Raw genomic sequence first — 71,666 nt, 5'->3', positions numbered from 1 at the left:
TGCACGTATGGTGAACCGTTATGTGATGAAGTCGGAGCATGATTTATTTATTGATTGTCATCCTTTGTGTGGAGGTCGGGATCGCGCGATGGTTAACTCCTACCAACCTTTCCCCTAGGAGCATGCGTGTAGTACCTTGTTTCAATGACTAATAGACTTTTGCAATAAGTATGTGAGTTCTTTATGACTAATGTTGAGTCCATGGATTATACGCACTCTCACCCTTCCACCATTGCTAGCCTCTCTAGTATCGCGCAACTTTCGTCGGTGCATTACACCCACCATATAGCCTCCCTCAAAACAGCCACCATACCTACCTATTATGGCATTTTCATAGCCATTCCGAGATATATTGCCATGCAACTACCACCGTTCCGTCTCATGACATGTGCCACCACTTCCATATTGCCATTGCATGATGGTTCCATGGCTTGTCCGTTTTTTGATGCCATTGCTATGCTAGATCATTGTCACGGTACACTACCGAAGGCATTTCATATAGAGTCATCATTGCTCTAAGTATTTAGTTGTAAGTGTGATGATCATTATTAATAGAGCATTGTCCCATGTGAGGAAATAAAAGAGGCCAGCGAAGCCCATTTACAAAAAAGAGGCCACAGATGTCCACCAAAATAAAATAAAAAATATAGTAAAAAAAGGCCAAAGAGCCCACAAAAAAAATGACAGAAAAGAGAGAAGGGACAATTGCTACTATCCTCTTTCCACACTTGTGCTTCAAATAGCACTATGATCTTCATGACAGAGAGTCTCCTATGTTGTCACTTCCATATACTAGTGGGAAATTTTCATTATATAACTTGGCTTGTATATTCCAATGATGGGCTTCCTCAAAATTGCCCTAGGTCTTCGTGAGCAAGCAAGTTGGGTGCACACGCACTAGTTTCTTTTGTGAGCTTTCATACACTTATAAGCTCTAGTGCATCTGTTGCGGCAATCCCTACTCACTCACATTGATATCTATTGATGGGCATCTCCATAGTCCGTTGATACGCCTAGTTGATGTGAGACTATCTCCTCCTTTTTTGTCTTCTCCACGACCACCATATTCTATTCCACCTATAGTGCTATGTCCATGGCTCACGCTCATGTATTGCGTGAAAGTTGAAAAAGTTTGAGAACACTAAAGTATGAAACAATTGCTTGGCTAAAACCGGGGTTGTGCATGATTTAAATACATTGTGGGGGGAAGATGGAGCATAGCCAGACTATATGATTTTGTAGGGATAACTTTCTTTGGCCATGATATTTTGAGAAGACATGATTGCTTTGTTAGTATGCTTGAAATATTATTGTCTTTATGTCAAATGATAGACTATTGCTTCGAATCACTCGTGTTTTAGTATTCATGCCATGATTAGATTATATGATCAAGATTATGCTAGGTAGCATTCCACATCAAAAATTACCTTTTTTATCATTTACCTACTCGAGGACGAGCAGGAATTAAGCTTGGGGATGCTGATACGTCTCCGTCGTATCTATAATTTTTTATTGTTTCATGCCAATATTCTACAAATTTCATATACTTTTGGCAACTTTTTATACTATTTTTGGGACAAACATATTTAGCCAGTGCCCAGTGCCAGTTCTTGTTTGTTGCATGTTTTTTGTTTTGCAGAATATCCATACCAAACGAGGTCCAAACGTAATAAAAACTTACAGGGATTTTTTTTGGAATATTTATGATTTTTGGGAAGAAGAATCAACATGAGGCGATGCACGGAGTGCCCACAAGCCCTGTCGCCGCGGCCAGGGGGTGGGCCCGCGGCAGGCAGGCTTGTGGCCACTCCTTATGGCGGTTGGAGCCCTTCTTTCGCTGCAAGAAAGATAATATCCGGAAGAAAATCGTGTTACAATTTCAGCCCAATCGGAGTTATGGATCTCCGGGAATTTAGGAAATGGTGAAACGCAGAATCTTGGAGCACAGAAACAGAAGGACACGGAGAGAGAGATCCAATCTCGGAGGGGCTCTCGCCCCTCCGCCGCCATGGAGACCATGGACCAGAGGGGAAACCCTTCTCCCATCTAGGGAGGAGGTCCAGGAAGAAGAAGAAGGAGGGGGGCTCTCTCGCCCTCTCTCCCAGCGGCGCCGGAACGCCGCCCGGGACATCATCATGTGACGGCGATCTACACCAACACCTCCGTCATCTTCACCAACATGTCCGTCATCTTCCTCCATCTTTATTCAGCGGTTCACTCTCCCGCAACCCGTTGTACCCTCTACTTGAACATGGTGCTTTATGCTACATATTATTATCCAATCATGTGTTGCTATCCTATGATGTCTGAGTAGATTATCGTTGTCCTATCGGTAATTGATGAATTGCTATGATTGGTTTAATTTGCTTGTGGTTATGTTGTTGTCCTTTGGTGCCCATCATATGATCGCGCGCGTGGATCACACCATAGGGTTAGTTGTATGTTGATAGGACTATGTATTGGCAGGCTAGAGTGACAGAAGCTTCAAACCTAGCATAGAAATTGATGCATATGGGATTGAAGGGGGACCAACATATCTTATTGCTATGGTTGGGTTTTACCTTAATGAACGTTAGTAGTTGCGGATGCTTGCTAATAGTTCCAATCATAAGTGCATAGAATTCCAAGTAAGGGATGACATGCTAGCAGAGGCCTCTCCCACATGATACTTGCTATCGATCTAGTAACGTAGTCAATTGCTTAGGGACAATTCCGCAACTCCTACCACCACTTTTCCACACTCATTAGACACTCGTAGTTGTTTCTTTATCTAACCAGCCCCTAGTTTTATTTACGTGTTCTTTACTTTCTTGCAAGCCTTTCCTTTCACTCCTACAAAGTACTTCTAGTTTCATACTTGTTCTAGGTAAAGCGAACGTAAAGTGTGCGTCGAGTTGTATCGGTGGTCGATAGAACTTGAGGGAATATTTGTCCTACCTTTAGCTCCTTGTTGGGTTCGACACTCTTACTTATCGAGAAAGGCTACAATTGATCCCCTATACTTGTGGGTTATCACCCTCTGCCTTTTATCGACCAAATGCTAGAAAGGTTGTCCAAACACACACTTCTGCTTTCTAGACGGATATTCTGGTTTCTCCCAAATACCAGTTGCACAATCTGATCAGGAGAAAACCACTTTCACCTGCCATTTCGGTACCTTTGCTTATAGACATATGCCTTTTGGCTTATGTAACGCACCTGCCACCTTTCAAAGATGTATGATGGCTATGTTCTCTGAATTTTGTGAAAAGATTGTTGATGTTTTCATGGATGACTTCTCCTTTTACGGGTCTTCCTTTGATGATTGCCTCAGCAACCTTGATCGAGTCTTGCAGAGATGTAAAGACACCAATCTTGTCTTGAATTGGGAGAAGTGCCACTTTATGGTTAATGAAGGCATCATCTTAGGACATAAAATTTCTGAAAGAGGTATTGAAGTCGATAAGGCTAAGGTTGATGCAATCGAGAAAATGCCATACCCCAAAGATAACAAAGGTATAAGAAGTTTCCTTGGTCATGTTGGTTTCTATAGAAGGTTCATTAAAGACTTCTCTAAGATTTCTAGGCTCTTACCAATCTCTTGCAAAAGGATATTCCTTTTGTCTTTGATGATGATTGTGAGGAAGCCTTCGAAATACTTAAGAGGGCTTTCATAACTGCACCTATTGTTCAACCACCTGATTGGAACTTACCTTTTGAAATCATGTGTGACGCTAGTGATTATGCTGTTGGTGCTGTTCTAGGGCAAAGAGTCGATAAGAAGTTGAATGTAATTCACTACGCTAGTAAAACTCTAGACAGTGCCCAGAGAAACTATGCTACTACGGAGAAGGAGTTTTTAGCAGTCGTGTTTGCATGTGAAAAGTTCAGGTCTAACATAGTTGATTCCAAAGTCACTATTCACACTGATCATGTTGTTATTAAGTACCTCATGGAGAAGAAAGACGCTAAACCTAGACTTATCAGATGGGTTCTCTTGCTACAAGAATTTGATTTGCGCGTTGACGACAGAAAGGGTGCTGATAACCCAGTAGTAGATAACTTGTCTAGGTTGGAGAACGTTCTTGATGACCCACAACCTATTGATGATAGATTTCCTGATGAGAAATTGAATGTCATCAATGCTTCACGTAGTGCACCATGGTATTCTGATTATGCAAACTATATCGTTGCCAAATACATACCACCTAGTTTCACGTACCAGCAAAAGAAGAAATTCTTCTTTGACTTAAGACATTACTTTTGGGATGATCCTCACCTTTATAAGGAAGGAGTAGATGGTGTTATTAGACATTGTGTACCTGAACATGAACAGGGACAGATCCTACAGAAGTGTCACTCTGAGGCCTACGGAGGACACCATACGGGAGATAGAACTGCACACAAGTATTGCAATCAGGTTTCTATTGGCCCACTCTCTTTAAGGATGCCTGTAAGTTTGTCTTGTCTTGTGACGAATGTCAAGTAATAGGTAATATTAGCAAACGTCAGGAAATGCCTATGAACTATTCACTTGTCATTGAACCATTTGATGTTTGGGGCTTTGATTATATGGGACCTTTTCCAAAATCCAATGGGTATACTCATATCCTAGTTGTTGTTGATTACGTCACTAAGTGGGTAGAAGCTATCCCCACTAGTAGTGCTGATCACAACACCTCTATCAAGATGCTGAAAGAAGTTATCTTCCCTAGATTTGGAGTCCCTAGATATCTAATGACCAACGGTGGTTCACACTTCATTCATGGTGCTTTCCGTAAAACGCTTGCTAAGTACGATGTCAACCATAAAATTGTGTCTCCCTATCACCCTCAGTCCAGTGGTCAGGTAGAGCTAAGTAACAGAGAGATTAAACTGATTCTGCAAAAGACTGTCAACAGGTCTAGAAAGAATTGGTCTAAGAAGCTCGATGATGGACTGTGGGCTTATAGAACTGCCTATAAGAATCCCATGGGCATGTCTCCGTACAAAATGGTGTATGGGAAAGCATGTCACTTACCTCGTGAGCTAGAGCATAAAGCTTATTGGGCAATCAAAGAGCTCAACTTTGATTTCAGACTTGCCAGTGAGAAGAGGTTATTTGATATTAGCTCGCTTGTTGAGTGGAGAACTCAGGCATATGAGAATGCCAAGATGTTCAAAGAGAAGGTTAAGAGGTGGCTAATACGTCTGCATCGTATCTACTTTTCTAAACTCTTTTGCCCTTGTTTTGGACTCTAATTTGCATGATTTGAATGGAACTAACCTAGACTGACGCTGTTTTCAGCACATTTACCTTGGTGTTATTTTTGTGCAGAAATCAAAGTTCTCAGAACGTCCTGAAAATTTACGGGGAACATTTTTGGAAAATATGAAAAATACCTGCGCAAAGATCCACCTGAGGGGGTGGGCCAGTGGGCCACAAGCCCTGCCACCGCCACCCCCCTGGTGGCGGTGGGCAAGCTTGTGGGGCCCACGTGGCTCTGCCGCCCCCAATCCCAGCTCTATAAGTTCACTTTCGTCCCAGAAAAAAATAAAAAGAGAAGATTTCGTCGCGTTTGCGATACGGAGGCGCCGCCACATCCTGTTCTTCATCTGGAGGGCAGATCTGGAGTCCGTTTTGGGCTCCGGAGAGGGGAAATCGTCGCCATCGTCATCATCAACCTTCTTCCCTCTCCAATTCCATGAAGCTCTTCGTCGTTCATGAGTAATCTATTTGTAGGCTCGCTGTGCGGTGATGAGTAGGATGAGATCTATCATGTAATCGAGTTAGTTTTGATGGGGATTGATCCCTAGTATCCACTGTGTTCTGAGATTGATGTTGCTACTACTTTGCCATGCTTAATGCTTGTCACTAGGACCCGAGTGCCATGATTTCAGATCTGAAATTATTATGTTGTCACCAATATATGTGTGTTTTAGATCCGATCTTGCAAGTTGTAGTTACCTACTATGTGTTATGATCCGGCAACCCCGGAGTGACAATAATCGGAACCACTCTCGGTGATGACCATAGTTTGAGGAGTTCATGTGTTCACCAAGTGCTAATGCGTTGGTCCGGTTCTTTATTAAAAGGAGAACCTTAATATCCTGTAGTTTCCTTTTGGACCCCGCTGCCACGGGAGGGATGGACAATAGATGTCATGAAAGTTCTTTTCCCTAAGCACGTATGACGACACACGGAATGCATGCCTACATCACATTGACGAACGGGACCTAGCCACATATCTCTCCGTGTTATAACTGTTGCATGATGAATATCATCCAAACAAATCACCGACCCATTGCCTACGAGTTTGTCCTATTGCTGCTGTTACTTGTCTTGCTCTGCTGCTGTTATTTGTCTTGCTGTGCTGCTCTTACTTGTCTTGCTTTGCTGCTACTGTTGCTACTACTGTCGCTTGCTACTTTTGCTACTTGCTACTGCTGTTCCTTGCCACTGCCGTTACTCGCTACTTTGCTGTTACTACTTTGCTTGCAGATACTAATATTTCAGGTGTGGATGAATCTGACACATTCAACTGCTAATACTTGAGAGTATCCTCTCACCTCCTATAGGCGATCAACAAATTTGGGTCGAATACTCTACCCTCGAAAACTGCTGCGAACCCACGCGCTAGTGGGCCATCAACAACATTCTTCTAGTTTCGTTGCCGGGGAGTGCTAGCAGCATTCTTCTGGTGCCGTTGCAGGGGAAGGTTTGTTTTCAAATCAGCATTCGTCTACTATTGCCAGAGAGTGCCAGTCAGTGGCATGATAAGAGGATACAAAAGCGTGATTTCAATGTAGGTGATTATGTCTTGCTATATAACTCTCGTTTAAGATTCTTTGCAGGCAAGCTTCTCTCTAAATGGGAAGTCCCCTATGTTGTTGAGGAAGTATATCGTTCCGGTGCTATCAAGATCAACAACACGGAAGGTAATTGTCCGAGAGTGGTAAATGGGCAGAGAATCAAACATTATATCTCAGGTACTCCCATAAATGTTGAAAGCAATATCATCAATACCATAACTCCGGAGGAATGCCTAAGGGATGTTTATCAGCCTGTTTTAGACTCCGAAAACGAAGAGGTATGTGATTCGGTAAGAAAACAGAGTCCAAAACTTTTCCAGTAGGAAATTTTCTCCGTTTTGGAATATTTGAAAAAATACAAAAAATGGAATAAGTCCGAAAAGTGCGCGAGGAGGCGACAAGCCTGCACGGCGCGGGCCCACCCCTTGGCCGCGCCGTGAGGGCTTGTGGCCACCTCGTGCGCCTCCCGGACTCTGTTTTCGTGCGAGGTACTCCTTCTGGTCTGGAAAAAATAATTATATATACTTCCGTTTGGTCTGACCCCTGCATCACGCAAATCTCTTCTATTTTTTGTTTCGAGCATGTTTTCTACCGCACATCTAGGTCAAGATGTCTTCTCAGGATTCAGAGGGGGAGAGCAATGTGGCTGATTACCTTGCTAACCCCAAGGTCTATGGGGACTTGGATCCTCATGGCTGGACAACTGATGAGGAAGAAGATTATGATCCGAAGGGGAAGGAACAAACAAGTTCCGATGAAGAGGAGGCTCCTCTACCTCAACCTGGACACACTCACGTGGAGTTCAAGAAGTCGAGCCTCCCTGACTCAAGGAAGAAGTCTAAGACCTTGTTTATCCCTTATCGTTTCTTGCAGGAGAGTAAGCAGGAATTATGCAAAAGGGTGTTGAAGCTTGAAGAGGAAAATGATGATCTGAGGGAGCAGAATTTTATGCTCAAGTGAAAATTAAACAAGCTCAAGACCTCTTCAACAACTCCATCACCTTCACTACCAAAGGAAAACAACTGAGCATTGGTATGGGCAATCCCCTTGGCTTGTGCCAAGCTTGGGGGAGTCCCCCGGTATCGTATCACCATCACATCTTTTGCCTTTACCTTTGTTTCAGTTTTCCTTTTCAGTTTTCTTTTTCTCTAGTATTTTAAAAGTCTTAGTGTTTTAATTTTGAGTTTTGCTTTGTGTTACCCCCGATGTATTCTTGCTCGTGAGCCATATAATAAAGAGGGTCTTAGTTGAAGGGCTTTGCCTCTTGCCATGATCAAAAGAGTGAGAATAGAACAAAAGCATGAAAGATCATGTAATAATCTTATGGGAAGTGATGGCTTCACATATAAAAAGAATGAGGATTGAAACTTGTTGAGTGTCGGCAAACGTAGACCTTGGTCATTGTTGCAATTAATAGGAAGTGATAAAGAAGGAGAGGTTCACATATAAATATATCATCTCTGACACCATCTATGATTGTGAACACTCACCAAACTATTGCATGCCTAGAAGTAGATGTTGGACAAGGAAGACAATGTAATGAATTGTGTTTGCTTGGCTCCGAACAATGTTATATGATTAGAGATCCCTTAGCATGTGACGAATGCTTCCACCTCATATTAGCCAAAACTCCCGCACCAAGTAGAGATACTACCTGTGCATCCATAAACCTTCAAACCATTTTTTCCATGAGTGTCCACCATACCTACCTATGGACTGAATAAGATCCCTCGAGTAAGTTGTCATCGGTGCAAGCAATAAAAATTGCTCTCTAATATGTATGATCTATTAGTGTGTGGAAAATAAGCTTTATACGAACCTGTGATGAGGAAGACATAAAAGCGACAGACTGCATAATAAAGTTCTTTATCACAGGAGGCAATATAAAGTGACGTTCCTCCGCACTAAGAGGACACGCATCCAAACCTCAAAAGTGCATGACAACCTCTGCTTCCCTCTGCGAAGGGCTTATCTTGTACCTTTACTTTTTTCCCTTGAAAGAGTCATGGTGATCTTCACCAATTCCCTGTTTCGCCTTTATCTTGGCTAACGGCATATGCTTGGGAAAGATCTATATTCATATGTCAACTTGGAGGTAGGCATTCATGAATTATTATTGTTGACATTACCCTTGAGGTAAGCAGTTGGGAGGCAAAACTGTAAGCCCCTATCTTTCTCTGTGTCTAGCTGAAACTTTGATCTCATGAGTAGCACGTGAGTTCTAGCAATTGTAGAGAACAAAAGAATGATTGAGTATGTGGATTTGCTTTACAAGCTCTTATTTGACTCTTTCTGATGTTGTGATAAATTGCAATTGCTTCAATGACTAAAGGCTATCGGTTGTTACTTCTCGGTAAGGTTCTTGATCCATGTTTTACTTTGTGAAAGAATTATCACTTTAGCATGAGAGATTATATGTTGGTATTGCTGTTCTGATCTTGATCATGATGCATGCATGTTCGTATCTTGTTTTGTCGACACCTCTCTCCCTAAACATATGGACATATTTATTGAGCTCGGCTTTCGCTTGAGGACAAGCGAGGTCTAAGCTTGGGGGAGTTGATACGTCCATTTTGCATCATGTTTTCATGTTGATATTTATCACTTCTTTGGCTGTTATTTCACTTCACGGTACAATTCTTATGCCTTTTCTCTCTTATTTTGCAAGGTTTACATGAAGAGGGAGAATGTCGGCAACTGGAATTCTGGCCTGAAAGTAGAGCAAAGTTGAGATACCTATTATGCGAAACTCCAAACACCGTAAAAATCAACGAGGATTTTTTTTTCCCGATTTATCAAAAATACTGGGCCGAAGAAGTGCCAGAGGGGCGCCACGGGGTGCCCACAAGCCTACACGGCGTGGCCACCACCCCCCCCCCCAGGCCGCGCCATGAGGGCTTGTGGGCATCCCACTAGCCCACTGGCCCCCCTCTTTTGCTATATGAAGGGTTTCGTCCAGGAAAAAATCAAGGAGGAGATTTTTCGTGGTTTTGCCGCCGCCACGAGGCGGAACTTGAGCAGAACCAATCTAGAGCTCCGGCATGATGATCCTGCCGGGGAAACATCCCTCCCGGAGGGGGAAATCATCGCCATCGTCATCACCAACACTCCTCTCATCGGAGGGGACTCGTCACCATGAACATCTTCATCAGCGCCATCTCATCTCCAAACCCTAGTTCATCACTTGTAACCAATCTCCGTCTCACGACTCCGATTGGTACTTGTAAGGTTGCTAGTAGTGTTGATTACTCTTTGTAGTTGATGCTAGTTGGATTACTTGGTGGAAGAGTTTATGTTCAGATCCTTGATGCTAATCATTACCTCTCTGGTCATGAATATGATTATGCTTTGTGAGTAGTTACTTTTGTTCCTGAGGACATGGGATAAGTCATGCTAATAGTAGTCATGTGAATTTGGTATTCGTTCGGTAATTTGATGTGTTGTATGTTGTTTTTCCTCTAGTGGTGTTATGTGAACGTCGACTAGATAACACTTCACCATTATTTGGGCCTAGAGGAAGGCATTGGGAAGTAGTAAGTAGATGATGGGTTGCTAGAGTGACAGAAGCTTAAACCCTAGTTTATGTGTTGCTTTGCAAGGGGCTGATTTGGATCCACTAATTTAATGCTATGGTTAGACTTTGTCTTAATTCTTCTTTCGTAGTTGCGGATATTTGCGAGAGGGGTTAATCATAAGTGGGATGCTTGTCCAAGTAAGGGCAGTACCCAAGCGCCAGTCCACCCACATATCAAACTATCAAAGTAACAAATGCGAATCATATGAACATGATGAAACTAGCATGACAGAAATTCCCGTGTGTCCTCGGGAGCGTTTTTCCTCCTATAAGACTTTGTCCAGGCTTGTCCCTTGCTACAAAAGGGATTGGGCCACTTTGTTGCACCGTTGCTACTTTTTTTACTTGTTGCTTGCTATGATGATAAATCATCTCACCACACAATCACTTGTTACCGACAATTTCAGTGCCTGCAGATTTTACCTTGCTGAAAACCACTTGTCAGATCCTTCTGCTCCTCGTTGGATTCGACACTCTTGCTTATCAAAAGGACTATGATTGATACCCTGTACTTGTGGGTCATCAGCCACCTCCCCGAGCTCGCACGTGTGGGCCAACAATGGTGGTCGCTGGCACGGCGCTGACCACGAAAAGGTCGCTGCAGTGGATAGGAGTGGACCATCCGCAGGCAAGCATCTTGACGGGGAGCTCGCCCTGGGCACGGGCGACCTCGCGTCGTTGTCACCATCACCGGCGGATCCGCGAGCCTCCTCCTATCCCGGTGCGAAAGTTCCCACCACACCGATGCTCCATGGTTGCTTGCTACGGCAACAGACAACAGCGCCAGAAATTGACACGTTGATAGAGACTCGGCTTGCGTTGGTTTTACCTTGAAGAGGAAAGGGTGATGCAGCACAGGAGCAGTAAGTATTTCCCTCAGTTTGAGAACCAAGGTATCAATCCAATAGGAGAATCTCGTCAAGTCCAGAGTACCTGTGCAAACACAAAAGAGCTTGCACCCAACGCTTTAAAGGGGTTGCCAATCCCTTCAAGATTGATTGCAAAGTGAGATCTGAAGGCGGAAAGTGCAACAAAGTAAAAAGTGTAAGGCTGAAAATATGGTGTGGAGTAGACCCGGGGGCCATAGTGTTCACTAGAGGCTTCTCTCAAAATAGCAAGTATTGCGGTGGGTGAACAAATTATTGTCGAGAAATTGATAGAACCGCGCAAAGTCATGACGATATCTAAGGCAATGATCATACATATAGGCATCACGTCCGAGACAAGTAAACTGATACTTTCTACATCTACTAATATTACTCCACACATCGACTGCTATCCAGCATGCATCTAGTGTATTGAGTTCATGACGAACAGAGTAACGCCTTAAGCAAGATGACATGATGTAGAGGGATAATCTCAAACCAATGATGAAAACCCCATCTTTTTACCCTTGATGGAACAACATGATGCGTGCCTCGCTACCCCTTCTGTCACTGGGTGAGGTCACCGCACGGTATGAACCCAAAACCAAGCACTTCTCCCATTGCAAGAATCATAGATCTAGTTGGCCAAACAAAACCCACAACTCAAAGAGAATTACAAGGATATGAAATCATGCATAAGAGAGATCAGAAGAAACTCAAATAAGATTCATAGATAATCTGATCATAATCCACAATTCATCGGATCTCGACAAACACACCGCCAAAGAAGATTACATCGGATAGATCTCCATGAAGATCATGGAGAACTTTGTATTGAAGATCCAAGAGAGAGAAGAAGCCATCTAGCTACTAGCTATGGACCCGTAGGTCTATGGTGAACTACTCACGCATCATCGGAGAGGTCATGGTGTTGATGAAGAAGCCCTCCATATCCGAATCCCCCCTCCGGCAGGGCACCAGAACGTGCCCCAGATGGGATCTTGCGGAGACAAAAGCTTGCGGCGGCGGAGAAGTACTTTCGATGATCTTCTGATTTTTTCTGGGATTTTAGGGAATTTATAGGCGCAAAACCTAGGGCAGAGGTTGTCCAGGAAGCCCACAAGCCAGGGTGGCGCGGGCCCCCTGGCCGCGCCATGAGGGCTTGTTGGGTCCCTGCAGGCCCCCGGCCCTGATTCTCTACCTTCCCGATCTTTTTCTGTTTCGGAAAAAATCTTTTTGGCAGTTTCATTCCGTTTGGACTCCGTTCAAAATCCTCCTCTGAAAGGTGTCAAAAACATGGAAAAAACAGGAACTGGCACTTGGCACTGAGTTAATAGGTTAGTCCCAAAAAATATATAAAAGGCATACAAAATATCCAAAGTTTGACAAGATAATAGCATGAAACCATCAAAAATTATAGATACGTTGGAGACGTATCAAGCATCGCCAAGCTTAACTCCTGCTCGTCCTCGATTAGGGAAGTGATAAAGACTGAATTTTTGATGTGGAATGCTACCTAGTATAGTTGTCCTTTGCAACTTCTTTCACGTGACATGAATGTTCAGATCCATAAGATTCAAAACAATAGTTTGCTATTGACATGAAAACAATAATACTTCAAGCAAACTAGCAAGGTAATCATGAACTTTCAAAATAACAAGGCCAAATAAAGTTATCCCTACAAAATCATATAGTCTGGCTATGCTCCATCATCCTCACACAACTAATGTAAATCATGCACAACCCCGGTATTGGCCAAGTAATTGTTTTCGCACTCTTACTTTCTCAAACTTTCTATAACCATCACGCAATACATGAGCGTGAGCCATGGATATAGCACTATAGGTGGAATAGAGTGTGGTGATGGTTGTGAGACAAAAAGGAGGAGATGGTCACATTGACTCGGCGTATCAAAGGGTTATGGAGATGCCCATTAATAGATATCAATGTGAATGAGTAGGGAATGCCATACAAAGGATGCACCAGAGCTATAAGTATGTGAAAGCTCAAAAGGAGAACTAGTGGGTGTGCATCCAACTTGCTTGCTCACGAAGACCTAGGGCAATTTTGAGGAAGCCCATCATTTCAATATACAAGCCAAGTTTATAATGAAGATTCCCACTAAGCATATGGAGGTGACGAAACGAGAGGCTCTCAAACATGAAGAACATGGTGCTATTATGAAGCACAAGTGTGGAAAAAGATAGTAGCATTGTCCCTTCTCTATTTTTCTCTCTCTCTCTCTCTTTTGTTTGGGCTCTTGGCCTCTTTTTTTATTTGGGCTCTTTGGCCTCTTTTTTTATTTCCTCACATGGGACAATGCCCTAATGATGATCATCACACTTTTATTTACTCACAGCTCAAAGCTTAGAACGATGATGACTCTATAGGAAATGCCTCCGGCAGTGTACCGGGATGTGCAACGTTCTAGCTTGGCGTATGACGTTGAAACATCTCGCTAGCTATGTTACGATCATGCAGTGGCAATATGAGAGTGACGACACAAGTCATGAGACAGAACGGTGGGAGTTGCATGGCAATATATCTCGGAATGGCTATGAAAATGCCATAGTAGGTAGGTATGGTGGCTGTTTTGAGGAAGGCATATGGTGGGTTTGTGTACCGGCGTAAGTTGCGCGGCACTAGAGAGGCTAGCAAAGGTGGAAGGTGAAAGTGCATCTATACAATGGACTCACATTAGTCATGAGGAACTCACATACTTGTTGCAAAAGTTTTTATTAGTAATCGAAACAAAGTGCTAAACGCATACTCCTAGGGGAAGGGTTGGTAGGTGTTAACCATCGCGCGATCCCGACCTCAACACAAAGGATGACAATCAATAGATCAATTATGCTCCGACTTCCTAACATAGTGGTTCACCATACTTGCATGCTACGGGAATCACTAACTTCAACACTAGTATTTCTAGATTCACAACACCCTATTAACATAACTCTTAATATTACCAATTCCACGTCTCAAAACTAATTGAGAGGAATCAAAACTTCTCTTTCTACTCAATGCACATGAAGATGGAGGTTTTTATATCCTCTTTGGGTACCTATCACCTTTGGGACTACTTTCATAGCATAAGCCAACTACCAAGTCACGCACCGCCGTGCTCTAAAAGATATAACTGAAGCACATAGAGCAAAATTATCTAGCTCAAAAGATATAAGTGAAGCACTATGAGCATTCTAGCAAAATCATGATGAGTGCATGTCTCTCTCTCTCAGAAAGGTGTGAAGAAAGGATGATTGTGACACAACAAAAACAAAAGACTCCTACGATACAAGACGCTCCAAGCAAAACACATATCATGTGGTGAATAAAAATATAGCTCCAAGTAATGTTACCGATGGATTGAAGACGAAAGAGGGGATGCCTTCCCGGGGCATCCCCAAGCTTAGGCTTTTTGGGGTCCTTGAATTTGGTTTGGGATGCCTTGGGCATCCCCAAGCTTTAGCTCTTTCCACTCCTTATCTCTTTGTCCATGAGAACATCACCCAAAACTTAAAAACTTCACAACACAAAACTTAAACAGAAACTCGTGATATCATTAGCAAAAGAAAACAAACTACCACCTCTTTTGGTACTGTAGCAAAATTGAATTCTATCTATATTGGTGTTGGGTTAATGTATTCTCACTTTTCCATGGCTAGTACCCCCTGATACTAACCATAGTTTCATCAAAGCAAGCAACCAACTCAACAAAAACAGAATCTGTCAAAAACAAACCATCTGTAGCAATCTGTATACTTCGTATACTTATGGTACCTCAAAACATTTGAACAATTACGAATGCCTGGGAAAAAGGAATATCAACCAGCAGCAAAAAGAATCAACTCAAAAGCTATTTCTGAATAAAAATTAAAAATCATCTCGTGAGCGAAAAGTTTCTGTCTTTTTCCAGCAGGATCAAACAACCATTACCAAGACTAATCATAAAGGTTTTGCTTGGCTCAAACACAAAAAGAAACACAAAAAACACAATCACAATAGAATTATGATGGTGTGTACGCAACAAAACAGAAAGAAAAAGATAAATTCATTGGGTTGCCTCCCAACAAGCGCTATTGTTTAACGCCCTTAACTAGGCATAAAAGCGATAGAATCACGTATCGTCGTCTTTGGTGCTCAAACCATAAGTGGACCTCATCATGGATTCATAAGGCAATCTTATTTTCTTTCTAGGAAAGTGTTCCATGACCTTTTTTAAAGTAAATTTAAATCTAATATTCCCTTCCTTCATATCGATGATAGCACCGATAGTCCTTAGAAAAGGTCTACCAAGAATAATAGGGCATGTAGGATTGCAATCAATGTCAAGCACAATGAAATACACGGGTACATAGTTCCTATTTGCAATAATAAGAACATCATTGATCCTTCCCATGGGTTTCTTGACAGTAGAATCCGCAAGATGCAAATTAAGAGAACACTCTTCAATCTCATTAAAACCCAGAACATCACATAAAGACTTTGGAATCGCGGAAACACTAGCACCCAAATCACACCAAGCATTGCATTCATAGTTTTTGATTTTGATTTTGATAGTAGGTTCCCACTCATCATGAAGCTTTCTAGGGATAGATACTTCCAATTCAAGTTTCTCTTCAAGAGATTTTATCATAGCTTCGACGATATGATCGGTAAAGGCCTTGTTTTGGCTATAAGCATGTGGAGAGTTTAACATGGATTGCATCAAGGAAATGCATTGAATCAAGGAGCAATTATCATAATTTAATTCCTTGAAATCCATGGTAGTAATTTCATTACTACTCAAAGTTTTAATATCTTCTACTCCACTTTCAATGCTTTTAGCATCAAGATAGATGGACTCCGAATCATTGGGGCACTTTTCAACCAAAGTGGATTCATATCCAGCCCCATCATCATTAGGTTTGACACAACAAAACAAAGATTCAAGGGGAGTCACACCAAGCACTTTAAGATCGTCGTGATTCTCGTCACGAGTTTCAGGTTTAGCAGCCATTTTATTGACTAAAGTAGCATGCTTATCAGAAATCTGGCCTACCAACTTTTCAAGACGAGCAAACTGAGAATTTAGCACAAGGAATTCTTTGGCCATATCATCAACCTCTCTACTCATAAAAGCCAAAAAAGAATTTTGCTCCTTCAGTTCTCTACGAAAGTAACTGTTGTATTCAAACTATGTAGACATGAAGCCTTTAACACTAGTTTCAATCTCTTCTAACTTCACATAGTGAGCATCAAAATCCCTTGGTTGGGCCATTTGGGTTTTAGCAAGAAGACAAGCGGGCAAAGAGCAAGCGAGAAAAAGGGCGAACAAAAGGAAAATGGAAAAGGCAAACAAAAAAGGCAAATTGGTGAAGTGGGGGAGAGGAAAACGAGAGGCAACTAGCAAACAAAGTAAATGCAAGAGATGAGTTTGCGACACCTACTTGGATGAGTTCTTGACTTGATCCTCCCCGGCAACGGCGCCCGAAATTCTTCTGCTACGGCAACAGACAACAACGCCAGAAATTGACACGTTGACGGAGACTGGGCTTGAGTTGGTTTTTCCCTTGAAGAGGAAAGGGTGATGTAGCACAGGAGCAGTAAGTATTTCCCTCAATTTGAGAACCAACGTATCAATCCAGTAGGAGAATCTCGTCAAGTCCAGAGTACATGCGCAAACACAAAAGAGCTTGCACCCAACGCTTTAAAGGGGTTGTCAATCCCTTCAAGATTGATTGCAAAGTGAGATCTGAAGTCGGGAAGTGCAACGAAGTAAAAAAGTGTAAGGCTGAAAATATAGTGTGGAGTAGACCCGGGGGTCATAGTGTTCACTAGAGGCTTCTCTCAAAATAGCAAGTATTACGGTGGGTGAACAAATTACTGTCGAGCAATTGATAGAACCGCGCAAAGTCATGACGATATCTAAGGCAATGACCATACATATAGGCATCACGTTTGAGACAAGTAGACCGATACTTTCTGCATCTACTACTATTACTCCACACATCGACCGCTATCCAACATGCATCTAGTGTATTGAGTTCATGATGAACAGAGTAACGCCTTAAGCAAGATGACATGATGTAGAGGGATAATCTCAAACCAATGATGAAAACCCCATATTTTTACCCTTGATGGCAACAACACGATGTGTGCCTCGCTACCCCTTCTGTCACTGGGTGAGGTCACCGCATGGTATGAACCCAAAACCAAGCAATTCTCCCATTGCAAGAATCATAGATCTAGTTGGCCAAAAAAAACCCACAACTCGAAAAGAATTACAAGGATATGAAATCATGCTTAAGAGAGATCAGAAGAAACTCAAATAAGATTCTTAGATAATCTGATCATAAATCCACAATTCATCGGATCTCGACAAACACACCGCAAAACAAGATTACATCGGATAGATCTCCATGAAGATCATGGAGAACTTTGTATTGAAGATCCAAGAGAGAGAAGAAGCCATCTAGCTACTAGCTGTGGACTCGTAGGTCTATGATGAACTACTCACGCATCATCGGAGAGGTCATGGTGTTGATGAAGAAGCCCTCCATATCCGAATCCCCCCTCCGACACGGCACCAGAACGTGCCCCAGATGGGATCTTGCGGACACAGAAGCTTGCGGCAGCGGAAAAGTACTTTCGATGATCTCCTGATTTTTTCTGGGATTTTAGGGAATATATAGGCGCAAAACCTAGGGCAGAGGTGGCCTAGGGAGCCCACAAGCCAGGGTGGCGCGGTCCCCCCTGGCCGTGCCATGAGGGCTTGTGGGGTCCCTGCAGGCCCCCTGCCCTGATTCTCTGGCTTCCCGATCTTTTTCTGTTTCAGAAAAAATCTTTTTGGCAGTTTCATTCCGTTTGGACTCCGTTCAAAATTCTCCTCTGAAAGGGGTCAAAAACATGGAAAAAACAGGAACTCGCACTTGGCACTGAGTTAATAGGTTAGTCCCAGAAAATATATAAAAGGCATACAAAACATCCAAAGTTTGACAAGATAATAGCATGAAATCATCAAAAATTATAGATACGTTGGAGATGTATCACTCCTCCATGATGATGACCCACAAGTGTAGTGGATCTATCGTAGCCTTTTTGATAAGTACGAGTGTCGTACCCAACGAGGAGAAGAAGGTACTGACAAGCGATCTTGAGCAAGGAATAACTGCAAGTACTAAAAGATAACTTTTTATGGGTTTTCTAGTATAAGTAACAGGGAAATAAATGCAAGAAAAGTAAATGGTGCCGAGGTGCAACAAGTGGCCCAATACTTTTGAACACGAAGGATAAGCCGAGGGACTAAACTTATAAAGACTAAGGCGTTCCTGAGGACACATGGGAGAGATAGTTAAGTGCTTTCGCCATATTCTGTCTAGTACTAGGTTTTGCATTGATAAGTGTTATGTGGGTGGATCTTAACTAGTGCACCGTCTAGGCTAAGACAAGTACACTCTTATGATTAATCCCCCTTGCAAGCATCCGTAAATACAAGAGAGAAATTAAGGCAAAGCCTAACCATAGCAATAAGTTTTAGGATCCAATACTCCCTCGTGCAAAAGTATGCGAACTAGGGTTCAGGTTTCTGTCACTCTAGCAACCCACCATAAGCATTCTTTATACACGATGCATTCCCCTAGGTCCTTAAAAAGGCGAAGTGTTATGTAGTCGACATTCACATAACACGACTAGAAGAATAACACCATAACTTAAATATCAATCAACACATATTACTTCAACATCATATGACTACTAGCAACTAGACTTCTCCCATGTCCTCAAGAACTAAAGTAACTACTCACAAGACATAAAAGCGATCATGATCAGAGGTGATGAAAATATGATGAACAATCTGGTCATAACAATAATTCTCCAACAAAACTCAATAGCATTCACCACAAAAGAGTAATCAACGCCGGTAGAGTAGAGGGGGTGAATAGTGCAAGGTACAACTCCGATTGCAATGGTAAAGTGAGATGGGGTGAAGATGGAGATGGTGTTGGTGGTGATGATGATGGTGATGATGATCTCGATGATGCCCGTGACGATGGTGATGACGATGAGGACGATCTCCCCTTCCGGGAGGAGTTCTCCCGGGCGGAATTTGCCCGCCGGAAAGGTCTTTTCTTGTGTGTAGGTTTTCGCCCCGGAGCGGCGACGGAACTCCGGAAAAACTTCTGTCCCCGTAACTTTTAGGTCACGAGGGTCATATAAGCCAAAGGAGAGCACCGTAGGAGGGACCCACCACCCAGGCGGCCTCTGGGCGCGGCCTAGGAGTGACCCGCGCCAGCAGGTCGCCTGGGTGCCCTGTGGCCCCCTCCGGCCTTTCTTCGGCATGTCTTCGTGATCTGTTCAGAACTCCTTCCCCGTAAATTTTAGCGCAGTGGGAGATGTTCTGATATGGTAACTCTTCGTGCTAATTTCTTCGCTGAATCCTGCGTCTGCTGTTTCGGCACCGGAAAGTTGTAAACTGTGTAAAATAAGCCAAAACACTACAAGTACATCATTATATTGTGAAATATATCAATGAATAGAGACAAATTATGATACAAAATAGTGATGCATTTTGGACGTATCAACTCCCCCTAGCTTAGACCTTGATTTTACCCAAGCGAATACTGAGCTCGGTAAACCCGTCCACAAGTTTAGAGAGTGAAGTGTCGATAAATAATAATACGGACAAGCATCATCATAATTTCTCTACTAAACTCAACCATCCTCAACAGCAATCTCAACTCATAAGGCCCATATGAAAGAGTAATATCAATCACAATCAAAAGTAGGGCTAAGGAAACTCATCAAACCATGGCAAACATGACCTTGGTCAAAGAACAACTAATAACTTTTAACTTTTGCCCTTCCTCTTATATTTTGATGAGATCAATTGAAGCTTTTTGAAAGAACATGTTATTAGTCAAGAAGTGAAAATGCTAACACAAAGGAAGATGTTTGCTTTAGCTAGGCTTAACAAACAACTTACTCATCTTAATGATATTGTCAACAAAGATGTGATATGACAATTCTCAATGAGACAATATAAATGCATGCATCTTTGTCAACATAAGGTGTATGCTCTTTTATAGGATAGAAAGAAGTACGTTTACTGACTCAATATAAAATTAAAAGATTAGCCCTTCGCAGGGGGAAGTAGGGAAAACTCATGTGCTAGAGCTTTTAGAGATTTTGAAATCAACAAGATTGTAAAACAACCTTTTGAGAGGTGCATAATTTGTCAACGAATGCTAGCAGATAGCCCAATACTTCTCATGTTGGACAAGTTTGGAGGAACGGCTCCCAAAGTGGGGACGATCACATCCCCTTAGTCTCCTTTGTTTATCACTACCAAAGTTTTCTGATTTCTCATCAACAAAGCGTGAAGGAGGTTTTGTTTGTTGTTATTATCTTTTACGAGCTGGGCGCACTCATGCCAGTCCCTCCTTGTATTAGGGGTTCGCAGATTAAACATGCAAACCCAGGATAAAGCTTGTCCAGTATGAGAAGATCATGAATTATCTACTACTTCCTCATGAGCTAAAACAGAGGCACAAAACAGGGAGTAATATTTGAAGGTTTAAAGATAGCACATGAGTAATATACTTTTAGGAGTGGCGGTGAAATGCCACATAAAGGGAAGGTATGGTGGACTCTTGGGAATGTTGAGGTTTCAAGGTACGGATGCACAAGCAGTATTCCCACTTAGTACAAGGGTTGGCTAGCAAAGGCTTTTGAGAGCAGACAAATGATGTTGACTTGGATGCAAAACAACATAAGGTTTAACATAAAGAATTGGCATGAAACATCAAATTGTCTTCCTTGTCAGCATAACACTTCAAGCATAAGAACATAAAGGTTTTGGCTATGTCGCTACTACAAAAACTCATGCTTGTTGTTATGACCAATGCTATGTTTGCCAAGATTAAATAAAGTTTTCAAAGCCATACCTGATATGTAAGATCAATACTCCTATAAGAATCAGGATATAAGGTCAATTGCATGAAGAGAATACCAGGTACAGCAAAGAAACCAATAGACTTCTCATTAATATTCCATCATAGACAACTGCACACTCACGGATACAAGACTCTCCACAAAGGAGTGATAGACCTCAATGCAAACACCTATTTCATAAGATAACTTCCCTAGACATGATACGACACTAAACTTGACCATAAAATATAAAGGATAAAGGTAAAAATAAAAATAAAGATACCGGGCACTCCCCCAAGCTTGGAACAAGCTAAGGGAATGCCATTACCCATGAAGATATCACTCTTCATTCCACTTGTTGTTCTTCAAGTCCGCTATTATGCGCCGAAGGGTTTGGTTTTCAGCTTCCAATATGTCCACCTATACTTTAAGCACACGGAAGTCCTCACAGAATTGGTTAGTGATTCTGTAAGCTTTGGATATAGGAGATGACACAGGTGGAGCTCCCGGTGGAGGGACAGTTCCTGAAAGGTTCACAGAAAGATCATGTTGAGGGTTAGTAAACCACATGAGGATGGGGTTGTTGGAGCTGGATCCTCGTGATGAAGGATCTCCTTCTTGCTGGGTGGTGACCATCTTGACTTCCTCTCTCACGGAGTGCTCCATCTCCGCTTGTCTTGCGGCAATTTCTTCATTAGTAGCCCATCCAGTGATCTTCCCTTGGTTGATATCTTGCTGGACACGACAGAGGCGACGACCTGTGTTGTCTTCCCCGCTTGATTCGCAAGAAGACATCTCGAACAATAGCTTCTTAGCCTGGCAGAAAAAGATCGAAAGAGAAAACGCACGGAATCGCAAGATACAAAGCCGGGACGATCCGGGAAAATATATAGCAAAACTTTCTGCATCAAAAGGAAGGTAACAAGCCAAAGTGGCGTCGGAGACGGACTCCGGGTGGTCGAGGCGGCCTCCTGGCACGACCAGGAGGTAGCCCGCGCCACCAGGTCACCTGGAGCACCTGGACCTCCTCTCCGGCTCCACTTCGGTTCGGAATTTTCCTATTTTTGCAAAAACACATAATATGGGACTTTTATTGATGTTCGCGAAGTTTCCTTACCGTATTTCGTACCTATTCTTATTCTTCTTCTGCCGGTGTCTGACACAATGTGGCAATATGTTCCTCATGAGTGGCTACCTGTATCACATCCACCTCTACATTGAGGGGGTCTCCAGTCATGTAATGCTTGAGTCTTTTCCCATTCACAACATGTGGTTTTGTGCCTTCAAAATTATTAATCTTGATTGCACCGGAGCGGTAGACTTCTTCGATATGGTACGGTCCTTCCCACTTGGAAAGTATTTTACCTAGAGAAAACCTGAAACGAGATCTATACAACAAAACTTTATCACCAACATTAAATTCACGTTTCAAAATTCTCTTGTCATGCCACTTCTTTACCTTCTCTTTGAACATGTTTGCGCTCTCGTAAGCTTCACTTCTCCACTCATCTAGAGAAGTCAAGTTCATGAGACGCTTTTCACCAGCAAGCTTTGGGTCAGCACTAAGCTATCTAACAGCCCAGAAAGCTTTGTGCTCTAACTCTGAAGGTAGATGGCATGCCTTGCCATAGACCATCCTATACGGAGATATCCCCATGCGATTTTTGTAAGCAGTTATATATGCCCACAAGGCATCTCCTAACTTTTTGGACCAGTCCTTTCTAGAACTGTTCATTGTCTTTTGCAAGATCAACTTGATCTCTCTATTTGTGAGCTCAACTTGCTCACTTGTTTGAGAGTGGTAAGGTGAAGCAATTCTATGATTAACATTGCTAGAGCTTTTCTAAAAGCACCATGTGTAAAATGTGATCCTCTGTCGATCATGAGGTACCTAGGTACACCAAACCTAGGGAAGATTACATCCTTGAGCATTTTCAAAGATGTCTTGTGATCAGCACTTTCAGTGGGGATTGCTTCAACCCACTTGGTCACATAATCAACAGCCACTAAGATGTGAGTGTACTTGTGTGAAGGAGGAAAAGGACCCATAAAGTCAAAACCCCAGCAATCAAAAGGCTCAATGACTAGAGAATAGTTCATATGAATCTCATTTTTCCTACTAATATTACCAACTCTCTAGCACTTATCACAAGATAAAACATAATTTCTAGCGTCTTTAAAGAGAGTAGGCCAATAAAAACCCGACTCGAGAACCTTGTGTGCGGTCCTCTCACCGGCATGATGTCCTCCATAAGGACTGTTATGTTATTATCTCAAGATATCCTTCTGCTCATGCTCCGGTATGCATCTCCTCACGATCCCATCTGCACCTTCTCCAAAAAGATGTGGGTCATCCCAAAAGTAATACCTCAAGTCGTGGAAGAACTTCTTCCTCTACTGGAATGTTAAACCTGGAGGCAAAAACTTTGCAACAATAAAGTTAGCATAATCTGCATACCATGGATCGGAATTAGATTGTACTTTCAAAACAGCTAACTGTTCGTTAGGAAAACTATCGTTGACCGGAATAGGATCATGTGGTATGTCCTCCATCCTGGAAAGGTTGTGTGCTACAGGGTTGTCTTCTCCCTTCCTATCAACAACCTGCAAATCAAATTCTTGAATAAGAAGGACCCATCTGATAAGCCTTGGTTTGGCATCCTTCTTTTCAATAAGATACTTAATAGCAACATGATTAGTATGAATGATGACTTTATAATCAACAATGTAAGGCCTAAACTTATCACAAGCAAACACTACCGCTAAAAACTCTTTCTCGGTAGTAGCGTAATTCTTTTGAGCAATATCAAGGGTTTTGCTAGCATAATGTATAACATTCAATTTCTTATCAACCCTTTGTCCTAACACAGCTCTAACAGCAAAATCACTAGTATCACACATGATTTCAAAAGGCAAATTCCAATCTGGTGGTTGGACTATAGGGGCGGTTATCAAGGCTTTCTTAAGAACTTCGAAGGCTTCCTTACAATCTTCAGCAAACACAAAAGGAATATCCTTCTGGAGAAGATTGGTGAGGGGTTTTGAAGTCTTAGAAAAGTATTTAATAAATCTTCTATAGAAACCAGCATGACCGAGGAAACTATGAATACCTCTAATGTCCTTTGGATAAGGCATCCTCTCGATTGCTTCGACCTTTGCCCTGTCCACCTCGATTCCCTTTTCAGAAATCTTGTGGCCAAGAACAATTCCCTCATTGACCATGAAGTGGCACTTCTCCCAGTTGGGTACCAAGTTCATCTCCTCACATATCTACAAAACTTTATTAAGATTGTGGAGACAATGGTCAAAAGAGGTTCCATAGACGGAGAAATCGTCCATGAAGACCTCCACAATTTCCTCACAAAAACCATGAAAGATAGCAGACATACACCTTTGAAAAGTAGCAGGAGCATTACATAAACCAAAAGGCATACGTCTATAAGCATAAGTACCAAAGGGACAAGTAAAAGTGGTCTTCTCTTGATCGGCAGTATTAACATGAATTTGAGTGAAGCCGGAATACCCATCAAGATAGCAAAAGTGAGTGTTTTTGGTTAACCTTTCAAGCATTTGCTCGATGAATGGCAGTGTGTAGTGGTCCTTCCTGGTTGCCTTGTTCAGCTTCTTGTAATCAATACACATTCTATATTCAATAATAATTCTTTGAGGTATTAGTTCATTCTTATCAATAGGAACCACGGTCGTACCTCCTTTCTTGGGAACACAATGTACCAGACTTACCCACTTACTATCAGCTATAGGGTAGATAATACTTGCGGCTAGCAGCTTGAGGATTTTGGTCCTCACAACATCCTTCATCTTCGGGTTCAACCGTCGTTGATGATCAACAACCGGTTTGGCATCAGGCTCAAGATTGATAGTATGCTGACAAATAGATGGACTAATCCCCTTAACATCATCAAGGGTATAGCCAATAGCGCCTCAGTGTTTACGAAGGACTTCTAATAATCAATCTTCTTCATATCCTAACAGGTTAGAATTTATAATAACAAGATATACTTTCTTTTCATCTAAATAAGCATACTTGAGCGTATTGGGAAGAGGTTTAAGATCAAACACGGGTCTTCTTTTGGTTTTGATAGAATTCCCAAAGGCTCAACCGGAAGGTTGTGCTTCAGGATAGCAGGTTGTCTCAAGAATATGTCATCTAGCTCATTCCTTTCCTGCATATGCATATCATTCTCGTGGTCCTCCATAAATTGTTGCAAAGGATCGTTAGGAGGAATAGTAATAGAAGCAATCTCTTCAATAATTTTATCATTAATATGTAAATCAGTACCACGAGTTTGCTTCGAGAATTTAGAAAAGTTAAATTCATATGGTTCACCATTAAATTCAACAGATACTTTTCCTTTCCTGCAATCTATAATAGCTCCACAAGTTTTGAGAAAAGGCCTACCAAAGATAATAGGGCAAAAACTATCTTGCACTGAACCAAGTACTAGAAAGTCGGTAGGATATTTTACCTTTCCACATAGAACTTCAACATCTCGCGCAATTCGAATAGGAGAGATATTTCTTTGTTTGCAAGATAAATAGTAACATCAATGTCTTCAATTTCACATGGTAGAATCTCATTCATGATCTTTTGATAAAGTGAAAAAGGAATAGTACTAGCACTGGATCCCAAATCACGTAGCCCGTAATAATTATGATCTCCTATTTTAACAGGTACAAATGGAGTACCTGAAATTGGGCCTTTATTCTTGGTTGTAAAGAGGTTAGTAGAAACAGCACAATTTTTTTTATTGGAATCCTCAATATTACTAGTAACAAGATCCCTGACTAATGCAACTTGAGGATCGACCTTAATCAGGTCCTCATGCTCATCAGTCGTTCTTTCACTTTTATTCAGTATGCGTGTGACAAAAGAATGCTCTCTCGTCCTTGTGGGAAAAGGGGGCTTTTCATATATAACTGCAGGCAAGATAGGGTCAACAACATTGATATCAACAGGTAATTCCTTAAAAGGTTTATGGTGTTGATCCTCCCTCTTCTTAGATGAGTCAATATGAGAGGCAAAGTCTTTGCAAAAATCAATTAGGAGCTGGGAATCAAGACCAATCTTAGCACAAGAGGTATTGAAGTAATTAGTTTTCACATAGCTCTCAATGTAATCATGCTCAAAATTAATAACGGGTTCAATACCTTTATCAATCTCCCAATCTTTAGTGTTCTTCTGGATCCTTTCAATAAGATCCCACCTAGCTTCAGTGCTTTTGTTGGAGAATGCCCCACTAGAGGAGGCATCAAGCATCTCTTTATCTTGACGAGAAAAAGGCTTGCATAAAAATTTGTAAGAATAATTTCCTTGACGAGCTCATGATTGGGACATTTGAGCATTAGGGACTTCAATCTCCCCCAAGCTTGAGTGATGCTTTCTCCGTCATGAGACCAAAAGTTATAAATATAGTTCATGTCTCGATGTATTTCATGAAGAGGATAAAACTTTGCATAAAAGAGAGGCATAAGATCTTGCCAATTTAATAAATGAGAGTTATCAAGAAGCCTATACCAATACAAAGCCTTATCTTTTAATGATAGAGAGAATAGCTTTCTCATAACAAAATCCATCGATATACCTGTAAGCTTAAATAAGGAGCATAGTTGTGAAAGATATAGCAAGTGTTCACCTAGATGTCTATCTCCTGCATATCGATTAGCCAAGACACAATCAATAATACCAGTTGGTATTTTAAAGGGCACAATTTCAGTAGGTGGGGGAGGCTTCTCCACCACCATAGCGTTGGGGCGGTTCCCCACAAGCAACAAACCAAGAGCAGAGTTGTCCATAGGGACAAAAAGTGAAAACAGTAAAATAAAAACAGCACGTACAACGTAAAGGTTTCCTTATCAATTTCACTTACCAATAGCGCTACACTCCACGACAACGGCGCCAGAAAATGGTCTTGATGACCCACAAGTGTAGGGGATCTATCGTAGCCTTTTCGATAAGTAAGAGTGCCGAACCCAACGAGGAGGAGAAGGTACTGACAAGCGATCTTGAGCAAGGAATAACTGCAAGTAATGAAAGATAACTTATTATGGGTTTTCTAGTATAAGCAACAAGGAAATAAATGCAAGAAAAGTAAATGGTGCCGAGGTGCAGCAAGTGGCCCGATCCTTTTGAACACAAAGGATAAGCCGAGGGACTAAACTTATAAAGACTAAGACGTTTCTGAGGACACACGGGAGAGATAGTCAAGTGCTTTCGCCATATTTTGTCCAGTACTATATTTTGTATTGATAAGTGTTATGTGGGTGGATCTTAACTAGTGCATCGTCTAGGCTAAGACAAGTACACTCTTATGATTAATCCCCCTTGCAAGCGTCCGTAAATACAAGAGAGAAATTAAGGCAAAGCCTAACCATAGCAATAAGCTTGCAAAAGTATGCGAACTTGGATTCACGTTTCTGTCACTCCGGCAACCCACCATAAGCATTCTTTATACACGATGCATTCCCCTAGGTCCTTAAAAAGGCGAAGTGTTATGTAGTCGACGTTCACATAACACCACTAGAAGAATAACAATATAACGTAAATATTAATGAACACATATTACTTCAACATCATATGACTACTAGCAACTAGACTTCTCCCATGTCGTCAAGAACTAAAGTAACTACTCACAAGACATAAAAGAGATCATGATCAGAGGTGATGAAAATATGATGAGCAATCTGGTCATAACAATAATTCTCCAACAAAACTCAATAGCATCCACCACAAAAGAGTAATCAACACCGGTAGAGTAGAGGGGGTGAATAGTGAAAAGTACAACTCCCATTGCAATGGTAAAGTGAGATGGGGTGAAGATGGAGATGGTTCTGGTGATGATGATGATGGTGATGATGATCTCGGTGATGCCCATGACAATGGTGATGACGATGAGGACGATCTCCCCTTCCGAGAGGAGTTCTCCCCGGCGGAATCTGCGTGCCGGAAAGGTCTATTCTTCTCTGTAGGTTTCCGCCCCGGAGCGACGGAGGAACTCCGAAAAAACTTATGTCCCCGTAACTTTTAGGTCACGGGGGTCATATAGGCTAAAGGAGAGCACTGTAGGCGGGACCCACCACCCAGGCGGCCTCTGGGCGCGGCCTAGGGGTGACCTGCGCCAGCAGGTCGCCTGGGTGCCCTGTGGCCCCCCTCCGGCCCTTCTTCGGCCTGTCTACGTGATATGTTCGGAAACTCCTTCCTTGTAAATTTCAGCGCAGTTGGAGATGTTCTGATATGGTAACTCTTTGTGCTATTTTCTCCGCTGGATCCTATGTCTGCTCTTTCGGCACCGGAAAGTTGTAAACTGTGTAAAATAAGCAAAAACGCTATAAGTACATCATCATATTGTGAAATATATCAATGAATAGAGACAAATTATGATACAAAATAGTGATGCATTTTGGACGTATCACATGCCTACCCAACCAATGCTCCGTGGAGAGGTGGACGAGCTTCCATCGCTCCCCATGACCCCCCGTCACCACCTCTCGGAGCTCGGGCACATGGGCGCACGACGACGGCCGTTAGTGGGATGGTCGGCAGAGGAGGGAAGGAACTGGGCGGCATGGCTCCACCTCCGGCGTGGCGGGGTCCAGGAGTTGGGCGGCGTGGCTCCACCTCCGACGAGGTGAGGGGCGGTTTGTGCAGTGGTTGGCAAAATAGCTCGACCATGACGTGCTATGACTTTTTTGGGGCCGTGAGGATGAACGCACACACGGTGCTCGATGGAATGCTTCATAGAAAAATGTTCTAAAGATGACTTTCGAGTCATTGACACATGAGGCCGTATCTTATTTGCCACATGAGTCGGTCAAACTTTTTGGTCTTTGTCACATCAGCCCGATAGGTGGGTCCAACCCGTCAGTTTTGTTGTTTTCACGGTCAAACCCCAGTGTCAATGCTCTGCGTTACACATTAGGTGCATTGTTGATGGTTTTTTGTGCCCTGCCTCAAATATGATACCAAATTGTTACCCTAACCCCAAATGTGATGGTTCTGGATAAATAACTCCACCGACGACACTATCATTGTGTCCAATAGAGGCCGCCACCGCCATGAACCTACATCATTTTCAGCACCATGGTATTTCTGACGATGCCAAGAATCCCATTGCATTCGAGAACGCCGTCGTGCAGTGCGCCCCTTGGAGCGAAGCCCAGCACCGCCACGATTACCATGCCGGCCATGCACATCGCGAACGGCAGTGCCAGCACCGCGCCGCCGCTCAACATGCATACCGCCCTGATCAGGCTGGCCCTCGCGGTCCGGAGATGGAGCCTTTGGCTCCGGTGAGAACATGGACGCCGTCAAGAAGAGGGCTAACTATGCTGAGACGAGTTTGTCCGCCGGGATGCCGGCCGCCACCGGCAACTGCGACGTGTATAGAGCCTCCAAGATCGCCACAAAAATCACTTCTCTAGCTATGGGTCACCGCCACCGTAGCAGAGGCTGGTGGCAACAAGGTGACATCATATAGTAACCATTGCAGAACGTCAAAGACTGAACCGCAAAAGAACATCTTTAGTTCTTTAGTACGTACTGTACTACATTGGGAGCACAAGTTCTTTATTTTGAAATGGAGGCAAAACCTTCGCTATATCTCATTAATAAAGAAGAAGAGAATTGACAGGTTGATTAACGAAAAATCGAACGAAAACCGTTACAACACATCCATATAAGACGACCTGACAACCTACACAAGAACGCACACACGTTGTCGAGGAGAAAACACAATCGAGTTTGCAATCCGGTGTCATCGCTATCACCCTTCACAAGGGTGATTCCGACTTCATCATCGATAACCATCGATGTAGCCCTCACCGTAAGAAAACGTCAAGGCCTGCATCGACCGATGCCAAACAGTCAACCACACGTGTCAACTACCATACAGCTTCGACTCTGTCAACGAGCATTGCAGGAGAAAAGCGGAGCACAAGTTCTTACGCGAATATTATGTGCCATGCCACTGCCAATCTGCCATCCATGGCCTTCGCTTCATACACATAACACTGCACATATATGTTTCCTCCTCTCTTAAAAGCACGTGGTTTTTCCACTAGTTTTCACAATCACGATCCACACACGAACTTGACTGGTGCTCTGCATCCGGGGCCATGTGCCGCACCTCGCCGTAGAAATAGGAGGCGAGGCCCCAGAGCGACAGCCCGAGGGCGACGCCCTTCGTGCCGCTGAAGGGTTCATGGAAGAAGACGACGGCGAGGACCTCAGTCATCGGGAGGAACACGGTGATGATGATTCCGGCGAGCAGCGCCGAGCCGTAGTAAATGGCACCGATTATGCCGAGGCAGAAGCACTGGTACACGGCGGCTGTGCCGACCAGCAGCAGGTAGTAGCCCGCCTGGCCGAGTTCGGACTGCCGGGCTTCTCCTGGGATTGCCTGCGTCACAATGCTCAAATTAAACTCCCAATTTTATGCTGGTAATATTTTTGGGTCAAATGGCAAGATTCTACTTTCTCTGTACCTAAATAATTATAGTTGAAAAAACTAGACTAGTTTTTTTTTAACTACAATTATTTAGGTATATACAAAAAAAATAATTTATACGGAAATCAAAAGTATTCAAAAAAAAACAAGGATCTGGATATGTAGGGAAAATCAGATTTTTAGACATGAGAAATCGGCAATTTTTCAAGGCAAATTATGTTTGCCGAGAATGATAAAATTTACTTGACAAACATGGTAAATCGCTTCAGTTCATTTTTTTCCTCAAAAAAATTGTCGTGTTTGCAAACTAAATTTGTCATCCACGCACCAACAAAATCGCCATAGAAAATGGTCTATTTGCCATGTTTTTAATTAAAAGATTAGGAAAACAAAGGACTTAGTTAGACACTAGTTTTGCATCACTTCGAGCACTAGGCTCAAAAGCATGTACTTGTATTCTCCGTGACAAGATTTTTTTAGACAAAACAATGAAGGTAAAAGAACACTATTTCTATAGCATCAAGAAAGGAGCGCAGCTAGAGCGCGATAACCTTGATGTTAGGGAACTAGACTGATTTGATTTAACCTTAATTCAGAATAGCATCGACATAACATTACTGACATCGCAAATCACATACAACGGACTAGAAGCATCTAGCACATAGTCATATGGACCGATGACATATGTCAAGAGAGAGGGGGTTAAAACGAGGGCACCGAAAACTTTGATGAAGCATAATGTTCGGGCATGATGGTGAAGACAAGTCGCTCGTCCACCATAAAGGAAGTAGTCAAATCAAGCCGACGAACATCAATGATGTAGTTGAACTTGAGTGAGCAGTCGCGTCAAAATGCTTCCCAAAACCTTACGTCCATTCACCCGGTGCAGGTCCTCAAGGGACAAGGTTCGGAGGCCTCTCCCGAATGGTTGTACATGCAGTCGTCGGGATGGGGTCGCTGGAGAAACAACTTAGCACATAGGAACTCGGCATGTGTGTGTTTTGTTGTGTGTGTTGTGCAGTCTTTGTCTCTCCTCTGTATCTCCTCTACGTACAGGGGAGGCATGAGAAAAGTGAAGAAATACAATTGACACGTGATGGAAGAACTTGAAGGAGTGCAAAATGTGTCCACAACGAGCTCGAGTATTGACACGTGTAGGCAGAACTAGATAAAGCATTGCCAAGCAAAAAAAGAAATAACTCCTCCAGCAAGGCGCATAACATTAAGCCCATACTAGAACTCGATTCACAAAACATGATGTATTCGTGGCGTGAGAGAGTGAGTGAGCGTGCGTGTAATTAGTCGTAGTTGAACAACAGCCACATGTATCACCGGGGAGTAGTACGTATGATTAACCGAAAAGATGTGGACATGTCAATCATATTGACCCACTCGTTATGGAGATAAGCCTCAATCACTTGCAATTTTGTCATCTTTGTGATGTCAAAAATAAGTGGAGTAAACCACAACTTGCTTTCTCGCCATTACTATCTATAAACAGTAATAGTCGTGGAGACGTTGAAAACTTGATATTTTGGTGATGAAAAGGGCATTTGCTGAGCGCTCGGTGGAAAAATAGATATACAAACTTTTGAAAAAATACATTGTTCAAAGCTGATTTATTTCTTGCTGAGAGCTTTTGGAATATCCATTCATCCGGAATTTTGCAAGAATATAGCGCACTAGAGCATCTTAATCTTTAATGCCAACAAATTTCGGGCCATGCTACGCGTCCACCAACGGATCAAGATCCGTCGCCTTATGCGTCATTAAATTGACCCATAAACAGTCGTCTGATATCCTAAATGAGGTGCTTTGGAATTTGTCGTTGGATTGAGCCACAAATAGCCGTCTGATATCCTAAATGAGGTGCGTTTGAAATTTTAACAAGGTAGATGTTGCGTAACTCACTCTGCAATAATTGCTTTGGTGTAAAACCATCGACGCGTCATTTTTATTGGATTTTTTTATTTTTGTTAACTATTTTTATAACATAGATGATGTTGCGGAAGTACTTTTACAACAGTGATGGTGTTATAGAATTTTTATTTTTATCTATACTTTTTTCTTGCAACATAGATGATATTGAGAATCAACTTTTGCAACATGAATAATGTTACAGTGAAAAATGATATTGTGTGTGGTGTGAATAACAAAATCCATACAACAAAGATAATGTTGCCGAAGAACTTTCACAACAAAAATTTTGTTGAAAAAAAATATAGAAAACATCGTCAGTCGGAGCGACGACGAAGGGCGAGAGGGAGTTTGGGGCGGCGCCATTGGGTTGATGCTGGCCGAATCGAAGCTCGGGCATGCTCGCTCGAGCAGCAGCCATGGCTGCGAGCGGTCGTAGGGAGACACTGTACATATAAAACATAAGGACACGTGTTGCGTGTAAGATGCGGCGGACGAAGTGCATGTAACCGCCGGCTGAATCATAGCGTTTTTCATAAATTTCAGATTTTGTTGATCGTTTTAGGATTTATTATTTTCAAATAACTGATCACTGGATTACCGCCTTTTAACCCCTGTTTTAGTTTTCTCGTCGGACTCACCTTCCAAACTACTCCGAACGTAAATATTTATATGCAATAGCAGCAGAAAGTAGGCGGAGACAGCGGGCCCCTCTATACATACCAGATGCAAGTGAAGCAGGAATTTGTGCTGAAAACTCACCTGAAAATCCTTGTTCACCAGCATGCCGACGGCGCAGAACGCCGTGGCGGTGAGCCCGATGACGACCTGAATCTCGACGACGAGCGTGTAGGTGAGGGCCGCGGCGCCGGCGCGCGCCGCGTGCCACGCCTGGCTGAGCTCCATGACGGGCAGCACGAGGCCGTAGAGCGCCGCGGCGCCCAGCGCCGTGCCGAACCCGGCGGCGTACTGCGCGCCCGTCACCCCCGCCGGGCGGTCCCCTCCGGAGCCCATCCCGAGCAAGGCGGCGCCGACGCTGAGCAGCACGATCGCGTTGACCGTGGAGGCCGTGAAGCGCTGGCGCACGAGCAGCAGCGCGAAGGCGGCCGTGAAGGCCAGCTGCGTGGAGATTAGGATGGAGGAGGTGGACACCGGGAGGTAGGCCGTGCCGTAGGCATAGAGGAAGTTGTCGGCGCCGGTCATGATGCCGACGACGACGGTCGCGGCCAGCAGGCGGGGCGTCATGAGGAAGACGGCGCCGCTAATGGGGTCGTCGCCGCCGCCTTGACGGTGGCGGCGGCGGCGGCGGCGGGAGGAGAAGGAGAAGCAGAGCGGCACGAGGAGGAGCGGCCAGCCGGCGGTCTGGAGCAGGCTGGAGAGCCACTTGCGGGCGCCGCCGCGCAGGAAGTAGAGGCGGAGGAGGAGCGGGCCGCAGGACGCGCCGACGGCCAGGAGCAGGAAGTTGACGGCGAGGAGCGGGTCGCGGAGCGGCCTGGCGGCGGCGCCCGTGAGGTCGTGCCATCGCCACGCGCTAGGCTCGAGCTCGACCTTGGGCGCGCGGTGCTGGGGTACGATTTCGACCTCCATCTCTGTCTGCAGTGCATGCACCGGCTGCGCGAGGCGAGAATTAGTTGCGAGGTCGATCGGTGCGATCAAACGATCAATTGGGCTCATGCAGCTGAGCTAGCTCGTCACTCCTTTGCCATTTGAGCCTCGGATTTTGAAGTGTCTAGTCGTTTTCAGCACTGATTGCAGAGGAAAACGGGGACAATGCTTGCCGAGTCAGGACTGTCGGCTGCGTGCATGATCATCTCAGTACGGCTTCCACTCCGAATAGACAGATAGATAGATACTAGCAAAAGGGCCCGTGCGTTGCAACGGGAAAAATAATTTTCCCACGCTTTTGATTTACAAAAGTTCAAAATATATATCCCAAATAAAACAATTCGAATTTAATAAAATTGCACCAATCTGTCATTAATTTTACAAATCTATAATTAATTAAGTACAGCAGCACAGTGCACTCGAGTTCGAGCTCGTTGAACTCCAGCAATGCAGTGCTAGCTAGCGACAGTCCAAGCTCACCGTCATCCATGGCTCTCCAGCTCCTCCCCTCCACCCTCTCCGTCCCCAAGAAGGTAATTAACACAAGCAAGATCATCTTCAACATCGATGTACATTGTTGTTGCATCTGTGGTGACATTCATGTTTTTGTAATGGATGCAGGGCACCAGCATGGGCGCTGTGGCGGTGAAGGACACGGCGGCGTTCCTCGGCGTGAGCAGCAAGGTGAAGAAGGCGTCGCTGGCGGTGAGGACGCAGGTGGCCACGGTGCCGTCCCCGGTGACGACGAGCCCGGGCTCGACCGCGTCCTCGCCAAGCGGCAAGAAGACGCTGCGGCAGGGCGTGGTGGTGATCACGGGCGCGTCCTCCGGGCTGGGCCTGGCGGCGGCCAAGGCGCTGGCCGAGACGGGCAAGTGGCACGTCGTCATGGCGTGCCGCGACTTCCTCAAGGCCTCCAAGGCGGCGGGCATGGCGGACACCAGCAAAGGCGGATCTAAGATTTGAAGTTACCACTTACCCGGGGCAGACTTTAAAAAACAAAAAATCTACGCCATGAAACAATTACATAAGGAATTCAGCAAAATTAATTGGCCAAGTAATTTGCAATCAGGCAAGACGATCAACAAACTAATTATTCAAAGTAGATTCATTCTCAAAAAGTAGGCGAACAAATATACAACGGAAAATGAAATTCATATAAACTCTAACATGGACTCCTATAATCTTCCATGAAACAATGTGACAAGAAATTCAAGAATACTTCTTGCAATTATGTGACAGCCCGATGCCGATGTTTCAGAAGATTCCCCTCTCTTTCCGTTTTCGCCGTGTGGCTTATTTTATTTGTCATGTCATCAACGCATCATGCGCATCATCTGCATTGCATCGGCATCTCCGTTGCCGCCAGTTTTAAAACTTGCATTCGTTAGTAGTTGCCGGTTAACGTCGTTGTTCGTTCCGAGCCTGACCACACACGCACGCGCCCGCGGCACCGTCGAAACCCTGTTTTAAAAGTGTGCGTTAAACTTCCTCTGATCGGGTTGAGATTTGTCGTGCGGTATTATTTATATATAGGTAGGCCGCCTGTCGAATTTCGTCGCGATCGGAGTTCGTCTGGTACCCGAACGGCCGACCGTAGCGGCACCGTCTTCGGTTATTCGTCGGACGTCTGTCGGTGTTTTAAAATTCGTGTCGCGCCGCCCGTTCTCCCTCTCGTCTCCGGATATCCCCTCTACACGGCCGCGTACCCATTCCCACGTGCGGAATCGTCCGAATCCGACCGCACGGTTGGATCCGGAACGGAATTCCGGTTAACCTAGCCCCCCCTTTGCCTATATATAGACCTCCTCCTTAATTTTAGGCGGCAACCCCTCTCTACCTCGGGATCCGTGCGAAACCCTAGCCTCCCACCTGCTCTCTCTCTCCTCCCCAGCGCCGCCGGCCCGCCAGGCCCAGATCGGGCCCAGCCGAGCCCATCCGGCGCGCCGCCGCCCAACCGCCGCCAGCCGCCTCCTCCCCGAGCTCCCGAGCGCCTCCTTGCCCTAGCGCGACGCCTCAGCGCCGCCTCGGCCCCCGCGCCGTCCCCAGCCATGCACGCCGCCTCCGGCCAACCGGCACGCCGCCGCCCGTCACCCTGCGTCGCCTCCTCCCGTGCAGCTCGGAGCGCCGCCTCGCTGCCAACTCCGCGGCGCCGTACCTCCTGCCCCGCCGCCGAATGCGAGCTGTTGCTCGCCTCCTCCACCGGTCGGATCCGGCCAGATCCAGGCCGAGGGTCGCGGTTCCCTGCGCCGTCACCTCCACCGGAGGCCCCTCGCCGCCGGCACTTTCCGTCGTCGCCGCCGGTGGCCTCTACCCGAGCCGCGTGGCGAGGTCGAGCCCCAGCGCCCGAGCGGGTGTTGACCCAGGGCTGGGCATGCCTTGCCTCCCTTCACCTCGACCCAGGCGGCCTCCTTCCCCGACCGGCCCGGCCGACCGGTCTCCTCTAGGCCTGCCTCACCGCCTCACCCGGCCTGCCTCTCCACCCGACCGGACCGGCCCAAGGTGAGTCACCCCCGTTAAACCCCGCCCAGGCGCATGCTAGTCTTCTAGCGCCCATTTGCTGTTAGGCCCATTTAGATTAGTTTTTTTTTCTTTTTCTGGGAATATATTTTATTTTCAGGAAATAGACTAATTTTTCAAACGTCCGTATCTTTTTCCCGTAAGTCGGAACGAGGCATGTAGTATATGGTTTTCGGGTAGTTTTCCGTGTAGATCAACATTTTGCAACTTGCATGCATGTTTGAATTAGTTTGACGTGTCGAATGCCTAGTTTAGCATGCTGTCCCAATAGGGGATCGTCCCGTGTTATTTTTTCGTGCGTGTCCGGATTGCTCAAACTCCGTAGTAGAAATGCCCATGTTTTAGGGACCATTTTTTCCATGCTTGTTAGAGCGGTCAATTGTATTTTTACGTGCACGGATTTGCCGGTAGTTTATTTTCCCGTATATAGGTTATTTTCCCGCATCAATGTGTGGCTTTATTTTGTGTTGCAAACCCTATATATTTTATATGTTTCCGGGGTAGAAAAATCCATTGGATTTTTCTGTGTAATTAGTTTTAGCTTTTGAGGAAGTTAGATCGCGAGATATTTTGCTATGTTGCTCTTTTGTTTAATTCGTAGGATTTATTCCGTGCCTCATTTGAATTAGTTGTCAACTAGAGAGTTGATCTTGGATGTTTTGTTTAGCCCCTGGTATTTTTGGTTGCAATAGAAATGCATGTTTAGGTGTGTTTTGATAGCCCTCAAGTTGCTAGAAATAGTGCTGATTTGGAGGAGCTGAATTATTTCTAAGTCTGAAATCTGTTATATTATGTTGTTGTCTTGTCTTGCTTGTATCTTGTGTTCTGTAGCTCTTCTGAGGTTGGTCCAATGGAGTTAGTTGTACCCCTTGTGTTTATCTAGCATGCTGTAAAGTTTCATGCCTTTTGGAGTTCTGTACCTATACGTTTTGCTGCTGTCAATATTGCTTCAGATCGAAAACTGCACTTTCATGAGGTGTAATTTTCACTAAGTCTGAAATAGTGTGTGAGATGCCGTTTTGTGTGTTCTTGTCCTAGTGCTCCTTGCTGCCATGTTAGTTGTTGTTAGTAGTTTGTAGTAGTACTTCTTGCCCTCTTCCGTGCCATGCCTTTCTTGAGCATATCGGAGTTGTGTAGCCGTAGTTGTGGGGCGCAGAAAATGCTATGTGGCTGGTTTTGGCAGATTGTAGTGATTTCTTGATTTGCTCGTATCTTTTGAACCGTAGCTCCGTTTTGATCGTGTCCTACATGAAACTTGCTTAGAATCTCGTGTAGTTTCATTTTCCCTTGCTGGTTGGATGTTTTGAAGTGCTCGTGACCGCCGTTGCACGCATATTGCATTCATGCCATCATATCTTGCGGTGCTTGTAACTTTTGATCCATAGCTCCGTTGGAGATGTTCTTTATGTGTAGATTGCTTGAAATGATGCGTAGAATCACGTGAACCTATTTGTTTTTCTGTTTAACAACTAATTAAAGGTGTTAATTCAGATCTGGAGAGAATTGAAAATTAACATGTGAGGTCGTTTCGGAGGTGCTATATGACATTTCCGACCTCATTTAAAATGCCTAGATAAGTAGTTTAATTACGCTTCACTTCTTGCCATGTTTAATCACATTTAATATTGCTGTGTACCTAATCGGGATAAAACTAAATAAATAGACGTGGAGTATCGTCAATATGCAACTCGTTGCATATTGAACTTCACTTAATGTGTAGAGTTTGATTGTGTGAATTTTCATGCCGTGACTTGCATATATTCAGCTGCTCATGCATCATATGTGTTGTGCATCGTGTGGTGAATTTCGTGTGTTGATTTGTGTTTCCGGTTTCCCCCGTCTCGATAGAGTTCCGCAAGCGTGTCGGATGTGAGGACCCGTTCGACTACGTCGGTTCGTCTGCTTCACGGAGGCATTCTTCTTCCAAGCGGGATCTCAGGCAAGATGATCTTTTCCCCAGATACCATTACTATCATTGCCATGCTAGTTTACCGTTTCTGTCGATTATGTCTCGTTGCCTACCACCTGTTAAATATCAGCCTCTCAACAATGCCATGTTAACCTTCAACCTGTTCAACCTAGCAAACCACTGATTGGCTATGTTACTGCTTGCTTAATCCTGTTGATAGCGTTGCTAGTTGCAGGTGCAGTTGCTTCCATGTGATAACATGGGTTCCTCGTCATATCACCATATTATATGCTATTTAATTTAACGCACCTATATACTTGGTAAAAGGTGGAAGGCTCGGCCTTTCTAGCCTAGTGTTTTGTTCCACCTTTGCCCACTTTAGTTACCGGCTACCGGTGTTATGTTCCATAATTGAGCGCTCCTAACATGATCGGGGTTGTTATGGGGACCCCCTCGATAATTTGTTTTAGATTAAAGCTGGTCTGGCAAGGCCCAACATTGGTACTACATTTGCCTAATCACCTAATAAAATTGCATAGGGACCCGCCGACTATTTTAATCAACCCCCGGGCCAGTGCTCCTCATGAGTGTTGGTCCAAAACAGAGCACTATGCAGGGCCACCGCGAGGATACTCTAGGTTTGGCACTTGTACGCGTCGCTTATCCGTCGTGTCCTGAGAACGAGGTACGCGACTCCTATCGGGATCGTCGACACGTCGGGTGGCCTTGCTGGATTAGTTTTACCTTTGACGAGATATCTTGTGCATCGGGATTCCGATGATGCTTTGGGTAATCTCAGAGTTGAGGTTTTCCACTAGGGAATCCGACGAGATCGCGAGTTTCGTGATTGAGGATTTCTATGCGGCTTGTGGTAATTTGTGATGGACTAGTTGGAGCACCCCTGCAGGGTTAAATCTTTCGGAAAGCCGTGCCCGCGGTTATGTGGCAACATGGAAAGTTTGTTTAACACTGGTTCTAGATAACTTGAAGTTAACTTAATTAAAATATGCCAACTGTGTGCGTAATCATGACTGTCTCTTTCGTGAGTTCCTTCTCTGATCGAGGACACGGTGGGGTTATGTCTGACGTAGGTAGGTGTTCAGGATCATTCCTTTGATCATCAGTAGATCGTCCGTTATGCGTAGATCTTCCCCCTCTGATTTCTTGTACTCGTAAGTTTAGCCACCAAATATATGCTTAGCCGCTGCTGCAACCTCACCACTTAACCATACCTCACCCATTAAGCTTTGCTAGTCTTGATACCTTTGGAAATGGGATTGCTGAGTCCCCTGTGGCTCACAGATTACTACAACACCAGTTGCAGGTACAGGTAAAGGTTACTTGACGCGAGCGCGTTGATTGCTCATTTGGAGTTGCTTCTTCTTCTTCTTCTTCATCGATCTAGGAGGGGTTCCAGGCCGGCAGCCTGGGATAGCAAGGATGGACGTCGTTCTTATTTTTCTCATTTGTTTTCGTCCGTAGTGGGACCCTGCTCTTATTCTTGATGATTATGTACTGTACTGATGTGACTCTGATGTAGCTTGTGGCGAGTGTAAGCCAACTCTTTATATATCTCTTCTTTTCAGTACATGTACTTGTAACGATATCTATTCTTGCGACACGACGAGATGCGCTTCTATCCCTGACGAGGCCTTCGAGCCAAATTGAGGATAGGGTCGCATCTTGGGCGTGACAAGTTGGTATCAGACCAGTACCGACCTAGGAGCCCCCTTGATTGATCGAACTTGGCCGAGTCGAGTCTAGTGAAAACTATTTGAGTCTTAGTTATATATCGGAGAGTAGGATTCTTTTTTCTCCTCCTCTATGCTCTGGTGAGGAATCTTGACGTAATATTTTAATTCTACTTCTCTTCTCACTCAAAAAAAATTTAGGATCACGCATATATTTTTGGAATCTATATGATGCCGATGTGACGGAGTTCTGTCTTGGTGCCTCCTGTCTGACTTGATTTTCTTCCGGGGAGTTGAGCTCCAGGGGATTCTTGAGCACATCGTTATCATTCAGATTTCTTAGTATCTCAGGACGAAGGATGTTCGTAATTGCTTCAATACTAGTAGTGGCGAGATAACCCCGATGTCCCCAGTACTGGTGCAGATTGTTCGGGAGTACTGTCATACTTTGTATCGTTGTGATCACGAGGGTCTGTTGTAGATGAATGTCCGAGATTCTGGTTGTGTGTTGACGGATGTGATACAGGTGACGGGTTAGTATAGGAGTTGTGTGATATTACTCCTTGTATCCGTGTACCAGATAGCATGACCAGATATTTCGGGAATTCATAGGTGGGAATTCAAGTAGTTGCTTATAGGACAATCTTCCAACAAATGCATGATGTTAGGTTGGGGTTCGACATCTAGTGGATTCGTTTGTTCACGGTCGACTTACAGCGGTACAGTTATGTCTTAAAGAGTCCTTGTAGCTTGCTATGACTCGGGGACGCTTCGTATGTCGGGTGCACTGCCTTGCACTTGATGGCTACTGTAAAATCGAGCCCGTGCAATCCCGTCCACAAAATATCGGACGAAATCTTTCTCATGAGTTTGTTCTGGCTTGTTTCTTAAGCCTCACCCTTTGTTTTGTTGGAATGTGGTAATTCGTATTGCTTCGATGTCAAGTGGTGATTTCAGATCTTTCCTAATCTGTGTTCTCATATTTTTATGGGAATGCAAATTCTTTGCTCAATCAGATCGTCGTATCAATTCCATTCAACCGGTGTGTTTCTCTCCAAGTGGATTCAATCATTTCCAATGTTGCAAGATCAGTCTCTCATTTTATTCCAGAGTTCATCTCATCCGTCCCAAGTTATCTTTCTTTTTCCCCACCCTCCCGCCCTTTTTCTCAGTGATTCAATTTTCATTAAGAGTTTTCTTTTCATGGTGCTTCCGCTGTTTGTTCTTTCTCTCTTACCCGGTGATTTTAATTCAGTTGTCCGTGTTCATCATATCCTTTTCATCCTATGTTGGAAATTTTTATTAGTCTATCTTCTTGTTGTCATTCCTCTCTCTTTCTATCCGGAGTGTTGAAGATATTTCAGAAGTCCTGATTCTCGATCCTTAATTATTTCGAGGTGCTAACCTCATCTAGTTCTCTTATACCGGTGCAATATCTCTCTTCTAAGCAATCTTTTCTAACGGTGTTTTCTTTGAGTGGGCCCATAACCCACAGGTTTTCCCAGGATCTTGTGTGGCTCTTTTAATCATCCGGAGATCTTTAATTCTTTTCAACTATGACGTAAGTATGATTTTAATCAGTCATATTCATTCTTCAAGATCAATTGGAGTTAATTCTCATATTTGGCTCAATCTTGCATTCTTCTTTATTCCGGAGGTCTCAGCTATTCTTGGTGTTGTTCTCGTCATCATTCTCAGCTTGCGAATTCGAAGGACTGTTTCTCTCAGTCTTGTTCCATTCTTGTGAAGATTGTCATCTCAGCTTTGTGTATCCTCTCATTTGTTGTCAATCATGAGTATTCCCTTTCTTGCTATTCGGTGCATTTCAATGTTGTGTTCATTTCTCGATCCTCTGAAGGCCATCATTTCAGAAGAATCTTCGTTCTCAGCTTTCAGCTTTCATCCTCAATTCTTCTCCATTGTTGTCTCTTCGTTCGTCTCTCGTTTATCCGGTGCCTTGTTCTAGTTTTCTCTCAGGTGGCTTATGATCTCTTCATTCTCATGTATCTCCGTTAATTCGTGGTGTTCCCATTCAATTGTGAATTCTTACCGGTGTTGCCTTCAATTATGCTTCAAGTGGTGTTTTTCTCCCTGTTTCTCCAAGATTCATTTCTAGAGGAATAAGTTGTATGCTAGATCCGTTGCTTGTCATCAATTTAATTTGATGAAGGATGAGCATAACATAATTCTTATTATTGTCCTTCCTTCTTCCAAGAGATTTCAATTCTTCTTCCGGAGTGGCTCATGATATCAATTCTTTTCCCAATTACTTATCTTTCTTTTCCGAAGTTTCAAGTCTATCAGTATCTCTTTGTGAAGCTTCATCTAAATTATTTCAAGGTCATAATCTTATTCTTTTCTACCTTCATATTTTTGCATCATTCATTTGTATACGGTGGTCCTTCATGGTGGTTCATCAAGATTTCATTCTTTCTTAAGTGGTCTTCAAGATTCTTATTGGAGTACCTCAACTATCCTTTCTCTTGCATTTCCAAGTGCATTTGTTCTTCCTTTATCCTTTGAGGTGGTATTATAGCATTCTTGTTAGTGTAGGAGTCTCGAAGAGTATTCCTTTCAAGAATGAGATAATTAAACCCACCAATTCTATGATCATGAGATATTTGAAACCCATGATTTCTTCATTGAGCTATCTTGGTTTGGATTTCACCTAAAGCTTTTCCTATGGATTGTTGCCATCATGGTGCTTGTCGTTAATCCAAGTTCTCAATGTATCCTCTTGGTGTAAGAATTGTTCATATCTTGTTTCTCCCAATCTATCCTTGTTTCTTTTAGTGGTTGGTTGTTGCCTCATATTTGTTGAGATGATTTTCATAAGCCCACTACTATCTTGATCTTTTCGTTGTTGGTTTTCCAATTGCTACGTCAATTCTCTGTCCGGAGGCTCTTCAATTCTATTGAGATGATAGTTGGCATTCTTTATTCATTCTCTTCTTCCGCTTGAGATAGTTCATATTCTATTGTTCCGGAGGAATTGTGATGTTGCTCTTTTGGGTCTACTAAGTTGTTCTATCAAGAGCATGGTGTTCCCTTGTTCTATTTAGTTGTTTGTCATGTATATTGTCTATTTCTTCCTTCTTATCGAATTTTTCGTCCCATTTGCCTACCGAAGTGCTGCCGAAATTTTCCGTGCATTCTTGCTTCTTCCTCATGTCATTCCTCATCTCTTTGCAACCTTCAAGGATTGTTGGTTTCACTCGTTTGTCAAAGAAGCGACTAAGTTTTTACCTCTTGTTCTTTCTCATCCTCTTCCCCTTTCATTCTTGGATCTCGGGGCGAGATCCTCTTGTAGTGTAGGAGAGTTGTGACAGCCCGATGCCGACGTTCCAGAAGATTCCCCTCTCTTTCCGTTTTCGTCGTGTGGCTTATTTTATTTGTCGTGTCATCATCGCATCATGCGCATCATCTGCATTGCATCGGCATCTCCGTTGCCGCCAGTTTTAAAACTTGCATTCGTTAGTAGTTGCCGGTTAACGTCGTTGTTCGTTCCGAGCCTGACCACACACGCACGCGCCCGCGGCACCGTCGAAACCCTGTTTTAAAAGTGTGCGTTAAACTTCCTCTGATCGGGTTGAGATTTGTCGTGCGGTATTATTTATATATAGGTAGGCCGCCTGTTGAATTTCGTCGCGATCGGAGTTCGTCTAGTACCCGAACGGTCGACCGTAGCGGCACCGTCTTCGGCTATTCGTCGGACGTCTGTCGGTGTTTTAAAATTCGTGACGCGCCGCCCGTTCTCCCTCTCGTCTCCGGATATCCCCTCTACACGGCCGCGTACCCATTCCCGCGTGCGGAATCGTCCGAATCTGACCGCACGGTTGGATCCGGAACGGAATTCCGGTTAACCTAGCCCCCCCTTTGCCTATATATAAACCTCCTCCTTAATTTTAGGCGGCAACCCCTCTCTACCTCGGGATCCGTGTGAAACCCTAGCCTCCCACCTGCTCTCTCACTCCTCCCCAGCGCCGCCGGCCCGCCAGGCCCAGATCGGGCCCGGCCGAGCCCATCCGGCGCGCCGCCGCCCAACCGCCGCCAGCCGCCTCCTCCCCGAGCTCCCGAGCGCCTCCTTGCCCTAGAGCGACGCCTCAGCGCCGCCTCGGCCCCCGCGTCGTCCCCAGCCATGCGCGCCGCCTCCGGCCAGCCGGCACGCCGCCGCCCGTCACCCTGCGTCGCCTCCTCCTGTGCAGCTCGGAGCGCCGCCTCGCTGCCAACTCCGCGGCGACGTACCTCCTGCCCCGCCGCCGAATGCGAGCCGTTGCTCGCCTCCTCCACCGGTCGGATCCGGCCAGATCCAGGCCGAGGGTCGCGGTTCCCTGCGCCGTCACCTCCACCGGAGGCCCCTCGCCGCCGGCACTTCCCGTCGCCGCCGCCGGTGGCCTCTACCCGAGCCACGTGGCGAGGTCGAGCCCCAGCGCCCGAGGGGGCGTTGACCCAGGGCTCGGCCTACCTTGCCTCCCTTCACCTCGGCCCAGGCGGCCTCCTTCCCCGACCGGCCCGGCTGACCGGTCTCCTCTAGGCCTGCCTCACCGCCTCACCCGGCCTGCCTCTCCACCCGACCGGACCGGCCCAAGGTGAGCCACCCCCGTTAAACCCCGCTCACGCGCATGCTAGTCTTCTAGCGCCCATTTGCTGTTAGGCCCATTTAGATTAGTTTTTTTCTTTTTCTGGGAATATATTTTATTTTCAGGAAATAGACTAGTTTTTCAAACGTCCGTATCTTTTTACCCGTAAGTCGGAACGAGGCGTGTAGTATATGGTTTTCGGGTAGTTTTCCGTGTAGATCAACATTTTGCAACTTGCATGCATGTTTGAATTAGTTTGACGTGTCGAATGCCTAGTTTAGCATGTTGTCCCAATAGGGGATCGTCCCGTGTTATTTTTTCGTGCGTGTCCGGATTGCTCAAACTCCGTAGTAGAAATGCCCATGTTTTAGGGACCATTTTTTCCATGCTTGTTAGAGCGGTCAATTGTATTTTTATGTGCACGGATTTGCCGGTAGTTTATTTTCCCGTATATAGGTTATTTTCCCGCATCAATGTGTGGCTTTATTTTGTGTTGCAAACCCCATATATTTTATATGTTTCCGGGGTAGAAAAATCCATTGGATTTTTCTGTGTAATTAGTTTTAGCTTTTGAGGAAGTTAGATCGCGAGATATTTTGCTATGTTGCTCTTTTGTTTAATTCGTAGGATTTATTCCGTGCCTCGTTTGAATTAGTTGTCAACTAGAGAGTTGATCTTGGATGTTTTGTTTAGCCCCTGGTATTTTTGGTTGCAATAGAAATGCATGTTTAGGTGTGTTTTGATAGCCCTCAAGTTGCTAGAAATAGTGCTGATTTGGAGGAGCTGAATTATTTCTAAGTCTGAAATCTGTTATATTATGTTGTTGTCTTGTCTTGCTTGTATCTTGTGTTCTGTAGCTCTTCTGAGGTTGGTCCAATGGAGTTAGTTGTACCCCTTGTGTTTCTCTAGCATGCTGTAAAGTTTCATGCCTTTTGGAGTTCTGTAGCTATACGTTTTGCTGCTGTCAATATTGCTTCAGATCGAAAACTGCACTTTCATGAGGTGTAATTTTCACTAAGTCTGAAATAGTGTGTGAGATGTCGTTTTGTGTCTTCTTGTCCTAGTGCTCCTTGCTGCCATGTTAGTTGTTGTTAGTAGTTTGTAGTAGTACTTCTTGCCCTCTTCCGTGCCATGCCTTTCTTGAGCATATCGGAGTTGTGTAGCCGTAGTTGTGGGGCGCAGAAAATGCTATGTGGCTGGTTTTGGCAGATTGTAGTGATTTCTTGATTTGCTCGTATCTTTTGAACCGTAGCTCCGTTTTGATCGTGTCCTACATGAAACTTGCTTAGAATCTCGTGTAGTTTCATTTTCCCTTGCTGGTTGGATGTTTTGAAGTGCTCGTGACCGCCGTTGCACGCATATTGCATTCATGCCATCATATCTTGCGGTGCTTGTAACTTTTGATCCGTAGCTCCGTTGGAGATGTTCTTTATGTGTAGATTGCTTGAAATGATGCGTAGAATCACGTGAACCTATTTGTTTTTTCTGTTTAACAACTAATTAAAGGTGTTAATTCAGATCTGGAGAGAATTGAAAATTAACATGTGAGGTCGTTTCGGAGGTGCTATATGACATTTCCGACCTCATTTAAAATGCCTAGATAAGTAGTTTAATTACGCTTCACTTCTTGCCATGTTTAATCACATTTAATATTGCCGTGTACCTAATCGGGATAAAACTAAATAAATAGACGTGGAGTATCGTCAATATGCAACTCTTTGCATATTGAACTTCACTTAATGTGTAGAGTTTGATTGTGTGAATTTTCATGCCGTGACTTGCATATATTCAGCTGCTCATGCATCATATGTGTTGTGCATCGTGTGGTGAATTTCGTGTGTTGATTTGTGTTTCCGGTTTCCCCCGTCTCGATAGAGTTCCGCAAGCGTGTCGGATGTGAGGACCCGTTCGACTACGTCGGTTCGTCTGCTTCACGGAGGCATTCTTCTTCCAAGCGGGATCTCAGGCAAGATGATCTTTTCCCCAGATACCATTACTATCATTGCCATGCTAGTTTACCGTTTCTGTCGATTATGTCTCGTTGCCTACCACCTGTTAAATATCAGCCTCTCAACAATGCCATGTTAACCTTCAACATGTTCAACCTAGCAAACCACTGATTGGCTATGTTCTTGCTTGCTTAATCCTGTTGATAGCGTTGCTAGTTGCAGGTGCAGTTGCTTTCATGTGATAACATGGGTTCCTCGTCATATCACCATATTATATGCTATTTAATTTAACGCACCTATATACTTGGTAAAAGGTGGAAGGCTCGGCCTTTCTAGCCTAGTGTTTTGTTCCACCTTTGCCCCCTTTAGTTACCGGCTACCGGTGTTATGTTCCATAATTGAGCGCTCCTAACATGATTAGGGTTGTTATGGGGACCCCCTCGATAATTCGTTTTAGATTAAAGCTGGTCTGGCAAGGCCCAACATTGGTACTACATTTGCCTAATCACCTAATAAAATTGCATAGGGACCCGCCGGCACCCGCCGACTATTTTAGTCAACCCCCGGGCCAGTGCTCCTCATGAGTGTTGGTCCAAAACAGAGCACTGTGCGGGGCCACCGCGAGGATACTCGAGGTTTGGCACTTGTACGCGTCGCTTATCCGTCGTGTCCTGAGAACGAGGTACGCGACTCCTATCGGGATCGTCGACACGTCGGTCGGCCTTGCTGGATTAGTTTTACCTTTGACGAGATATCTTATGCATCGGGATTCCGGTGATGCTTTGGGTAATCTCAGAGTTGAGGTTTTCCACTAGGGAATCCGACGAGATCGCGAGTTTCGTGATTGAGGATTTCTATGCGGCTTGTGGTAATTTGTGATGGACTAGTTGGAGCACCCCTGCAGGGTTAAATCTTTCGGAAAGCCGTGCCCGCGGTTATGTGGCAACATGGAAAGTTTGTTTAACACTGGTTCTAGATAACTTGAAGTTAACTTAATTAAAATATGCCAACTGTGTGCGTAATCATGACTGTCTCTTTCGTGAGTTCCTTCTCTGATCGAGGACACGGTGGGGTTATGTCTGACGTAGGTAGGTGTTCAGGATCATTCCTTTGATCATCAGTAGATCGTCCGTTATGCGTAGATCTTCCCCCTCTGATTTCTTGTACTCATAAGTTTAGCCACCAAATATATGCTTAGCCGCTGCTGCAACCTCACCACTTAACCATACCTCACCCATTAAGCTTTGCTAGTCTTGATACCTTTGGAAATGAGATTGCTGAGTCCCCTGTGGCTCACAGATTACTACAACACCAGTTGCAGGTACAGGTAAAGGTTACTTGACGCGAGCCCGTTGATTGTTCATTTGGAGTTGCTTCTCCTTCTTCTTCTTCATCGATCTAGGAGGGGTTCCAGGCCGGCAGCCTGGGATAGCAAGGATGGACGTCGTTCTTATTTTTCTCATTTGTTTTCGTCCGTAGTCGGACCCTGCACTTACTCTTGATGATTATGTACTGTACTGATGTGACTCTGATGTAGCTTGTGGCGAGTGTAAGCCAACTCTTTATATATCTCTTCTTTTTTCAGTACATGTACTTGTAACGATATCCATTCTTGCGACACGACGAGATGCGCTTCTATCCCTGACGAGGCCTTCGAGCCAAATTGAGGATAGGGTCGCATCTTGGGCGTGACAAATTATGAGTGGAAGAAGCTGCTGCTTGTAATTTAGACTGGGGTACATTGTTACGGTGAAAATGTATCCCGTGCAGACGGCGCCTTGAGCAGGAAAGGGCAGACTTCATCCTTCCCAATCGAGCACCATCAGTGGCACTTTGGCAGCGCTGAAGTGAGGCAATAAATCGGTTTGATCGATGATCGAATTGATTTTTCAGATTGACCCATTGGAATTTGATGGGGACTGGGAGCATCATGTGATGCCTCAACCGTGTATCCATCAAATGGGCTTAAATACAACTGGACCTATACTACTGATTATTGTGACTTAACTTCAGCCCATCTTATAAAACGAAATGTATCTTCTTTCCTCTCATCTTATTGCTCAATCCCCAGGAATACAGACGTACAGACCTCTAAAAAAGAACAGAGCTTGACTCCCTCGCTTCCCATGGTGGCCAAAAAAGTATGAAGTATCCTTAGGATCCAAAATTTTACCCGGGGCGGCCCCCCCCCACACGACCCCACGGTGGATCCGCCCCTGGACACCAGCTACACCGTCATGCACCTCGACCTCGCCTCCCTCGACAACGACATGGAATGTTCGTCTGACGCCCTGCTCCTCCATCCACCACCACACCCATCACCGCATCGGTGAGGGGAGGAGGAGGAGGAGGGGCGGTCGGGAGGAGGAGGAGGGAGAGGGGAGGGGGGAGGAGGGGCGGCCGGGAGGAGGAGGGGGAGGGGCGGCCGGGAGGAGGAGGAGGGGGAGGGGAGGGAGGAAGGAGGAGGAGGGGGAGGGGCGGCCGGGAGGAGGAGGAGGAGGGGCGGCCGAGAGGAGGAGGAGGGGGAGGGGCGGTCGGGACGAAACGTTTTTTTTCACTTAAGAAAGGAGTGCGGGTTGATTAACTGAAAACTGAGGGATTTTTTCGTAATAATGCCACGACGGACGACCAGAAACCCTATTTGCTTTATTATTAGGGAGAGATTGACCTTTTTCTTGTCTGTCCTACTATCGCGAGAAGGAGAGTGGATTTCTTGGCCCCGAGCTCCATGGAGCCGTCTTGGGCGGGAGCACGCACATAGTCAGAACCAATTCACTAACTCACGGCGACATCAACATCGGTCTGGCCGATTCATCCCCTCCCAACCCCTTCTGATTGTACGAGTTCGTTTCCCACTCCGGGGACTTCGTTATTCATTCATTATGTTACCACAGTCGATGTGAAATACACTTTGATTCGTAATTGTATATACACTTTATATAAGGATTTTTTTAATAATTAACTAAAATGTTATAATAGTTTCAAAGTATTTTTAGATTAAATTTGATCTTGTTTTCCACTAATATATAAATTTTCACGAAAAAATTAACATTGACTTCTAGACAAAAAAGACAAAATTTATTTGCTATTATAGATCATTATTCACATTATTTTGATTGAAAATTTCTCTTTTTTGAAAAGAAATCAAAGTCTAATTTTCCTTTTGTGAAATTTTTCTTACAACTACAATGAAAGGTCAAATTTAATTCAAAAATATTTTTAGATTTTTTTAAATTTTTTGTTGAATTGCAAATTTTGTTTGCTTATAGAGTGTATATACACCCAGGTTTTAAAAGTTTCCCTCCGGCAGTCCGTGAGCATTCGGGAGCAAAGCAACCTCTCTCCACTGCCCTTCGCTAGGTTGGTTCGCCGAACAATTTTGTTGCTGCGCAGTGCCCTGTGACTTTGGTTTTCTTTTTTACCTAAATGTTAACGTCTACACGTGATACGAGATAACATGGTTCACACGTTTTTATAATTATTCATCTTGCCACATCAAACATACGACACCAGCGAAATCTTTTTGATTTTTAACTTCAAAATATTTTATTTGTTAAATAAAAAATCTAATTAAAAAATCGTTTTCATCATTAAATCCATCTCGACCAGATCTTCATAACTACTCCCTCGTTCCAAAATATAAATATTTTTAGAGATTTCACTAGGGGACTACGTATGAAGCAAAATGAGTGAATCTACATTTTAAAGTATGTCTATATAAATCTGTATGTAGTCCCTAGTGAAACCTCTAAAGAGACTTATATTTAGGAATGAAGGAAGTAGATCGCATATTGATATGTTTCGACGAGCTTTTTTTGGGCCAAGAGTTGCCATTATGTTTACTCTGAAACTGTCATGGTGTTTACAACAAAGTTACCACAACATGTTTCATCTAGTTTTTCTTTTAGATTTAAAGCCATTATATCTCAACTACTTTTCACGTTAATTTTTATTAATTGACCATGACAAATTTTAGTAATTAACCATAGTAAATTTAATTCAGGAATCATGACAATTTTAGTAGTTCATCATGGCAAATTGAGTTTTTAAATCACGACAATTGTAGTATTTTGACCATGGCAATTCTAGTATTTTGAACATGATTTTTTTTGTACGAACAGTGGCAAATTTTAGTGCATGTACCATGGCTAATTTAAGTAATTTACCATGTCAATTTTGTGGAACATTTGAGCCATTGACCGTGCATTTTTTAACTAATTGATAACATATTCCTTTTTTACTTATGAACCATGTCAAAGTTATTTCATGGATCATGACAAATTTTAGTAATTATTCATGTCAATTTCAGTTTCTTAATTTCTTTTTTATAACATATCAAAATTTACTTTAAACATAGAAGAAAAGTAGTTGAAATATATCATGGAAACTTCAGAGTAATCATGATGGCAATTTATGTGAAGTAGACATAACAATTTTTAACCCCAAAAAAGTCGTCAAAACATAGCGATATGAGATTTAGTTTTGAAGATCTCGTTGTGACTGATTTAATGGTGAACACAATTTTTCATTAAATTTATATTTAAGAGATAAAACATTTTAAAAACTAAAAAGACAAAAGATTCCTGACAACATCATCAGTTTCGTCGCTTGTGCATGCATATGCGGAGAATGGCCCAATGTGTGGTCATGAGACGTGTGGTCTGGTGTTGCTTCTGTTGGAAATATGTCCTAAGGCAATAATAAATTGGTTATTATTATATTTCCTTGTTCATGATAATCGTTTATTATTCATGCTGGAATTGTATTGATTGGAAACTCAAATCCATGTGTGGATACATAGACAACACACTATCCCTAGTGAGCCTTTAGTTGACTAGCTCGTTGATCAAAGATGGTTAAGATTTCCTGACCATAGACAAGTGTCGTCACTTGATAACGGGATCACATCATTAGGAGAATGATGTTATGGACAAGACCCAAACTATAAACGTAGCATATGATCGTGTTATTTTGTTGCTATTATTTTTTCTGCATGTCAAGTATACATTCCTATGACCATGAGATCATGTAACTCAGTGACACCGGAGGAATGCCATGTGTATCAAATGTCGCAACTATATTGGGTGACTATAAAGGTGCTCTACAGGTATCTCCGAAGGTGTCCGTTGAGTTAGCATGGATCAAGACTGGGATTTGTCACTCCATGTGATAGAGAGATATCTCGGGGCCCACTCGGTAATACAACATCACAAACAAGCCTTGCAAGTAATGTGATTAAAGAGTTAGCCACGGGATCTTGTATTACGGAACGAGTAAAGAGACTTGCCGGTAACGATATTGAAATAGGTATGTCGATACCGACGGTGGAATCTCGGGAAAGTAACATACCGAAGGACAAAGGGAATGATATACGGGATTGTGTGAATCCTTGACATAGAGGTTCAACCGATAAGATCTTCGTAGAATATGTAGGATCCAATATGGACGTCCAGGTCCCGCTATTGGATATTGTCCGGAGAGTGTCTCGGTCATGTCTACATAGTTTTCGAACCCACATGGTCTGCACAATTAAGGTTTGGTGATGTTTCGGTATAGTTGAGTTATAGGTATTGGTGACCGAAGGTTGATCGGAGTCCCCGATGAGATCCTGTATGTCGCGGGGAGCTCGAAATGGTCCGGAGGTAAAGATTAATATATAGGACGTCCTGTTTCGGTCACCGGAAAAGTTCAGCCTCATCGGTAGTGTACCGGGAGTGCCTGGAGGGTACCGGGGACCATCGGGAGGGGTGTGACGACCCAAGAGCCTTGTGGGCTGTGAGAAGAGGTGAACCAGCCCCTGGTGGGCTGGCCGAGCCTCTCTCAAAGGCCCATGCGGCTAGGAGAAGAGATAAAAGGTAAAAGACCTTTAAAAGGAAGGGAAGGAGGAGTCCTCCCTAAGTAGTCCACCCTCCCGCAAGGGAAGGTGGACTCTTCCTTGGTTTGGCCGACCCCTTCTACTTGGAGTAGGGGCCAAGGCTGCCTACTCTCCTCTCCTCCTATATATACTAGAGGTTTTTGAGGGTTTTTGGACACAACAGTCAACCACGTGTTGCCCTCTCTCTAGATCTGTTTCTCCTCTAGTCTAGTTTGAGCGGTGCTTAGGCGAAGCCCTGTTAGACTAGCTCCACCACCATCGCCGTCGCGCTGCCGGAGAAGTCATCTACCTCTCCGCCCTCTCTTGTTGGATCAAAATGGCGGAGATTATCGTCGAGCTGTACGTGTGCTGAATGCGGAGGTGTCGTCCGTTCGGCGCTAGATCAGGACGGATCGTGGGACGGCGGCGATTTGGATCGCAAAGACGTTCCACTACATCAACCGCGTTTATTACCGCTTCCCGCTCAGCGATCTACGAGGGTATGTGGATCCGATCTCCCTCTCATAGATGATCATCACCATGATAGGTCTTCATGTGCATAGGAAGAATTTTATTTATCATGCAACGTTCCCCAACAGCTTCCACCATACGTGTGGGTGCTTATCAGCATCCTTTTTTATCATGAGACTCTGATCCGTGCTCGGATCGGTGTTTTCTTCTTAGACGCGCAAGATCCAACCATCCTTTTTGGTGTCCATCCATGCGCTACGCGAGCACTGAACCCATTGCTTGTCGAGTGTAGAGTAGACATTCTGTGTTCTTGTGTCGAGAAGTGGAGACGCTTTCATGATAAGGACTTACAATCTGTAGAAATTATCAAGTACTACATTCTTTGGATTCCAATCAAGGATGTTCCCATTTACTTGTTAATGAAATGACTTTCAAGAACGAATTAACCCTTTACCCATTTTTTCCTTTTAAATACCCCTCAATGGGAAAGAAGAATAAAAAATATGGTGTGCAGTAGATTTTTTTCTTTCATTATTTCCTTCCTCTACCCATATTCATGAAGTAGAAGTAGCTTACTGTGTTTCACTTCCTTCCAAGTTGGGAAGTAATTGCAAGTTGTAGGCATTGGCTATTTATGTTCAGTGGCTCAATTTAAGTGCATGTTACACCCTAAAGATCGTCTGGGTTGGCAGCCATTTGGTCTTTCCTAGATAGTTGTAGGATCATCGCAACACGGATCATATTGCACGCAACCATTGCAACATGGACCATGTTGTGGTCACCTTTGGCTTGCATGACATTGCATTACTTCGGCCTTTTGTCATCCAGTGCAACACGGGCCATGTTCTGGTGATCCGTTGCAACATGAACGATGTTGCCACCTTCCCATCACTGAAGCCTCTCCTGACCGCAACATCGCCCATGTTGCATTCACTGCCATCGCAACACCGTTCATGTTGCAGTCGTCTTCAATGTCCCATGATCACAGCATGTCGTTGTTGGCCAACGTCTATGCTCGCAGCTTCACTACCCAAGGCTCATAGCATGACCTCCGGCAACAGGACCATGGTGATTTACAACAACAAGATCCAGCCATGGGGAACACTCTCCTTCTCACTTTCCATAGGGTACACATGGATGTGGTCGATTTGGTCACGTCAAGAAGGCACATCCATGGCGGAATCAAGAGGTAGGAGAAGAGGGGGTCCTTGGCAGGTTCATGGAAGTTAGGAGAAGAGGATCTATGCCCGAAACAAGGAGGTAAGGGAACATGCAGTTCTGCTCGCTTCAGTTGGAAATACGGTAAAATGAATAGCGGTGGGCGGGGTCCATGGGGGCATGTAGCACCATAGCAGGAGGCCGATGGATAACTAGGGCCCTCACCGACATTTATTGAAAAGCGGAACTCCTAGGAGAATCTTCCTGGCTGCCATGCCCTCCATTTTCCGCAGAGCTCCGCTATTTTTGATAATGTTGGTTCTTGGTGCATCAGGACTTTGGGGGCGCTGATGAACCCACCTTTAGGCCTTGTTTGGTGCGCAGGGTTTGAGGAGGTTTGTAGGGGATTATCCCCGAGGGGATCAGAAAGCCCGCAATTCCCTGCATGTCCATTTGGTGGACATGATTTGTGATGAACAAACCCCTTCAATCCTCTCTAATCCCCCTCGATTTCTTCCTACCCACGCGGCTCAGAAACCTTGTCTCATGGCTCGGGGATTTGGCAATTGAGTGGATTTGAGAGGATTGGGTGGAAGGAACGGATTCACCCAATCCTCTGACCCCCCCCCCCCTCCACAATCCTCCCCAACCCCTTCCTCCCAAACAAGGCCTTAAGCGGGTATTTTGCATGTTTAGTTGTTTGGATGCAGACTGTTGTTATGGTCATATGATGTTCTTTCTATTACATCTACAGATGTGTTGTTTGCTTGTGGTTGATTGATTTTGTGAGCCACAAAGAAGCTCACGTAACCACCAGAGACCATCAAGACTACCATAAAAAATTTAAACTTGTTCATGAATAACCATAATAACCAGCTAGAGGAACAATACAATAATCATAAATTAAAACTTGTTCATGAATATGAAAAAAAAATATGGATTTGATATTTTATGAGTTTTAAAAATATTCACTAACTTTTAAAATGTCCATGGATTTAGAAAGTTTGGCAATTTAAAAATTATTCACGAGTAATTTAAAGTTCGCCACAATTTTCAATGTATGAATAGTTTTAAGTTTACCAACCTATGAAATTTGTTAACATTTTATGGAATATATGAATATACAAAAATCGTGATTTTTTATTCCCAGAATTTTAAAATTCGGGATTTTTTAAACCTATCTACATCTTTTGATCTAATAATCATTTTTCAGATAATTAGTATCGCCGACTTTGTATGAGCCAGCAGTGGAGCGAGTAGAAAATGAAACATCTTTGGTAACCTGCATTACATTTTTGGGACGAGTGGTTGCTTGAGTTGTGCAAAAAATCTTAACCGTTATGAACTTTAAAGCACCTCTGGACTTGTCTTCACAAAGACGCCTGAATTGCCGTTTTTCCACACCAGCCGTACCACTCAAGTAACACTGTAACAGTGAATGTTGAGTGTCAGAAAAAAAACTTTTAGGGCTAGAATGGGGAGCAGATTTTATTCGCAAAAAGGAGCATATATTTTTTTTAAAGGTAAAGTATGAAACTCTTTCTTCCTGCAGGGCCTGGAGCATTTTTTTTTCTGAGACAAAAGTCAGGATCTGATAGGAACGAAAAGAGACCTCGGCTCGGCTGGCGGCCACTCTCTCTGGGCCCCGCAGGCCCACCTTTCCCACCGCCTACGCCGACCGACCGTGTCCTATCCGCGGAATCTGAGCCAGCAGCCACCGACAGCTGGGCCCATCCGTTCCACTGTGCCCAGATTCAGCCGTCCTCATCCCCATCCCCCCATCATGCCACCCGATACCCCTCACCGACAGGTGGGGCCGGGCCAGCGCGTGGCGGCTACGCGAGCCCACGGCTCACGAGGGACGGAGGGAGGGGAGGGACGTCACGCTCCTCGCGCCCCCACCCTCCTATACCATCCCCTCCCCCTTTCCTCCCCCACGCGCACGCCCACCTCCGCACCGACGAAGCTTCCCCCCCGCACCACCAGCCCGGGGAACCCATCGAGAGGCGGCGGCCGCTCCGGGAGCGAGGGATCGGGAGGAACGGGGCCAGGCGGGGGCTCGGAGATGTCGACGCCGGCGAGGAAGCGCCTGATGCGCGACTTCAAGCGCCTGCAGCAGGACCCGCCCGCCGGCATCAGCGGCGCGCCGCACGACAACAACATAACGCTCTGGAACGCCGTCATATTCGGGTATGAAGCACCGAATCCCCGCCCCCTTTTCCTGCCGTCGTTTCCATCCCTAGGTTTTGGAGCTCGGGGGATCTCGCGCACCCGCGGTTTCCTTCCTCTATATCTTGCTAGGTTATTGGTGTATGGTTCCCTGATGTTGTTGTTTTTGTTTTGCGTGATTCCGCAGGCCCGATGACACGCCGTGGGATGGAGGTGAGAGCCTGTTCCCGATTTACGCTTCAGTTTGTGTTTCATTCATGATTCATCCGCGTATAGCTGCTCGATTACTACTTACTAGTGTTTGCCTGCCGTGTGATACTATACTGATTGGTTAATTGGCACTGCGGCTGGACCTATTTAACCTATTTATGATCTGTAATCGCGCGCGAAAAATTGTCTTTCTAGTTTCATTTCTCATATGCAAGGTGTGGATGTAGAACTAATGGGAAGTAGAGGAACCTTTTGCCCCCAAGGTAGCAACCTGCCTAACTAAGCCTGTCGTCTACCCGCCGTTTTACGTCACTGGTATGGCAGGAAACCGAAAGCTGTAGCATCCGTGATGTCCGAAACGGAAACGGAAACGGAAACGGCTGCCTGTTGTGATATAGTGATTTATAAATTGGTACTGAAGTTGGACCTATTTATAATCTGTAGCCGCGTGAGAAATTGTCGTCTTCCTCGTTTGATTTATCGTATACAAGGCGTATATCTAAAGCTAATGGGAAGTGCAATAACTTTTTGCCACAAAATACCTACCTGCCTAACTAAGCCTCTCGTTTACCTGTCGGACTATGTCACTGGTACGGCAGGAAACCGAAAGCTGTAGCTTCTGTGATGTCCGTTGTTTAACAGAAACGTAACGGGTTGCCTGTTGCGATATAGTGATTGGTTAATTGGTATCATGTTGGACCTATTTGTAACTTGTCATGGTTCGACAAATTGTCGCCTTCCTCGTTTGATTTCTCATATACACAGTGTATATGTAAAGCTAATGGGAAGTACATTAACTTTTTGCCCCCAGAATAGCAACCTGCCTAACTAAGCCTGTCGTTTACCGGTCGGTTTATGAACCGAAAGCTGTAGCACCTGTGATATCCGTTGTTTAACGGATATGTAATGGGCTGCCTGTTGTGATATAGCGATCAGTTAATTGGTACTGAAGTTGGACCTATTTATATTCTGTAACGTGTGAGAAATTGTCGTCTTCCTTGTTTGATATGTAATAACTTTTGGCCCCAAAAAAGGCCATCTGCCTAACTAAGCCTGTCGTTTACCGGTCGGTTTATGAACCGAAAGCTGTAGCACCTGTGATATCCGTTGTTTAACGGATATGTAATGGGCTGCCTGTTGTGATATAGCTATCAGTTCATTGGTACTGAAGTTGGGCCTATTTATATTCTGTAACGTTTGAGAAATTGTCGTCTTCCTCGTTTGATATGTAATAACTTTTGGCCCCAAAAAAGGCCATCTGCCTAACCAAGCCTGTCGTTTACCGGTCGATTTATGTCACTGATACGGCAGGAAACCGAAAGCTGTACCATCTGTGATGCCGGTTGTTTAACGGAAACAGAAAAGGCTTCCATCTCGTGTTTGATTGCTGCTTTGATGCTAAAGGGTGTCAGCCTCTCACAGGCTAGCAAGAAACATGCTTTTACAGATGTTAAATTTGGTCTAGTAATGTGCACAGTGCAGCTATTTTTAAGCAAGGTTAGTTCCTAATCTTGCCTCTATGTAGTGCCTATCTGGCCTAGGCGCACGCCTAGCAGCGCTTAAGGCTAGGCATTTCGTTGTCGCCTAGTGCCTAGGGCACACCTAAGTGCACGCTTAGAAGCGTTGTTCTCTATCATTGCTTTGAAGTGTATGTTACAGTTTGGCATACTATCTGGCACACCTGAAATCAGTAATAAGCATATGGCCCGTAAAAGAACATGCTCTTGGCTCTTGAAATAATAGTGACGGAGTGTGTGTGCAGGTTAGTCTTCTTGACTATCATTACTTATATCTGCTGGAGTTTTTTTTTTGTGTGTGGTGTATGCCAGCTAACAATTATTATGTACTCCCGCTGTATCAAAATATAAGACACTATTTGACACTGACAGTGTCAAAAAATGTTTATTTTGATAGAGGGAGTAGTATGTACTACCTTAGTCTTAGCCTTAAGTCATGTGTTCGTCATGTACGTGTGTAGCCATCATGTAAATGGTGATTGGGGAGCCCTTGTTTGAGATGGGGTCTCTATTCCTGCATGTGCACGTTGGAGTATGATTTATTTAATCATTGGTAATTTGGTGTCGTAGTACAACTGGCATAGTTTATCGGGCACATTGTGTTTTTGTTGGGGGAGGTCACTTCATGTCTAGAGCCCAGAGGACAAATCAATTTTGTCTTCTGCAGGTACTGAGACGGGGCTCCAGTAAATAAATATCAGCTTTATTTTGTGGGGTTTTGTTTGTTTGGAACAAAATATTCTAGAAGCCTAGAATGCATGATCATCTGATTCAGGAATGTCTACTTTCTACCCAATGTCGGTTGCCTGCAAGACTTAAACACACCCTGGAATTGTGATAACTGATAATATTTTCTTTTGGATCCAGTTCGATGTTCATTGGATCGTATCCCTATGGTTTGGTTTGGTTTGTTAAGATTGCAACCTAGTTTAGTTTGACAAGCTTATGCTCATGATCCAAGGAAACTACATACTCCCTCCGTCCGAAAATAGTTGTCTTCGAAATGAATGTATCTAGACTTAATTTTAGTTATAGATACATCCATTTTATTTATTTCTAGGACAAGTATTTCCGGACGGAGGGAGTACATGGTACCAGTGAAATATGGTTCACACTGTGTCTTTCGATTGCTGTAGTCTGGAGAACAAACTAGTAGTTTCAAGTAATCGTAAGTTTGCTAACATTGATTATGTTACACATTATAGGTACGTTCAAGCTGACCCTGCAATTCACAGAAGATTACCCCAACAAGCCACCAACTGTTCGGTTTGTCTCAAGGATGTTCCACCCAAACAGTATGCCCTCTTTATGACTTTCAATCAATCACTCGATTGCTTCTTGAAATGACTAAACTGTTCTCAGAGATTGAAGCCTTGAAGGTCTGTTGGAAATTGGTTTAATGTTTTCTATTATCTGTCCAGTCTATGCAGATGGAAGCATCTGCTTGGATATCCTACAGAACCAGTGGAGCCCTATATATGATGTTGCAGCAATATTGACCTCTATCCAGGTATTCTTTAGGCCATCTCTTACTGTGATTAGACTAATTTGCTAGCTTTATTGGTTGCTGTTCACTTCATTACACAATGCAACCATTGGCACCTACCAACTACTCCTGAGTTTGCACAATCCGTATTGCTGTCATCAGAAGTAAAAACTGTTTCATTTTTACAATAGTATAGAGGAAACAAGCCTTGATATTGACATGAGTTGGATGGGTAGTATAGAGAGAGAAAAGTGACCTTTTAGCAGGCCCCATGAAAACTAGCTCCAATTAGCACCTCTTGGATGGGCTAGTTTTTTTGGATGGGTTAGATGCAACTAGCTCCAATCTAACCCTCATGTTTGGATACTTTAGAGCTATTTGAGCCCCAACTAGCTCAAACTAACTCTAGCCTATGGATCCAAACAGGGCCAGTACTGTCACTGAGGCTAGATTCATATTTTATTGACAACTTTTATTGTGTAACAACCACCTGTCCTATAGGTAACATGCGACCAATGAATAGTTACCAGTGACACAGCTTCCTAAAGTTTGATCATAAATAGCAAGTTACCAAATACAGCCTTTCTTCTGTTCCGTTGTGGATGTAATGATTATTTTCCTTACTTACTTTGAAAGTAGTGGCCTGGGGCGCCATTGGTTATCTGTCCCTGAATCCACACACTCAACTTAGTTTACTTATTTCTGTCGTGGTTTGCTCTGCAGTCCCTGCTGTGCGACCCGAATCCGAATTCTCCAGCCAACTCCGAAGCAGCCAGAATGTACAGCGAGAACAAGCGCGAGTACAACCGCAAGGTGCGTGAGGTCGTGGAGCAGAGCTGGACAGCGGACTAGCGTCACCAGGTCCTGCAATAAGCGATGCCCGGAACGTCTCCATTTCTGGCTTTGCTGGTCTGTACCACCGAACTAAAACATTAAAAAAACCATGGCCGTTGTGTCCCTGTGCTTGATCTCCTGTTGTTTTTTCAGTGCGTGTGACCTGTTTGGTGAACTAAGGCATGCTAGCCATTGTAAAGATTTTATATATAGCTAGAAGTTGTTGCAACTTGCTAGTTTTTTAACCCTTGGTGCTTCGTACAAGCGGAAATTTGCTCCCTCTGTTCCATAATACCCCCTCTGTAACAAAATGCACGGCATTTTTTTGTAGCCAACTACACCAAAAAATGTCTTATATTTTGCTACAGAGGGAGTAACAAGTGCTGTGGCTTTGAGTTCAAATTTGAACTAAAACCACGACACTAATTATGCAACTGAGGGAGTAGTTTTTATACTGATGAAAGTTATTCTTTATTCCTCGGTAGAAGCAGAACTTTGCTTTTGACAGAATGATGCTTGCCCAACATTATTACACATAGAGATGAAACAAAGGAAAATTTGCTTCTGGGATCAAGGCTTCATAGAGAAACACAGCAGAGGAAGAAAAAAAGCTCTACACTGACAGAGGGAAAACAACCGGAGCAGTTGGAGCCTCCTTTTCTGCACATCCTGGAGGACAACTCTCATCACCGGCAGCGGCATGTTCATCCATCCTCCTGGGAGCTGGACGATTTGGACGGGAGAAACTGCTGGTTTATTATCATCTATATCTCTATCTGCTGAATCTGGAGGACCTGGCAGTCCGGGACGACGACACCGGGGACCCGTCGCCGCTCCGGATCTCGCCCTCCCAGTCGTCCTGCACCTGGGTGGCGAACTGGAGGTTCCAGATCACGTCCTCGACGGACGGCCGGTGCACCGCCTCCTTTGCCAGGCACCTCAGGCAGATCTCCATGACGGTCCTCAGTGACTCCTCTGAACAGCTCTTGCTCACCGCCGGGTCCACGAAGCTCCTCCTCCTGGCCCTGTCCTCCTCCGCCATTGCCCACAGCAGCTGCAGCACAATGAGGTTCAGGTGTGTGTTTGTGTTGGGTTTGTGCACTACCAGCTACTACAACTACAGGTGATGATAGATCATACATACCAGTTCTTTCATTATCTCCACCTCATATATCGATGTGATCGGCTTCCCAGACACAAGCTCGAGCAGGATCACTCCGAAATCGAATATGTCGATCTTGTCGCTGAGCATCGTGCTGCAAAGTGACAACACAGAACAAGGAATGAAGAAGAATATTAGTTGTGCCGGTTGGAAGTTGGAACTGCTAAATGAGAAGCAACTGAAGCTTGAAATTTGTAGTTACCTATCAGTTTGGTGTCTGCTTCCAGCCCCTCCCTGGTTGGATTGTCAAACAGCATGCATTGTTGTTGGTCAGCAAATAGCCATAAAACTCTACAAAGTGTAGCTGGATGTTTCACATCATAAGTTAGTATTTCGCTGATCTACCTCAGGTTTTGCAGCCTCTCCTAGGATTGGGATATTGTAGCTGCCTATTTTGGCGACATGGTTCTGGTCTAGAAGAATGTTGCTGATCCTCAAATTGTTCCCGAATAGACCGGGTATGATCCCTCCATGCAAGAACTGGATGCCCTTGGCGACACCGATGGCGGCCGATATCCTCTGCCCCCAGGTAAGCTTCCGCCCTTCAGTTCCTTCTGGTAAGAACAGTTCAAACAAGCAACATAAACATTCAGCCATTGGATTGCCAGAGCAACTGAATAAATGAAGGAGATAAGGGCCAACAACTTACGCGAAATCCTGCTCCTCAGGTTCCCATTTTGCACGTACTCGAACACGAGGTAGAGTTGGGTTACGGTGGAGTCGTCGAGATCGTATTCAAAGCAGTGCCCTAGAGCGCTGACCAAGTGCCGATGCCTGAGCCTAGATATCGTTTCGATGTGGCGGTTGAAGCTTTGGGAGCTCTGGTTCCTCTTCACCTTGAGGCTCCTGATTGTCACTGCGGCACCATTGCTTAGCTTCCCCAGATACATCTGATATAATGAACTCATGGTCATGGGCATAATAACTAGAACAATTCAAGGTTAATTGCAGGCATCACCTTTGCCCAATTGTGAACAGACTCAAGAAAATTTAGTGGAGAGATCGGCGGTGCTGTACCTCGCCATAAGAATCTTGCCCGAGCAGGCAAGAGTTTGCGAAGTTGTTCGTCGCCGCCTCGAGTTCGACCAAAGAGAATGATCTATATGGTGGGATCCCCAATGCTCCTAGCTTCACTGTCTGTGATATGTAACCTTTTTATTTGTCGTCCCAAATGACAAAATGGAAGCAAATGTCAGTGATTTTTCAACAAGTTTGATTTCAAGATGAAATTCAGAGTATGTTAGACTAATTTTACAAGTCACAAGATGAAATTGAGAGATCGATCATACGTGCATCGGCGAACAGCTTGGAAGGGTAGGCACTCGAAGTGGAAGTATGGTCCTCCATCAATGTCGCCGAGGGTCTCGTCTTCCCCCCTTCCATGGTCATCTTCCTGACGGCGAAGAAGGCCATGGCGCCGAAGAGCGAGACAGCGACGACGACCGCCATCACGATGCCGGCGATGAAGCCCGCGTGCCGGCTAACTTTCTTCTTTTCATTGTGACGAGGAACTATCCCCACGGCCAGTGCCTGGTTCTGACAGAACGGCGACGGGTGCTGCGAACCGTCGCCTCTGTCCAGACAGTTCTCCGACGAGAGCACCACCGTCGCCGGCTTCCCGCCTGGCCTCAAGCAGGCTGGCACGCTCCCCATCAGGAGGTTCGACGACAGGTCGACCAGCCGGAGGTTGTCGCCGCAGGGCACCTTGTCGGACAGCGCCCCGGTGAACCTGTTCCCGGCGATGCTCAGGTACTGGAGCGACGGCAGCGACAGCAGCGCCGGCGGGAATGGCCCGACGAACCGGTTCTGCGACACGTCCAGATGCTCCAGCAGGTAGAAGGAGGTCAGCTCGGCGGCGGGCAGGCCCCCGGTGAACTTGTTCCGGCTCAGCACCACCGATGCCACCTTCCTCCCGAGCCGCGGGAACGCCGGCCCGAGCGAGTTGCCGCCGACGTCGAGCACCTGGAGGCTCGCCAGGCCGCGCATGTCAGGGAGGTTCCCGGAGAGGTTGTTGGAGGCGAGCACGAGCGACCGCAGCGACGGCGTCCTCCCGAGCGACTCCGGCACGGCGCCGGCCAGCGAGTTGTTCCGCAGGCTGAGCACGGCCAAAGCAGGCAGCGCGGTGCCGATCCAGCCCGGCACCTCGCCGCCGATCATGTTGTCGTCGAGGATGAGCGTCTGCAGGCCCTGCAGCCGCGAGAGGCCCCTCGGGATGGGCCCGTAGAGGTAGTTGCGGCTCATGTTGACGATCTCCAGCCCGGCGAGCCGCTCCAGCTTCCCCGGCAAGGGGCCCCAGAGGCCGAGGCCGGAGAGCGTGAGCACCTTGAGGTCGGGGAGCCTGGACAGCGTGGTGACCAGTGCGCCAAGCGAAAAGTTGAGCGGGAGCGGCGGCGCGCCGCCCGCGTCCCCGACGACGTGGAGCTGCGTGACGGTGTCCCCGTAGCAGACGACGGAGGCGGAGGGGGCGACGGTGCCGGCGCCGGCGCAGAAGTCGGTGGTGCGGCGCCAGTGCCGGAGCACCGGCGGCCGGCCCAGCAGCTGCTGCACCTTGAGCAGAGTCCACGTCTGGGACGCCTGCAGCAGCGGCGCGCCCCCCGGGAGCAGCACCGCCAAGAAGACCAACGCCAGCAGACGGCTCGCACCAGTTGCCGCCATTGCCGGCGAAGACGATTCCTTCGATCGGCAAGAACTGGCGGAGCAAAAAGATGATGGGATTAAGAATGTGTACTGCACAAGGCAACCTCCTTTGGCGATTCCTTTCCGGCTTTCGTGATCGAGGACTGTACCGGCAGCAGCTGTGGAATCGAGCTTTTGATTGTGGGTTGCGGGTACAGGGAGAATTCAGAGGCCTGGATGTAAAGCGGCAAAGCCGCCTGAGCGACAGGTACTCGTGAGTGGTGACCGGACAACAACAACAACAACAATGTGCAGAAGCAGAATGGCGTCCAGACTAATGTCTCATGGAGATTTTGTTGGCGTTAGAGACTAGACTAGACTATTGCTTTCGTCCCATGCATGATGTATCCCCACCCAGCATTAGCACCAGCAGAGAACCCTGATGCAGAGTGCAGAGTGCAACAACCTTACAATATATACTTGCTTATCAACCGGGGAAAAGAGACACAAACAAGGATCGGCGTGCTGAGCTACCACTTTGCGCAAAAACTACATGGTATACTTAACAGAAACTAACAAAAACAAGCTGAATTCCCTTACCTCTGCAGTCACTGAAGCAGCAGCAGCAGCAACTTCTGCTGTAGTAGATCACTGATGAACTCTGTGTTTCTTATTGCGTTTTGGCTGTCATGCATGCATACACCCACGATACACGTTGATGCTCCTGGTGCGAGTGAGTGAGTGAGTGAGTGGGTTGTCCTGTGAGCTATGGTACTGGTGCAGCAACTTGTAGCTGCTGCATGCGGTGGAGATTGGTACCGTTCACGGGGGCGCGGCGGAGGCGCGAGGGAACCGGGAACCCGGAGCAACGGACAGGTGGTGCCTGAGCTGGAAGGCTGGGGCAGGCAACGGACGACAGCAAGCATCAGTCCGGCGCTATCCTTTTCCCCCTCTCTCCCACCATCTACCTCTTGTCTGTTTATATATACAGTACCGGCTAGGCTACTAGTATAATCCTTGCTTGCTTTCTTGGGATCAGATTTTGGTCTCTACCGGTTTCCGAGCATGAGTAGAGCAGGATATGGTGATGCTTTATGTCTCGAGCTTCTTTACACAACTTTGCTGATTAAGAGGGACGTGACAGGCCTTCACTACATGAACAGTGCTGCCAATTCGCCATGCTTGGGGTTTGTTAAATGTTAATGATGCCTCACACCCTGGAAATTGCATAAGTTTGAAATCCAAAATTCATGAAAATTTACATTTTTACATTTCAAAAAATTCTGGAAACAAATACAGAGATAAGGGAGGGCGTAACACACATGTGTGTAAATTTTCAGAAAAAAAATACGTTAAAATGAGGCCTGTACAGAAAAGATAAATATGAAACTTTTTAACACATGGTACTATTCATCGTCCTAGGTCATGAATTTATCTTTTCTGTGCAGATCGTATTTTAAAATATATCATCCTAAAAATTTACGCACATACATATAACGTCCTTCTTTAGTTGCATATTTTTTTTAGATTTTTCTGAAACCAAAAAGTTTAAGATATGATTTTTTTTAAAGTTTCGAGCTTCATGAAGCTCGGCCTCCAAACGTCCGTTCTCCCTCACACCGAACTACAAATACTTTGCCGGTTCTGGCCTTGTGGGGGGCAGAAGTAGCCGTTGGTACAACGATGATGCTATTATTGCACGGTAACCGTCTCTAAGCCGTATGATGCCCCTTGGAATGGGCCTTTTTCTAAAGTGATGAGTACCCCTCCATCACCATGTATACGACCACCCCCTTTTCGCACCTACTGCTGGCTCCTGTGATCAAGTATCATCAACATGGCTCGCTTCTTTTTCTTGCTTTACCCCTGGATTCGTTGGTTCTTTCCTTCCCTTTCGGTAGACTACTTTTACTTGTAGTACAAGAGGCCACTTGATTTCATGGTTTCCTCTCTGCTTTGGTTAAAGATAAGGTGGCAGGACCGCAGGAGATCAAAGAATGCCCTCCATTCCTGGCACTGGCATGTAAGAAAGGTTCTTGTGTTAAAGAAGAGGTGAACAACACGGAATGCAAGGGAGGCACCACAAGTTTTCTTTTTCACTGATAAGGGCAACTCTAACAGGGAGACCCAAACTGACACGAATTTTGTCCGAATTTTATCCGTTTGTGTCACCCGTCCGCCTAGTGGACAAGATGCGGACACGGGCGATCGGTGGACGAACCCAACGCACGAGATGCATGTTAGGAAAGCAACTTATATGTATTGAAGGCCCAAGGGACATATATATATTACACATGACTTGAGATGCAAAGAAAGTAAACATAGACTAATAGTGACTCCTAGACTAATACTAATAGACTAATAAGGACTCCTAGACTAATACTAATACTTCCTAACACCCCCCTAAAATGCAAAGCATATGCAATAGCATTGCATTTGAAGAAGTGTAATACTTAAAAACAATGATAATCCAAATCCGTGTTTTGAGAGTGTCGTCGTAGCATGAAGAGTCTTCAAAACTTTTCGAGTCACCGATGGAGATAACGAAGAGATGGCCAGGGGCGGATCCACGTATTTGGCAAGGTTTGGCAGCTGCCATACCTAAAGTTTTGCTCAAATACTGGGTATTTGCAGTATACAGTTGAAAGTTTTATATTTGAGTTGTTTCGTTGTCGTTGGACATGGGTGCAGTTGAAGAAACGGAAATAATCGGACGGGAAAAGAAGCTGGCCTGGTAGGTGATTGTGCGTGATTACCGTGACGGGCCTCGTGAGTGCTGGATTGGTGGGCCTCATACCTGATTTTCTTAAAGAAAAAGAGTTGAATTCCTGCTGGACATGGTCAGTTGGGTAATTTATTTGTTTCCTCTGGCTGCACTGATTTCGTTACAGATTTAAATACGTCGAATTTTCGCCAAAGTGTGAGCCACTAGCAGCTCGAACTCAATTTCTTTTTTTCTCAAAGTTTCCTCATTCTTTTTTTTTTGCGAAGATTTCAAAGTTTCCTCTTGCCTTTCATGATCTTCAATGCATTGCATAAATTTCTGATCAATTATCCATATAATATTCATTTAGTAAGGTATTTTGAGTGTCTACTTTCTAACTTTTACATTGTCAAATTATATTGTACTTATTGAACACAAAATAATAGTAATTTAATGGACCGATGCAATTTACTTTGTTTTCTTTTTTGTCAACCCGCCACACCTTAAATTTATTCCTGCCTTCGCCACTGGAGATGGCACATCAGAGAAAGACACCGCATCATTTGAAGATACAACATAAGTATCTAGAGAAGATGGATTGTCAAAAGAAGATGACACATCAAGAGGAAAAAGCATTGCACGGAAAATCATAGTCCACGACAACCGACGGTGAAAGAAGCTCGGCGGATAAGGCACGATGGACGTAGATCGCCAATGCAAAAGAAGTCCAGAACATCCTATAGAAAACAACAAGGGCAAGTAGGCCACAAAAGTTGCATAGAAAGGATCAGGACTGGAGAAAGGCTGACGGACTAAGGTATGGTGGACTCGCATGACATGAGAAAACACAAAATATCAACAGATTTGATGGACGCAGCGGAAAATAAGGAAGCTAAAAGCTAGGAAGCATACACGACACAAAGATGCAAAATCCATCCATATGCAGAAGACATTGTACTTTTTTTAAATTGGATGAAGCAGCTACGATCCAGTCCAGCCAAAGCAACAAAACACAACCGAACAGTTGCAGTCAACCGTATCCAGAAGCCCAACAAAAACCAGCCAAAACGGAGACACGGGCTAGCGCAGGCGAGAATCAGTAGCCGCATGCGTAAATCCAATCCAATACGCGGGCGACTGCAACTCTGGAACGCACACGCAGGTAGACATGCAGGCTGGTGTGCATGTGAGCAGACAGATGTGGCAGAATTTACGTACGAGAATCGGGTGGGAGGACAGGCGGACGCGGCGGTGGGTGGGAGGGCAGTAGCGAGCCAGCCAGAGGACGATGGCGGCATCGCGAGGGGGAGCGTCCGGCAAAGATAAGGTTGGTGGCGGCGCGAGATTGGATCTGCACGAGTTGCGCGTGCTAAAAAATTAACCTAAGTTCTAATACCATGTTAGAAAAGCAACTTATATGTATTGAAGGCCCAAGGGACATATTGATACGTCTCCAACGCATCTACAATTTTTCATGGTTCCATGCTATTATCTTGTCAACTTTGGATGTTTTATATGCATGAATATGCTATTTTATATCTTTTTTCGGACTAACCTATTAACTCAGTGTCAAGTGCGAGTTTCTGTTTTTTCCGTGTTTTTGACCCTTTTTCAAACGGAGTCCAAATGGAATGAAACTTTACGATGATTTTTTTGGGACCAAAAGAGACCCCCAAGCTTTGGAAGAAGGCCAGAAGAGCCACAAGGGAGTCACAAGCCCTGACGCCGCGGCCACCCCCCAGGCCGCACCGTGCAGGCTTGTGACCTCCTCGTTGGCCCAACTGACGTAATTCCACCGCCATAAATTCCTATAAATCCAGAAACCTCCAAAAAGAAACCAAGATCGGGAGTTCCGCCGCCGCAAGCCTCTGTAGCCACCAAAAACCAATCTGGAGCCCGTTCCGGCATCCTGCCGGAGGGGGAATCCATCTCCGGTGGCCATCTTCATCATCCCGGCGATCTCCATGACGAGGAGGGAGTAGTTCTCCCTCGGGGCTGAGGGTATGTACGAGTAGCTATGTGTTTGATCTCTCTCTCTCTCTCGTGTTCTTGAGATGTCATGATCTCGATGTACCGCGGACTTCGCTACTATAGTTGGATCTTATGATGTTCTTCTCCCTCTCCCTTCTTGTAATGAATTGAGTTTCCCTTTTGAAGTTATCTTATCGGATTGAGTCTCTGAGAACACTTGATGTATGTCTTTCACGTGTCTATCTGTGGTGATGAACTTGCGGGTTTGTGACATTTGGAACCTATGCATATGGGTTGGCACACGTTTGATTCATGTGAGTACACGATGTATGTTTTGGTGATCAACTTGCGGGTTCGTGACATTGGGAACCTATGCATAGGGGTTGGCACACGTTTTGACTCTCCGGTAGAAACTTTGGGGCACTCTTTGAAGTTCTATGTGTTAGTTGAATAGATGATTCTGAGATTATGTGATGCATATCGTATAATCATGCCCACAGATACTTGAGGTGACAATGGAGTATCTAGGTGACATTAGGGTCTTGGTTGATATGTATCTTAAGGTGTTATTCTAGTACGAACTCTATGATGGATCGAACGGAAATAATAGCTTCGTGTTATTTTACTACAGACTCTTGAATAAATCGATCAGAAAGAATAACTTTGTGGTGGTTTCGTACCCGACAATAATCTCTTCGTTTGTTCTCCGCTATTAGTGACTTTGGAGTGACTCTTTGTTGCATGTTGAGGGCTAGTTATATGATCCAATTATGTTATCATTGTTGAGAGAACTTCACTAGTGAAAGTATGAACCCTAGGCCTTGTTTCCACGCATTGCAATACCGTTCGTGCTCACTTTTACCTTTTGTTACCTTGCTGTTTTTGTAATTTCAGATTACAAAAACCTATATCTACCATCCATATTGCACTTGTATCACCATCTCTTCGCCGAACTAGTGCACATATACAACTTACCATTGTATTGGGTGTGTTGGGGACACATGAGACTCTTTGTTATTTGGTTGCAGGGTTGCTTGAGAGAGACCATCTTCATCCTACGCCTCCCGCGGATTGATAAACCTTAGGTCACCCACTTGAGGGAAAATTGCTACTGTCCTACAAACCTCTGCGCTTGGAGGCCCAACAACGTCTACAAGGAGAAGGTTGCGTAGTAGACATCAAGCTCTTTTCTGGCACCGTTGCGGGGGAGGTTAGCGCTTGAAGGTATACCTTTAGATCTTGCAATCGAATCTTTTTGTTTCCTGTTCTTTCTCTAGAAAACTACAAAAAAATGGAATTGAGGATGCCTCATATGCTCCATCTTTTCAATGTCTTTCATGAGCATGATGGGAAGGAAAATTGTGCTCAAGTGCTGAAAGAAGAATTACATAGAATGCTTGGCATAGAATATGTGAATGATGAGCATGATTGCATTGTTCTTAGCATGAATTTTTTGAATATCCATGATGCTAATGATATGCAAAGCCACAAGCTTGGGGATGCTATATTTGATGAAGATGATCTTTTTAGTTCTTCCACTTTGAATGATCAAAATTATTTTGATGAAAGCATGCCCCCTATCTATGATGATTATTGTGAGGATACTTATGCTTTAAAGAAGAGGGATGATAAAACTTGTCATACTCTCGAGAACCCTTTTGCTAAACCTTGCTTTTTCATTGTGGACACAATTTCTAGTGCTCGAGTCTTTTACGATACTCCCACTACTATTCTTGAGAATAGATTTCCTTATGTGGAGAGTAGTAAAATTTCTATGCTTGTAGGTCATGAAAAGAAAGCCTTAGGTGCTGGTTATATTGTTGAATTCATTCATTATTTTACTTAAAATTACTATGAGAGAGGATCATATGCTTCTACTTATTGCAATAGTATCAAGCTTCCTCTCCATGTGTTGAAATTTTTGAAGCTATGCTTGTTTTGCCTTCCTATGCTAGTTGATCCTTGCTCCAACAAGTTGTTTGTTCACAAAATCCCTATGCATAGGAAGTGGATTAGACTTAAATATGCTAGCCATACGCTCCATGATGCTCTCGTTGTGTTTCAATCCTTACCTTTTATGTGAGCATCCTTGAAATTGATGCCTAGCTAAGGGCGTTAAACGATAGCGCTTGTTGGGAGGCAACCCAATGAATAATTTTTTCTTTGCTTTTTTGCTTCCTGTTTTGTTTTCTCCACACCATCATAATTCTGTTCTGATGGTGTATTTTGTGTTTCTTTTTGTGTTTGTGTCAAGCAAAACTGTTATGATTAGTCTTGGTGATGATTGTTTGATCATGCTGGAAAAAGACAGAAACTTTCTGCTCACGAAAAGAATTTTCATTTTTATTCTGTAAGTGCTTTTGAGTTAATTCTTTTTGCTGCTGATTTCTATGCAATGTCTTCAAACTGTCGTAATTGTTCAGATTTTTTTAAGTACCAGAAGTATACAAAGTATACAGATTGCTACAGACTGGTTTGTTGTTAACATATTCTGTTTTTGTTGAGTTGGTTGCTTATTTTGATGAAAACTATGGATAGTATCGGAGGGTACTAGCCATGAAAAAGTGAAAATATAGCAACCCAACATCGACATAAGTATAATTAAAGTTTGCTACATTACCAAATGAAGTGGTAGTTTGTTTTCTTGTGCTAATATTATCACAAGTTTCTGTTTAAGTTTTGTGTTGTGAAGTTTTCAGGTTTTGGGTGATGTTCTCATGGACAAAGAGATAAGGAGTGGAAAGAGCTCAAGCTTGGGGATGCCC

General features: G+C 44.5%; 3 protein-coding genes across 5 annotated transcripts; 1 reads left to right on the top strand and 2 right to left on the bottom strand.

The window, feature by feature from the left end:
• Positions 1 to 30,075: 30,075 nt before the first annotated feature.
• On the bottom strand, positions 30,076 to 34,239 carry LOC123452623 (purine permease 3-like). The gene is made up of 2 exons (XM_045129316.1): positions 33,261 to 34,239; positions 30,076 to 30,533 (listed from the first exon to the last, which is right to left on the bottom strand). Exons 1-2 carry the CDS (start codon positions 34,170 to 34,172, stop codon positions 30,192 to 30,194), a joined length of 1,254 nt encoding a protein of 417 aa, XP_044985251.1. The 5' UTR covers positions 34,173 to 34,239; the 3' UTR covers positions 30,076 to 30,191.
• Positions 34,240 to 56,068: 21,829 nt separating this feature from the next.
• Positions 56,069 to 60,693, top strand: LOC123452622 (ubiquitin-conjugating enzyme E2 2). Its single transcript, XM_045129314.1, has 5 exons — positions 56,069 to 56,422; positions 56,589 to 56,614; positions 59,334 to 59,423; positions 59,550 to 59,638; positions 60,338 to 60,693. The coding sequence occupies exons 1-5, from the start codon at positions 56,298 to 56,300 to the stop codon at positions 60,464 to 60,466; spliced, it is 459 nt and encodes a 152-aa protein (XP_044985249.1). The 5' UTR covers positions 56,069 to 56,297; the 3' UTR covers positions 60,467 to 60,693.
• A 201-nt stretch (positions 60,694 to 60,894) lies between these two features.
• Positions 60,895 to 65,288, bottom strand: LOC123452621 (probable inactive leucine-rich repeat receptor-like protein kinase At3g03770). Of its 3 annotated transcripts, XM_045129312.1 has the most exons (8): positions 64,827 to 65,288; positions 62,900 to 64,299; positions 62,628 to 62,761; positions 62,260 to 62,500; positions 61,956 to 62,164; positions 61,813 to 61,844; positions 61,593 to 61,704; positions 60,895 to 61,502 (listed from the first exon to the last, which is right to left on the bottom strand). In XM_045129312.1, exons 2-8 carry the CDS (start codon positions 64,263 to 64,265, stop codon positions 61,221 to 61,223), a joined length of 2,376 nt encoding a protein of 791 aa, XP_044985247.1. In that variant the 5' UTR covers positions 64,266 to 64,299; positions 64,827 to 65,288; the 3' UTR covers positions 60,895 to 61,220. The 3 variants fall into 3 exon arrangements, with proteins under 3 accessions (XP_044985247.1, XP_044985246.1, XP_044985248.1); XM_045129311.1 differs by lacking the exon at positions 64,827 to 65,288 and having other exon boundaries at positions 62,900 to 64,626; XM_045129313.1 differs by lacking the exon at positions 64,827 to 65,288 and having other exon boundaries at positions 61,956 to 62,161; positions 62,900 to 64,483.
• Positions 65,289 to 71,666: the final 6,378 nt, after the last annotated feature.

Source organism: Hordeum vulgare, chromosome 5H, assembly GCF_904849725.1.
Source record: "Hordeum vulgare subsp. vulgare chromosome 5H, MorexV3_pseudomolecules_assembly, whole genome shotgun sequence".
NCBI classification, from domain to species: domain Eukaryota; kingdom Viridiplantae; phylum Streptophyta; class Magnoliopsida; order Poales; family Poaceae; genus Hordeum; species Hordeum vulgare.
The sequence above is the reverse complement of the archived record's forward strand: the minus strand, read 5'-3'. Positions and strand labels throughout refer to the sequence as shown.

Bases quoted from the DNA above. Each gene is read 5' to 3' on its own strand.
- LOC123452622 (XM_045129314.1), top strand. From the start codon at position 56,298: ATGTCGACGCCGGCGAGGAAGCGCCTGATGCGCGACTTCAAGCGCCTG. The intron at 56,423-56,588 runs GTATGAAGCACC...GTGATTCCGCAG, and splicing joins TGGAACGCCGTCATATTCGG to GCCCGATGACACGCCGTGGG. The intron at 59,639-60,337 runs GTATTCTTTAGG...TTTGCTCTGCAG, and splicing joins CAATATTGACCTCTATCCAG to TCCCTGCTGTGCGACCCGAA.
- LOC123452621 (XM_045129312.1), bottom strand. From the start codon at position 64,265: ATGGCGGCAACTGGTGCGAGCCGTCTGCTGGCGTTGGTCTTCTTGGCG. The intron at 62,501-62,627 runs GTACAGCACCGC...TCATTATATCAG, and splicing joins GGCAAGATTCTTATGGCGAG to ATGTATCTGGGGAAGCTAAG. The intron at 62,165-62,259 runs GTAAGTTGTTGG...TGTTCTTACCAG, and splicing joins CCTGAGGAGCAGGATTTCGC to AAGGAACTGAAGGGCGGAAG.
- LOC123452623 (XM_045129316.1), bottom strand. From the start codon at position 34,172: ATGAGCCCAATTGATCGTTTGATCGCACCGATCGACCTCGCAACTAAT. The intron at 30,534-33,260 runs GTGAGTTTTCAG...ATTGTGACGCAG, and splicing joins TGGTGAACAAGGATTTTCAG to GCAATCCCAGGAGAAGCCCG.